We start from the raw sequence: 69,257 nt of genomic DNA on the forward strand, positions 1-69,257 counted from the left end.
CGACCCCTGGTATAGACTGACCATATGTTGTACTAAGATTCTCCTGCTTTTTTTTTTTCCTGTGAGTCAGTATAGCTTTTGCCAGCCCAGAAGTTGGGCAGCCAATGTTTTACGTTTTCACAATGTTTTCTCCAACTTTCATAAAGTAATTACATAGTTAATATGAGTTAAAAAGGCCAGGGACACTTCCTTGTGAAGAATCTGTACAGCAGATCATGCTAGAGCTGTGAAAATGTCAGTTTTTGATGGAACTTTAGAGGCAGTGATTTATCATGTATTTTATCATGTGACTGTGCTGCTATTGCTAATGTCTTTCCAAACAAAAATAAGGCACAATAGGACTTCTGTAACATTTCTGTGCTACCTTAATCTAGATTAGATGATTCTGTGCTGACTTCATTTTGGTCACTTTGTCCTTTACCTAGCAGTAAAACTAGGGTTATATTTTCCCACTGTTTGGAGACCCAGCTTATTAAACTGATTTTGCAGCCAAAAAAGCCAGAAAGATTGCTTTTAATTAAAAACAAATCTTTGTTTCAATACCTCTTCATATACATTTCCAATAAAATTTTGACAAAATTAAAAAAATTATACTATTTGCATCATTCTGTCAAATCAGAATTTTTTCTATAGTGCTACTTCTTTAGTGCCAGTGCATCAGCATTACATTGTGCTTCATTAAATTAAACTGGTTTTAATAACGTGAATGTGGCAAGTTTTTCAATACTGTATGCTTATATTTGTGTTGCTAAGAGCAGATCAGGCACAGGGGCACCAGTTTCATAATCTCGCCTAGGGCACCATAAATACTAAGGATGGCCCTGCATGCCTCAATTCTCTTTTTCCTGGCCTTGTTCCAGAGCCCTCACAGCCCAATTCTCTGCCCTAACATTGAGCTCTCTACTGCACCCTGAACCTCTCATTCCAACCCGACCCCAAAGCCTGCACCCCCTAGCCAGTGCTCTCATCCCCCTGCACTCCAACTCTCTGTCCCATGTAGCCTGATTTAGGGTGTACTAATAATATTAATTTGGAAAATATGATGAAAATTTAATTTATTAGCTTACATTTTATTTAATTTAATTGAGTTATAAAGTTACAGTTGCATTACTGCTATTCAAAAGATACATATGGCATATATGCAACAAAGTTTTGGTTAATATACTCACACCCTTCCTTGATAACCTGGTGGTAAGAGACACAGAACCAGCCTTGCAGTTCAGGTTTCTCAATTCTTGAGTGAAAGATGCAGTGCTTAGAAAAAGCTAATGTTTACTTGAATAAGTTAAACTTAAAATCAAATCCTAATAAACAAAGAATAAAAACTTAGGGAAATCGAGCTTAGCCGAGTTACTTTGAAACTTAAAGTTTAAGAACAAGTACAGCCTACTGATAGTAGATAGAGAGAGAGTGGAGGAAGTAAGTCAGAATGATACAGCGAAGTGTTCTAGTGAGGTGTGTTACCTCTTTTATAGGGCACAAGTGCCGGAAATCCTTCCTCCTATGCCCAAATTTCATTCCTTACCCACAAAACATTAGGGTACGCTTACTTCATAGGCTAGTATGTTTGTGCGTGTTGATGACATGTACATATGCACATAAGTTCCCTTGTGGTGTACGTGTTAATTCTGTGGGTACAACACTGAAAAACCCCTTATGCCATTCTCCATTGTCGATTGGTCTAGGTAAAGGTCTTAGACAGGCGTGGGTACTTCTCTCTTTAAGTAACAAGCTAGAGGTCAATTTTCCTTTCTGAGTAAAAGGTCACACTATAGAGATGCTAACTTTACCTTATCTTAACATACAGGATATGGCCTGTAGGTCCTCTTAAGTCATGTGCCCCAGTCCCCTAATCATTTTTATTGCCCTCTGCTGGACTCTCTCCAGTTTGTCCACATCCCTTCTCATGTGGGTCCCAACCCCAAAAGTACTCACATTTCACCCCAATGGCTCCAAAATGTACATAGGGTGCTGCCATGGTCAAGTCACTCCCGAGCTCTCCAGTGGAGCCTGCTGGCAGAGAACAAGGTGAAAATTAGCCAGGACGTTGCTCAGTCAATTCCCTCTGCTCCCAGCAGGTGGTATCGGAAACCTCCAAGATCACTCACTTCCCTTTCTCTCATCAGTTTCAAGCCCCAGGGTTACAAATGCACAAACCAGTTGAGATTCTCCCCTGGGCTCAGGGTGTGGGGCTGCTCTGAGGGGATGGACTTGCACATTTGGGATATTAGTGCAAAGATACAATTTCAATTTCTCATAGAGAAAACTGAGGGCATTGGGAAAAGTTTTCAACTAGCAATAATCACGCCTCGGATTAACCTCATTGGCTATGATACTGCCACTTCTTATTTAGTGAAAGGAAAGCTGCAGTGACAGCCTGGTTACTGAGATGCAAAACACTTTCCTCCTGGGAGAAACAAGAAGTTAGAATTAGAAATTTACATAGTTTGTTCCAATGTTGGCACAGGTTTAATTTTGCTTCTGTGTAGGTTTGTTTCAGGCTGTGACTGTTTTGGTTTATTGGGTTGTTTTGTTTTTTTAATTGGAATGGAGCTTTTAATTGACATTTTCTGGATTCGAATGGCTGACCTGCAACACCAGTTTTGACATAGTTCTGCATATTTTATACAGATTTGGCCAGTATTCAAGGATTCAATTCCTTTATAGGAGGCTTTAGTGGTCAGGCTTATTTATTTTATGTTATTTTCTCATCCTGCTGTAGCACACCTTTTGGATAAAATGTTGAAATTATTAATTTATGGCATTTGTTAGTTTTTATTTTTAAAAACAAAGTTTTTCTTAATGTTTGGGTTTTAAATTAAGCATTGTTTTTGGTTTCAATTTTTCATTTAGGTTTTTGTTGTTGATGGGATCTTTAAGAACTTTGGATTTAAATAATTTAAATAATTTAAATAAAGAGTGGGGCGGAGCTAAGGAGAGAGCAGGAGCCCGAGAAGAGCTGGGGAGCAGAGCTGCACCAGCCAGGGAGAACCAGAGCAGATCTGTGCTGGGAGCCGAGCCAGAGCAGCACGAGCCGTAGAAGCTGCCCAGGGAGCAGATCTGTGCTAGGAGAAAAGCTGCAGCAAGCGGAGCCAGAGGAGCAGCCCAGGGAGCTGGAGGCAGAGCTGCAGCAGCACTGGGGCTGGAGGTGGGTGCAGTGAGCAGCGTGGGAGAGGGAAGGGGACCCTGGGCAGAAGGCCCAGTGCAAGGAGATGCCACCCATCAAGAGATCTTGCAGGCCAGACTTTTGGGGGTGGGGGGATCATATCCCCTACATGGGGGCTGACACTGGGAACAAGGGGCCTGTCACCTAGAGCATGTGGCCACTGCCAGAGCAAGTGTCCAGCCTGTGGTGTCCCTGCAGCACAGCCAGGGCCTGGGGAGGAGGCCTGGGACATGTGAGGGAGAGACTGTGACCTGCCCTGACCCTCCAGAGACGCTGGTTGTGATCTCCCTGCGCCACAGAACAGGGTGATGTGTTTTCCTTTCCCATCTTTCCTTGTGTTTTACATTGATTGCTGGGTAATAAATGGTGTTTGCTTGAAGCACATGCAATGAGGAGTGGGTCAGGGAAGTGCCCAGAGTGGGGACACTGTAGCCCTGTTCAAGTGATCATGACAAGATTGGGGGTCATCAAACCCCCCAGGATTCCTGGGCCCAGCCTTGTTGGGGTTACGAGGTCTCTGCCACACAGGAGAGTATAAAGAGCGTCCTTGGGGTCAGGCAGCCTCTGGGTAAGGGGGTGGGGACTCAGATCCTTTCTCTGGCCAATTCCACCAGGGTCATGTATAAACCAGGGAAGTTCCCCACAATTGCCAGACCTGAACCCCCTGCACACTTGTGCTCTGTCCTCATTGCTTCTCTGTCTCTTTTCCCCTCATCTCTGCTGCTCCCCCTCTGGGCTTTCTCAGCACCTGGCCCCACAGCGCTTCCTGCCAGCCAGAGACTGTGTGTTCCAGGCCTGCTCCTGTGGATGTGGCCTCTCTCCTGATTCCTGAGGAAAGGAACCTTTCCAGGAAATGGCCACAGCTTCTGGGAATCCGCATGTGGCAGGTGGACAGCACCAGGAATCATTTGGCTCCTGGCGCACAAGGCAACTTAAAAGCTGAGTGCCCAGAAAGGGGCTTGAACCCTGGACCCTCAGATTAAGAGCCTGATGTGCTACCAGTTGAGCTACCTGGCCTTGTTGAGACCATCTTCACCATTCAGCACAAGAGCAAACAGGCAGGCAAAAGAGAGGCAAAAAAAGTCCCAGGAACCCCTCCTCTTTTTCTGCACAGCCACTGCCTGTCAGCAGGATTCCTCCTCCTCCTCCCTCCTGTGCCTCAGTGCGACTAAATCTCCGCACCTAGACAGCCGCTCCATCCGCTGCACCCCAATCCCCCATGCCTGAGCCTCCCTGCTAAAACCCTGCACCCGGCTCCATAGAATTAAGTCTCACGTGTCGCTAGGAACTCGACTTCTTGTGCCCAGAGAGTCTCGGCCCCCCTCAGCAGATGACCTGAGAAACACAATGTCGCCTTTTCCAAAGAAGTGCTTGGAGTGGTTTTTCTCATGTTACCATGTGGCCTAATGGATAAGGCATCTGAGTGTGGATTGAGGGTTTAAGTCCTTTGGTGGTTGTGTTTCTGCAATTTTACCGTTGTGCTGAACGTCCTGCTCCTTGCAGGGCTGGAACCTCTTCTTGGCCGCTCCGGCCAATGCTCTGGCTTCAGCTAGAGCCCCGGGAAGGAGTTGGGGGGTGGGCGTCACAAAGGCTGGGACATGAGCCCCAGGTGCTTCCAGTCTAGGCTTTGCCCTTCCTGACTTGCCAAAGAAAGTGGGTGTTTGGCATGGCAGGGAGCAGCCTGGCTGCGGGTTTTTGTGCCTGTCTGAAGGCCACACATAGGCATGGTCCTGCCCTCCTCTAGCCCTGACCTCAGTTGCTCTGTGGCTTTTAAGCCTTCCCTTCTCAGCCGCCTCTGCTCTAGGTGCCCAGAGGAGGAGAGATGTTGCTGGGTCACTTTTACAGATGCCCCTTCCCTGGTACTGCCCTTGCTCAGCTGCGTAGAGGAGCTTCCATCCCCAATCCCTGCCTGTCACTGCCCAGCAGCCCTCTGGCACCATTCCTGAGGGTCACCCTGCCTCACTCTCTCCCTGCCGTCTTTGGGAAAGACAGCTCCCATCTCTCCTTGTTAAAGGTCAGGTGGGCCAACTAGGGGCAGAAGCCCATTCTATGTTTTCCTACTGCAGAGCCCAAGCTCAGGAACTCAGCTTGGGTGCAGACACTGCTGTGCTCCCAGAAAACAAGCCACCCCTGCACAAAGAGAGATGAAAGGGCCTGCCAAAGCCTGGGATTGAGCCAAGGACTTCTAGATCTTCAGTCTAACACTCTCCCAGCTGAAATACTTTGGCAGATACATGGTAGTATTTTGGCCTGTTGCTTCTCTGTCTGGGATGTTTTTGTCAGCAGTTGCACACAAAAAGAACAGGAAAACGAACGGCTGCTCCACACCCCCACCGGAGGAACCCGACGCCCTTAGCTGTGGGGAGTAAGAAGTGGCTGTTGGCTGACAGGGCCTGTCCCCGAGCAGCTGGAACAGCAGCTGCTGCCTCCCCGTCGGCTTCAGGCTGTGGGAAATGCTCATTGCCTGGCTGCATGGGCGGCTGCTGCTCCGTGCTCTGGAGAGCGTCTGTATTGCTCTGTCAACCCCCCGTCTTCACTGAGCCAGTCTGGTAAGGTCCCAAGTGCCCCCTCCGGCCTGGCAGCTGAGAGTCTGTGCAGACATCAGCCCCCCTCCCAGCCCCACAGGCAGCAGCAGCGCCAGCCCCCCAGCACCACAGGGGCACTCAAGGCACTTCCTGTGGGGAAATGGCTCCTTGGCGTCCAGCTGCTAGAGTGAGAGCCAGGAGAGAGCAGTGTCTTGCTCACCGTGGGGGAGAGAAGAGACCTGGTGAGTGCGGATCTCCCTCAGCCTCCCCAGCAATGCTGGTGAGTTTTATTGTCACTGTGATAGTCGGTGCTTCCCTGCAGGGCCGGCCCAGAACAAACCCCCCCCTTTCCTCCCCAGGCCCTGCCCCCACTCCACCCCTTCCCCCAAGCTCCCACCTCTTCCTCTCCTTGCTCCTCCCCCTCCCCCGCCAGCACCTCCTGCACCCCACTGAACAGCTGATCACTGGCAGGTGGGAGGAGCTGAAGGGGAAGAGGAGGAGCTTGTCAGCAAGGCCTGTAGTAGGGGGGTGGGGCGGAGCTGGCTGCCAGTGGGTGCTGAGCACCTATTTTTTAATTGTTGGTTCTGCAGCCCCGTAGCTCCTATGGATTTGCTGACTCAGCTCCTTTCGCACTCTAGAGAGAGGAGCAGAACCAGGGCTATGGCTGATCTATGGGGCACCAGGTGAGTGGCAGAGGCTACAGGTGCTGAGAGTTTGCCTGACCCCTCAGGGACACAGTGTGAGGGGGTGTCCCAGGGATCTCTAGGAAAGGAGCAGAACAGGATTTCCTTGGGGTGGGGAGAGAATTGAGAGTGTCTCAGGGGGTTGTACAGAGGTGTTGCCCGGGTGAGAGACTGGCTAAAACACAGGCCTCGCTGTGAGCAGGATTCAAACCTGTGCAGGGGAACCCTATTGGATTTCAACTCCAACACCTTAACCACTCGGCCATCACAGCTGTGAGCACAAAACTGCCCCAATGCCAGAGAAACTGGTAAAGAATCACAATGCCCAGGCTTGAAGTCATCTGAACTACAGAATTCCCACCACAAACCTGGCTCCCAAAGCACAGGGGGGATTGGGGGTTTGTTCTGTTTGCTTAGCCATGTGCAGTAGCTCATGCTCCAATACGTCTGTTAGTCTATAAGGTGCCACAGGACTCTCTGCTGCTTTTACAGATCCAGAATAACACGGCTACCCCTCTGATACTCCTAGTGACACTCTCCAGTGGATCCCCATCCTCCACCCACCGTGAGGTAGGTAGGAGCGGATCATTATTATCCCTTCTTGAAAGAGGGAGAAGTTAAGGCTGAGAAAGGAGAATTGACTTGTCTTAGGTCACACAGCCAGCCAGTGGCAGAGTTGGGAATAGGACCTAAGAGCCCTGATTTTCAAACTAACCATCAGACCTTGAATTTCACACATGGAATGACCTGATTAAAGTGCTCTCAGATGAGCTCCAGACCAACAACAGTGCACAGTAATTATTCAGCAAGTATTTGAGGAGAACTGCAATGTTAGAGAGAATCATGAACTGCTCAGAGACCATTAATGCAGCGAAGCAGCAAAATTTGTCAAACATATAACAGGTTATGACTTATTTCCTTGGGCTTAAAAGAGAACAACAAGGACCCGAGTATCCTCCCTGTCAATAACCCCCTGCTCAGCCAATCAGGGTAGAGAATGAGGACGGGAGGCTGAGGGTTCTCACCAGAGAGCCCAAAGGATGGCCCAGGTCACTGATGGGGATCACTGCCCGAGCACTATTTCAGCCCCACATTTTGGGTGGACCTCCCACAGTGGGAGCTGCAGAGCACTCCCCTGCAACACACACACACACACACACACACACACACACACACACACACACACACACACACACACACACACACACACACACACACACACACACACACACAGCTCCTGGTGTTGGGAGGAGAACAGGTGAAAGGACAAAAGAAGCAAGAGACAAAGAGAAAGGAGGAAGGGATGGATGGAGGAAAAGGTGAAACAAAAAGGACAAACCCTAATGACCCCAGTGGTTCTAAGGGACAAAATCCCAGGTGCGGAATAAAATTCTGTCTCTTAAGCTAGTGTTTTCCATGTCTAAAATTCAACTGTCACCAGATGGACCAGACTGAACAGGTTTCAAACCTCGAGGAGGCTCTTACCTTCTAAACAGGGACGGCTGTTTTCTAGTAAAATCAGGAAAAGGGAAGGAGAAAACTCAAAAGAGGTTCCTCCTGGCGCTCACGTACGTGAACCCGAATACTCTCTCAGTCCTCAAAGAGAGACCTGGAGAAGGAGACTTGCTGAAGCAAAGCCACAGGGGTCTCTGAGGTTTCCCTGGCCCCTCGCCCCTGTCCTGCCTGGCTGATGTCAGCATCTCTCTGTGAGGTCACCACCTCCCCACCACCTTTGACCAATAGTCTGAGGTCCTGCAAAAGGCCTTTGTGATGTCACTGCCACACCCCTCCCTTGCTGTGCTAATGTCCTGCCCCTGGCCAGGCACTTTGGAGGTTTAAGCTACTCCCTGTGGATCACCCCATTCAAGGAGCGTTCGTTCTAGGAAGCAAGCCGGCTAGACAGGAAAACATCAGACGCTGCTCCCAATGCTACACTCAGTTTTTCAGAAATTAGTCAACTTTATGGCCAGAAGAGACCATTAGAGCATCTAATCTGACCTCTTGAAGATCACTTGAGCTGCAATCAAGCACTCTACCACTGAGCTATACCCCCACAATGACCTGAATAGGGAATCGTGATTTCCAAGACTTTGAAGGACAAACCCTGCTTCATCGAGCTCCTTTGCCATTTCCAGACCACAGGTGGTTTTTAAAATGGGGTTTGATTAAACTTCTTAAATGTGGTAAACACCACAGCTTGCACACCCACCGATATAGCTTCTCCCACTGACATAGCTGCCACCTCTTGCAAAGTGGCTTAACTACACCCACAGGAAAACTCTCTCCCCTCAGCACAGAGCAGTGGTTCTCAAGCTGTGGGTCAGGACCCCAAAGTGGGATGTGACTCTGATTTAATGGGGTTGCCAGGGCTGGCATTAGACTTGTTGGGGCCTGGGGCTGAAGCCAAAAGTCTGAGCCCCACCACCCAGGGCTGAATCCCTCAAGCTCTGGTTTTGCCCTCCCCTAACTGGGGCAGGGCTCAGGCTTTGTCTCTTCTGCCTGTGCTCAGTGTGGAGGGGCTTGGTCCCTCTTTCCATGGCCATGTAGTAAGTTTTTTTGGCAGAAGGGGGTTACAGTGAAAGGAAGTTTGAGAAACGCTGGCATAGAGCCTCTGAATATGTCTAGACTTGGCTCCCTGTGGCAGATCAGAGACGGAAAGTGCAGCCATGGAGACACCACACACGAGCCTTGCCTAACAGGCAAGAATCAAACCTCCACAGAAAGACGCCTGTTGCTTTCTAACTCATCTCCCTAAGCCCTCAGCCTCCACCACTTAACAAAGGGGCTTTTCTACACTATGGTTCTGGTCTCACTGAAGGGTCATTTCCAGTTGTTTGCTCTGACCAGCATTAGGGGAAATGGTGCCCTGGGCAAAGCTTGTACTTTGGCACTTCCCCATTGCCCCTGGACAATCCCCACTCCCCCTTTACTGCTAGCTCCTGCACTCCCAACCCTTGCGCCTCCTTCACCCCTAACTCCTGCCCCCTCCTGTGCCCCCTATGCCCTTAACTCCCTGGGCCACCAGCCATAGCCCCTCTCCTGCAGCCCCTTCACATGGCTCCAGTGCTAGGGGCCCCGCACTTGTTCTCCCTTTCCCTGGGCTTTGGCATCACTAGCCACTGATTAGTGAGTAGGGTTCAGTGGTTCCCAAAATGTGGGGCATGACTCCTAGGGGGACACAGAGGAACATTCATGGGGGCACCTCAGGGCCTCAGCCAGCCCCCATGGAGGGACCAGCACTCAGCCCCACTCTGCCCCAGCTCTTCCCCAACCCCACCCTCAGCCTGGGCCTCTGACTCCCTGCTCTGCCTCGACCCCCTTACCCCTATCTGCACCCCTCTTCCCAGCAAGCAACAGCCCCACTCCCAGCCTCGGTTCTTGACTGCAGCTTCCGAGGGGCCACAGCCATGGCTAAGAGGGCACAGTGTGAAATGTTTGGGGACCACTGGTTTAGGGTGATGTTCTCAATCACTTCTACGAAGTCCAATAAAAGCTATTCCTCACCCACCTACCCCTCCATCAGGACGGAATAGGTGTGTTCTGCTGCCCTTCACTCATGCAGGAAGGATAATAACATTTCATTCCACTCAATCCTAAAGTGATTTGTAACCCGCCACCAGCCAAAACTGGTCATTTTGGGAAAGCGGCCCCATCATGCTGCATACCTAGGCAGAGTAGGTGTGTCTATGCAAACACGGTCTGTTCCTGAAGTCTTTCCCCCAGCTCCTCACTAGATATGAGGGGGGAGCTCATTCAGCCCCTGCTTCCGGTTAGTATTTAAAAACTCCTTATTGTCCCTAGCTCTGCTGGCCTTAGATTTCTCCTCCTGTCCAGTTTTCTAACAGCTCAGATGAGGTGGCCGAGTGGTTAAGGTGATGGACTGCTAATCCATTGTGCTCTGCACGCATGGGTTCAAATCCCATCCTCATCGGATGCGTTTAGTTTTCACCCCTCCTTTGTAGACAACCATCTCCCCCTTTGGTACAATGACAGATCAAACAATGTTGCTTCTTGCAAACAAAAACCTTCTCAGAAACTCAGAACTCCCTTGCTTTAAATAAAATGTCTAAATCCCAGATTTCTTTAAAAAAGAAATTCTCTACTGCTGTATTTCTTAGTTTTTATCTCAAAAGGGAACATCCTCATCATCTCCCCCAAACACCCTGGGACCTGCCCAAATTATTAAAATACCCTCACCCCGAGCAAGGCCAGAGCTGTGAACCAGAGCTAGTGTCTAGGCCAAGCTGTTCTGAAGGAGGCAACTCCATCATTTTCTCCCTGCTTCCCTTGGCAAGGTCTGACTGAGAAAACAAAATTCCCCAAACTGAAAATTTTCTGCTGAAAAACTAATACTAGTCTGTTTGGGGACTTTGGTTTGAAAGTATTATTGTTATTATTCTCTTCTGATTTCTGAATCAGTTCAGTCTTTGTCCTCCAGGTGTGTTTCCACCTGCTGAGTTGTGGGGGAGAGAGGCCAAGTCATGATGTCTCTTCCCCTCTTTCATAGTTTCTTCCAACTTGCTAGGAAGCTCCTTTGTTACCATGTGACTCAAGCAGTGTCCCTTGTCTCTGTGCTATCTCGGAGAAGTCTGCATTGTACACGGTTCCTGGGATAGTCTTTGGGAGTGTGGATCCCTTCAATGGGCCAGCAGCGAGTCTGGCTCCTCCCTTGTCACACCTGAAAGGCTGGTGGGGGGCATTTCTCAACCTCATAACATATCTCAGTAAAACACACAGAGCAAAACTTCATAACTTCCCAACCAATGCGAGCACACACAATCCAACACGATATTAATGTTCAACAGATCAAGACTTTTGAAATGATACGTCACAAGGCAGACTTTGAACAAACCATGTCATCATTATATGAGAGTGGTGAATATGGGGCTTCCCGGTGCTGCTCTGAGCACAGCGTGCCACACCTGGGCTTCCATTGCAATGGAGACGTACCCTTAGAGTCCATCTCTCCTGGGATAAAGATGGCCCACACCTGACTCTCTGCCAATCCCCACTGGGCCCTGAGAAGTGTTGTTCGTGTTTGTATTCTATAAAGCAGAGAAGCAGATGAAGTTTTGCTCCCAAGGTGTGTGTGTGATTCTTTGGACAGGTCTACACTACAAAATTAGGTTGGTGTAATTACATTACTTAGGCTGGCAATGCAGTTCTATCAAACTAATCCCAGTATAGATAGTGGCTCAGCTGTCAGAACTTTCTGGAGCTATGAAAGGGGAGGGACTCAGCCTCTGTAGCAGAAATGCAGGGCAAGCGAGTTCACGGCAGGCATGGTGGGATACTGGTGGAGGCCAGTTATGGTGATATAATGACCAGCAGCATTTACACTGACATTTGTCACTTTAAGTTTTCTGCAAAAAGCACTAGGCCTCTCGTTGAGGTGGTTTTATTTTGTCACCAAAACAGGGCAATTTTGTCGCCAGACGTGGTATTGCAGTGTGTGCACCAGCCAAAAACTGCTGACCGAGGGAGTGTTGTGTGTTTTTCACACATCTAAGCAATATAATGATGCTGAAGTAACCTTGTAGAGCAGACCTGGCCAAAGATTCACACACACACACACACACACACACAGCTTGCAAGGAAAACCTCACCTGCTCCTCTGCTTTGCAGAATCCAAACACAAGCAAAGCTTTTCAGGCCCCAGTGGGGATGGCAGGGAGTCAGGTGTGGGCAGACACTGTGCTGATGCTACAGGCAGGCACCATGGCTTAGCTGGCTAAAGCACCTGTCTTGTAAACAGGAGTTCCTGGGTTCAATTCCCAGTGGTGCCTTGTTGACTAACTCTTGAGCAACCTGGTATTGGCTACTGTGGGAGGACAAGACACAGACCTCTTTGGTCCAGCCCAGTATAGTTGTTTCAATTATACTCACAGGCACTGATAACAGACTTACTGAAAATTTGGGAGTTAAGAGCTGATAGGTCAGTGGTCCAGCCTGTCACAGATGATCCTGTTTCCTCTGGGACAGGGGCAGGTCTGGGCTCTCACATGGAATGGCTCATTGTGGCTGCCAGAATCTGTGAGCAGCTCATTTAGTTTGCACCGAGGGTTGAGTCCTGCTTTGTGCACCGTGTGTGAGAATGAAAATCCTAAACCGCCCTTTGAAATAACAAATGCAGCAGGACGTGTTACTGTCCCTGCCCCAGAGCAGACAGACCAATGGAGAAATGCCATTGAGTCCAGGGTAATACCCCACTGCCATTTTACCTTGTTTGCTTGCTAAACTCCCTCCCAACCTTGAGGGCTCCCAGAGCCCGGTATTGAGCCTGAGCCGAGATGTCTACACTGCAAATTTACCACCCCACGGCCCTAGCCTGGGAGCCTGCACTGGCACGGGACAGCGCTGGGTGTTTCATTGCAGTGTGGACATAGCCTAGCGTTATGTCTACACTGCCATTAACACTCCCAAGTCACTAGTCTCAAACCCTGGGTCAGTTGATTCAGGCTTGTGAGGCTTGTGCTGCAGGGTTATAAATTACAGTGTAGACACTTGGGCTTCAGCCCAGCCTCCGAGACCCCACGAGGGGTGAGGGTCTCCGAGCCTGGGCTCCAGTCTGAGCCCAGATGTCTACGCTGTAGTTTTTAGCTCCACAACCTGAGCCTCAGGAGCCCAAATCAGACCATCCAGGCCAGCGGGATTTTGTCACAGTATAGATGTCCTCTCAGGATATGTCTACACTGCAATGTAAGCCCAGGGTTAGCAGAAGTCATGTCAGCAGCCCCAACACATAAACATAAACCACAAGGGAAAGACCCACCCCCCAAATAAGCTGGGCAGTGTCCTTCTCCCTACGGTTTGTAAGTCCAGCAACCAAAAGTCCTTTAACATGAGCCATCCCCTGTCTGCACCCCACTCACAGCTGTTGTCCTTAGTCAGTGCAAGATGAGAGGTGCCTCTGTAGAGTTCACCTGCCATCCTGGGTGGAAAAGGGGGAAAATAAGAAGGCACCGTAGTCACTATGTCACCTGCCTAGCAAGTGCTATTGAATTGAGGGTGTCTCTCTCAATCGGGGGCTGCCAAGCACCGTTGTGCTGCCCTCGATTCACACAACAAGGATAACAACCCTTTATTTCTCCTGCCCCTGTAACATGGAGACTGGGAATCCAACACCAGCCAAAAGTGATCATTTCGGCAAGCAACCCAACCTATTTCCAACATACTGTAAAATCCACATGCAGACTCATACATGAAACCTTGCAAGAAAATCTTCCTGAGGGGGTCTGAAGCACCTGCTGCTGGAGGGAAGGAGGGAGCTGTGGGTTGGGATTGAGGGGCTCTGGGAATAGGAGGGGGCTGTGGGTTGGGACAGAGGAGAAGGGTGAAGAGGAGCAGGCTCTGGTTGGGAGTGAGGAGCAGTGAGCATAGGAGGGACTGAGAGTTGGGATTGAGGGGCAGTGGGAAAAGAGGGGACATGGATTTAGGCTGAAGAGCATCCTCATTTGGGGATCCAGCAGGAAAGGGGAAGGCAGCAGGTGATTCTAATTCCTTAGGGATATTCTGTGTTTGTATGTGTGTGTGTGTGCAGGGGAGGAACATGCTCTATGCCCAGAGGCCTTTATTCCTCCAGGCTGCAAGGACAGAGGGGCTGTCAGGAAGTTGCCCCTTCAAACCCACACACAAAAAGGCCCTTCTGAGGAAAGGGAAAATCCTGCAGAGAAAAGTAACATCAAAGAGGACTCCAGCAAGACACCTTAAGATCTTGGGGAGTAGTTTATCACCTGACCAGGGACTTGAACCCTGGACCCTCAGATTAAAAGTCTGACACTCTGCCAACTGAGCTAGCCAGGCTCACAAAGCAAAAGAGCAACTTGGTGCAGAGGAGAAACTAGTCAAGAAAACAAGAGCGGTAAACAATAGGGGAAACCTGCTGCTCTCTCTGGCCTGGTCAGGGGGCTGTGCCGATCGGGTGTCCACACTAAGTTCGGCATCAATATGGGGATCCCTGGGAAGCTTGGGGTCTCCAGGTTGCCTAAGGAGGGGTGAACCGGCCAAGGTCGGAAACGGAGCAGGTCAAAACTCCCCTGCTGATCAGTAGTGGGATCGCGCCTGTGAATAGCCCCTGCAGCGTAGGCTGGGCAAGACAGTGAGACACGGTCTCTTTTTATACACCCCCCACCCCCGCAGAGGCTGTATGGGGGGATGGGAGCACCCATTGTGGGGATCCTGAACTGGTGGGAGGGAGGCACCATGTACCAGGGATCCCGAAACGCAAAACAGGGACACCCACACACCAGGTGTCTTGATTTACAAACTGCAAGTGATGATGAATTCACCACCTCCCTTGCGGAGCTTGTTCCACTAGATAATTAGCCTCACGGTTAAAAAATGGTCATTTCCAGTTGGGATTTTCTGACATCGACTGCGAGCCAATGGGGTCTTGTTCAGTCTTTGTCTGGTGAATTAAAGAACCGTTTAAAATCACATATTCCCCCCCTCTGGGAATTTGTAAAACGTATTTAAACCAGTGATTAAATCGCCTCCAACCTCAAATGAAATCAATTGAGCTTCTTCAGTCTCTCGCTGGAGACATTTTCCTTGTTTTTAAAGGCAAAAATCCTGATCTTTCCAATGGGAGCTGCTGCTTCAATGTTCAGTTTGGGGAGGGATTTGGCTGCACTCAGAGATCTGCCCGCGGGTTACAAGCTGCGATCCGAAGGGTCGAACGCAAACAGCGTTTAGATGGGACGGTTAGTGCCGCCCCCGTGTGGCCAAAGATCAGAACTGACGAGCAGAGTTTACAGCTGGAGCCTGGGATGCTCCTGAACAAACTGGGCCCAAAGCCTCTCGCGTGGGACCCTCGCTGTGCAGCAGGAGGCGGAGGGAAGCTGATTGTCAGGGCTCAGGGCAGCTCCCTGCCAGGCTGAGCCGGTGTCTGTGCTAAGCTCGGCATCAATCAGGTGATTCTGGGCAGTTCGGGGTCCCACGGCTCCCACAGGAGGGTGAAGCAGGTCACCCCTGGAGCAGGTTAAAGCTGCAGGGTGACAGTAGGGTTGCTGCCCCTGTGAACAGCTGCTGTAGCACCGCCTGGGCAGGACAGGGAGAGCCAGTTATACCCCCCCCAGCCTGTATCGGGGGATGGGAGCACTCACACCCTGGGGACCCACCCACCAGAGATCTGCTGGGGGGGGGAGAGTGGCACCCACACACCCAGGATCTTGTAGGGGGGGACAAGGGCATCCACACTCCGGGATCCTCTGCAGAGGGACGGACACCCACACGTCCAGGATTCTGTATGGGGGGCAGAGGTACCCGGACACCTGGGCCGGGTGACGGGGGGCACCGAAACATCTGGGATCTTACCTGCGAGGACAGCGGCGCCTGCAGCTCGACATGAGACGGGGGCAGGGGAAGCAGGAGCATTTCCCAGTTCCAGGCTGTCCCCGTCTGGCCCAGGCACAGAGCTCACAAGCAGAGTTTAAAGCTCCAGCTGTGGCTGGTGCCTGTGATCCCAGCTCCTGAGGAGGCTGAGGCCAAGGCCAGCGGATCACTTGAGCTCCGGAGTTCTGGGCTGTAAGGGGCTGTGCTGATCAGGTGTCCGCACTAAGTTCAGCATCAATATGGTGATCCCGGGGGAGCTTGGGGTCCCCAGGTTGCCTAAGGAGAGGTGAACCGGCCCAGGTTGGAAACAGAGCAGGTCAAAACTCCTGTGCTGATCAGTAGTGGGATTGCGCATGTGAAGAGCCCCTGCAGCGTAGCCTCAGTGAGACACAGTCTCTTTCTAGACACCCCCCATAGAGCCTGGAGGGGGGGATGGGAGCACCCACACGCTGGGGATTCTGACTTGCGGGGAGGGACGCCCCCCTGCGACACGGATCTTGAAAAGGGGAACAGCGACACCCACACACCACAGAGCCTGGATGGGGGCAGGGGAACCACACACGGGAGCTAGTTCATGGGGTGGGGGACACACCCATATGCTCCGTTGCACCATTCTTAATGAGAAGAACGGGGGCATCCACACAACACGGATCCTTAACGGGCTGGGGGGAAACCCACACTCTCCACTATTAACCAGGAGGGACAGGGGCACCAGACACCCCCAGTAGCGTGGAGAACACCCACATCCACCAGATCCCTCATGGGGGGTAAGGCAGAGGGGATTGTAAAGGGGCCCAGCGCACCCACGCACCAGGGATTGTTAAGGGTTGAAGGGACAGGGACACCCACACACACTGAGATCACGTCCTTGGAGGAACGCAAACCCTCCACAGAAGGACCTGGTCTGTTCTGTGATGGCAGCCCAGCCTGGGTGAGTCAAAGTCTCTTTTTATACAGCCACGCCCCAGAGATCCTGACTAGGGGGAGAGAGACACCCACCCCCCAGAGATCCTTAATGGTCTAGGGTGCACCCACACACCAGGGATTCTTATGGGTGGGAAGAATGGAGACAGCCAGACACACTGAGATCACTTCCTCCAAGGAGCCTGGGCCAGACAGGGAGACACAGTCCCCCTTTACATATCTGCCAGACAACCTTCCTCCCACTCCCTCCACACAATGTTCTTATCTGGAGGTGAAGCCAGGGAAACCACATGGAGGATTCTTACCTGGGGAACTGGGGGGACCCACTTACCACCAGAGATTGTTAAGGGCAGGAGGAACAGGGACTCCCACCTCTGCAGCATGGGGGTGGGTCGCCTGCTGGGATCATCTGGGCATATTTCACCTCGTCAGCTCCCTGCCATTGCCTTGGGGGCCCCTTGTTCGCTGCCTCTGGTACCCAGTTTAGCCTCCTTCCTGAGGGCTGAAACGCTTTGATCTGTCTAAGGTCTGTGGGATCAATACGTGTCATGGTGTAATTCTGTGTTATTCGGGGGTCAGACTAGCTGAGCTAATGGCCCCTTCTGCCCTTAAATGCCATGAAAACATTTCCCTGGTTTCTCCTTGGGCCTGACAGAAACCACGGTGAGGGGCCCGATAGAAGATCCTGGACACAGCGCTCTGGCTCTTACTTTACTTGGGGACGTCAGCGCTTTCCTAGCAAAGCTGCTGCTAAAGCGCTGGATTTGGGGAACGGTTCGGCTCCGATTCAGAGATCTGCCTGCGGGGTGTGAACCTGCCACGAGGAGTGGGAAACGCAACCAGCAACGGGAGGCGTTGACTGAGCTCCAGGCTGCCCGCGTGTGGCCAAAGCTTAGAACTGAGCAGCGGAGTTTAAAGCTGGCGCTGGGAGGGACCTGAACACCCGGGGCACGAAGGCTCCTGCGTGTAACGCTTGTTGGGTGGGCAGCTGAGTGTAGCTGACTGCCGGAGTTCAGAGCTGCACCCCGGGGTGCTGAGCAGGTGTCTGTACTCAGGTTGCCCTCGCTATGCTGGTTTCTGGGAAGTTTGGGGTCACCAGTCTCCCTAAAGAGAGAGGAGCCAGGTCAGCCCACGAAAGGAGGCCGGCAAAACTCTGGTACCAATTGTGCAGTGGGACTGCCCCTGTGAAGAGCCGCTGCAGCCCCGCCAGGGAGAGCTGGTCTCTCTTTATGCAGCCCCCCTGCCCCCGCCACCATTCCTCAGGACGAGGGTTGTGCTCAAAGATCTGTGCCCCGTGTTTTCACCTCCATGTGAAGCGCGCAGTGCAAATAACCCTCAGCGCATCAGCTCAGTTCCAGGCTCCACTTCCACCGGCTCAGGCAAGATGGTGCAGAGGAGCCCCTGGGTGGCTGTGGGCCTGGGGAGGCTTTTGATTTTTCGGCTTGACCGCTACGGGCAGCAAGGCCAAAAGTCAGATGGCCGGCTCTCCCGTCCACCACGCTCATCAGGAGCCCTTAGTCGACAGGCTCGGAGAATGCGGGCAGCGTCCCCCACTACCTCTCGCATGCAAAGCGAGCGCTCTGCCGCTTGAGCTAATTCCCTGCAGCTGGCCTGACTCTCAGGCACCGGGCAAAAAAAGGCAAGGGCTCTGTGGCCTTAAACAGAACACAGCCTGAAATGGGGGTAGGGGGTGGGGGCGCTACCCAGAGCTGGGGAAGGGGGTCCGAGTCCCAGCCACGCTCCTCGGCACAAACACCAACGCTCCCTCCCTGGAGCGTGTCTGGGCTGAGAGTTAGCCCCTGAAACAAGCACCAAACTTCAGAAGACAACGCAGGGATAGATCACTTGACGATTGCCTGCTCTGGCCATTGCCTCTGAAGCGCCTGGCATTGGTTACTGTCAGAAGACGGGATAGTGGCCTGGCTGGACCATCGGTCTCACCCAGGAGGGCCGTTCTTATCTTCACCACTTTCCTCTAACCCAAGCAAAGCCAGGAGCAGGCCCAGCTCAGCAACTCTAGCAGACTCCCTGGTCCCCGGCCCAGCATACAGCAAAACGACCCTTCCTCCGCCAGGATAGACAGCCACCGACTCCCTCTTCCAGACCAACGCAGCCCTTCCCCGCTTTGGCTGTCTCCAAGCTGTCTGCGTGCTCTGCTCTGCTCCACGGCTGCCATGCTGCCTGAGATCAGGAGGCTGTGAGGTCTCATGGTCTCAGCTGAGCTGGTATCGCATGCCACCCCACCCATCTCCTCATTCCCTTCGTGGACCCCTGGGATGTGAGTAATTCTGTATTTGAGTGGCTCTCCCTCCCGGCCAATGAGCTTGGCGTGGACTAGCAGGGAGGGAGAAGGAAAGGGATTGTGCTCCAGTGAGAGCTCAGAAAGAAAGGTGCAGGTCCCCCACTAGAGCCCAGCCCAGCAGAGCAAAGCAGAGCAGAGCAGGCTGGAGAATGTGTGTATGGGTCTGACTACTTCTCCCCTGCTCTTCCATTTGAGCTAACTTCCCCCAGCTGTCTCCAGCCTCCCAGTCAGCGCAAGGGGGAGAAGGGCCGGGGTGGAAGAGCTTTGTGCTCCGCAAGGGCTGGCTTTTTGGGAGGCCAAGCGGGGAGAGGGATGGAGGCCACTGGAGGAGCTGAGCAGGCTGACTGTCCATGGCTTCTAAAAGAAGGGCAACAGGAGGTCCCGCAGCTGCCTTGCTACTGGAGAATGCGGGTATTGATCCCGCTGCCTCTCGCATGCAAAGCGAGCACTCTACCACTTGAGCTAACTCCCCTACCTTGGCAGGTAGCGTCTTGATCCATCCATTCTATAACGGAGGCCACATCGTTCCCCACGCCAGCCGGTGACTCCTTCCAAAAGGGTCAGGCAAGAGAAGTCACCCCGTAGACCGGCTAGCTCAGCTGGTTAGAGCGTGGTGCTATTAACGCCAAGGTCATGGGTTCAAGCCCCATGCTGGCCTCTCTGGGTGCAGGAGGGAGAGGGCGGCTTCTGCTCTTTTGGCTGACTGCTAGGGGTGGCAGAGGCCAAAACCAGTTGGGCTGGGAGTGGGCAAGAGCCCTGCTGGGCGCGAGCTCAGGCGCTGGGCAGGACGAGGCTCCGGACACCTCCTTGGGCTCCCCTCCCTGGGCTCCTTGCTCCACCTGCTGCCTGAAAGGAACTTGGGCCCGGGGAGGAGACGGGTGAGCCCGGCCGGCTGCCTTCCAGGCTCATAGGAGGCCAGGCTTGAGCTGCCCGCCCGCGAAGCCAAAATCGCAGGCCTGCCTGCTCGCCCCCATTGTCCACAGAGGGTTGACCTGATGGCCCGAATCCTTGCCGGCCGCCAGCTCCACCCAAATGTACCTGACGCTGGATCACGCTCCCCAGCCCGAGCCACAGAGGAAGGCTTAATACTCGGCACCCAAACCTAGGGGAGAGGCTTCACACTCCGCCGGTGCAGGATGACCTTTGGGACTTCCCTGGACACCATCCTCCCACCGCCCACAGCCAGACCCCCCAAGCCCACCCCTCCGACAGGAAGGAGCAGGAGGACCACTCCGCCCAGGGGCACCACCACTCAAAGTCAGCTTCACTTGCTTTCTCTTCTACCCCTTTCCTCCCAAGTTATGCGCGCCTCACGGGAGCCGGCCCTGGGAAGACGCAGGCACCGCACTCTGACTGGCGCAAGCCAAACGCCCACACCGAGAGTTTAGCACGGGCTCTGGAGGCACTGGAGGAACCCCATGCAGACGCACTGACGGAGCTAAGCTTTACGGCCAAGGGCCCTACCTGTGCAGAAAGCCAACTTGCTTGTGAAAAAGACTCCTCTTTCGGCTCCCCTTCCAAACTTCCAAATGCCTCCAAATGGGAAAACACACCCACTGAAACACCCAAACGGTCCTAACGCTGGGGCCAGGTGAAAAAGAAAAGCAAGGAAAAGATTTCTAAATGGCCACCCTGCCAGAGTCGTACAGCTCTGCAAGTGAAACCCGTGGGAGGGACATTACACAGAAAAGGGGAATGGAAAGCTGCCCAAATTGAGATGCTGTGGAAAGCTACAGCCCCATCGCTACTCCTACTCGGCACACTTCTTGCAACAGCTGATGAACGGCCAGGTGCTTTTCGCATCCAAGCCCACACCAGGGGAAGACCTTGAGAAGTTTCCCGTGGCTTGCCTGGTTCAGCTGGTCAGAGTGCGGCACTCGTGGAGGCAAGATGGTGCAGAGGAGCCCCTGGGCGGCTGTGGGCCTGGGGAGGATGGCTTTTGATTTTTCGGCCTGACCGCTACGGGCAGCAAGGCCAAAAGTCAGATGGCCGACTCTCCCGTCCACCACGCTCATCAGGAGCCCTTAGTCGACAGGCTCGGAGAATGCGGGCATCGCCCCCCACTACCTCTCGCATGCAAAGCGAGCGCTCTGCCGCTTGAGGTAATTCCCTGCAGCTGGCCTGACTCTCAGGCACCGGGCAAAAAAAGGCAAGGGCTCTGTGGCCTTAAGCAGAACACAGCCTGAAATGGGGGCGGGGCGCTACCCAGAGCTGGGGAAGGGGGTCCGAGTCCCAGCCACGCTCCTCGGCACAAACACCAACGCTCCCTCCCTGGAGCGTGTCTGGGCTGAGAGTTAGCCCCTGAAACAAGCACCAAACTTCAGAAGACAACGCAGGGATAGATCACTTGACGATTGCCTGCTCTGGCCATTGCCTCTGAAGCGCCTGGCATCGGTTACTGTCAGAAGACGGGATAGTGGCCTGGCTGGACCATCGGTCTCACCCAGGAGGGCCGTTCCTATCTTCACCACTTTCCTCTAACCCAAGCAAAGCCCGGAGCAGGCCCAGCTCAGCAACTCTAGCAGACTCCCTGGCCCCTGGCCCAGCATACAGCAAAACGACCCTGCCTCTGCCAGGATAGACAGCCACCGACTCCCTCTTCCAGACCAACACAGCCCTTCCCCGCTTTGGCTATCTCCAAGCTGTCTGCGTGCCCTGCTCTGCTCCACGGCTGCCATGCTGCCTGAGATCAGGAGGCTGCGAGGTCTCACGGTCTCAGCTGAGCTGGTATCGCGTGCCACACCGCGCATCTCCTCATTCCCTTCATGGACCCCTGGGATGTGAGTAATTCTGTATTTGAGTGGCTCTCCCTCCCGGCCAATGAGCTTGGTGTAGACTAGCAGGGAGGGAGGAGGAAAGGGATTGTGCTCCAGTGAGAGCTCAGAAAGAAAGGTGCAGGTCCCCCACTAGAGCCCAGCCCAGCAGAGCAAAGCAGAGCAGAGCAGGCTGGAGAATGTGTGTCTGGGTCTGACTACTTCTCCCATGCTCTTCCATTTGAGCTAACTTCCTCCAGCCTCCCAGTCAGCGCAAGGGGGAGAAGGGCCGGGGTGGAAGAGCTTTGTGCTCCGCAAGGGCTGGCTTTTTGGGAGGCCAAGCGGGGAGAGGGATGGAGGCCACTGGAGGAGCTGAGCCGGCTGACTGTCCATGGCTTCTAAAAGAAGGGCAAGAGAAGGTCCTGGGGCTGCCTTGCCGCTGGAGAACACGGGCATTGATCCCGCTGCCTCTCGCATGCAAAGCGAGCGCTGTACCACTTGAGCTTATTCCCCTACCTTGGCAGGGGGCGTCTCGATCCATCCATTTGATAATGGAGGCCACATCGTTCCCCACACCAGCCAGTGACTCCTTCCAAAAGGGCCAGGCAAGGCAGGGCTTGCCGTTGGCTGGCTAAGTCAGTTGGTTAGAGCGTGGTGCTAATAACGCCAAGGTCATGGGTTCAAGCCCCATGCTGGCCACTCCGGGAGGGAGAGGGTGGCTTCTGTTCTTTTGGCTGACTGCTAGGGGTGGCAGAGGCCACAACCAGGTGGGCCGGGAGCGGGCAAGAGCCCTGCTGGGCGCAGGCGCCTGGCAGGACCAAGCTCCTGACACCTCCTTGGGCTCCCCTCCCTGGGCTCCTCGCTCCACCTGCTGCCTGAAAGGAACTTGGAGATGGGTGAGCCCGGCCGGCTGCCTTCCAGGCTCATAGGAGGCCAGGCTTGAGCTGCCCGCCCGCGAAGCCAAAATCGCAGGCCTGCTGGCTCGCCCCCATTGTCCACAGAGGGTTGACCTGATGGCCCGAATTCTTGCCGGCCGCCAGCTCCACCCAAATGTACCCGACGCCGGATCACGCTCCCCAGCCCGAGCCACAGAGGAAGGCTTCACACTCCGCCGGCGCAGGGTGACCTTTGGGACTTCCCTGGACACCATCCTCCCACCGCCCACAGCCAGACCCCCCAAGCCCACCCCTCTGACAGGAAGGAGCAGGAAGACCACTCCGCCCAGGGGCACCACCACTCGAAGTCAGCTTCACTTGCTTTCTCTTCTACCCCTTTCCTCCCAAGTTATGCGCGCCTCACGGGAGCCAGCCCTGGGAAGACGCAGGCACTGCACTCTGACTGGCGCAAGCCAAACGCCCACACCGAGAGTTTAGCACGGGCTCTTGAGGCACTGGAGGAACCCCATGCAGACGCACTGACGGAGCTAAGCTTTACGGCCAAGGGCCCTACCTGTGCAGAAAGCCAACTTGCTTGTGAAAAAGACTCCTCTTTCGGCTCCCCTTCCAAACTTCCAAATGCCTCCCAATGGGAAAACACACACACTGAAACACCCAAATTGTCATAACGCTGGGGCCAGGTGTTATATCCTTGGGGGCAGCCAGTTTAGGAAGAAATCACTTGAGGCCAGAGAGCAGACAGCTAACAAAACTACCATTTTATTTACAGACAGAGAGCTCACCAAACAGGCTGAGCTATCCCCTAATAATCTAACTCAGTTGCCATAGCAACAAAAACCATGACAACCAAATACACAACATATTCCTCCCCCCCTAATAAGAACATCCCCTAAATAAAACAGACACTAGACTAGAGAAGGAGGGTAGACTGCCTCCATTCCCAGCTAAACCCTGGGGATTATTTTGCCCCATAACCGTGGGTTCGCCCTAGCTAAAGATCCAGCCGATGTCGAGGCCTTCTGTCTCTAGGTGGATTACGGAGATCTTCTGATGTTGTTGCACCCAAAAGTACAATGGGCTCAGGGTCCACAGCACGAACAGGTGAGTAGGTGGTATCAGCTCGTGCTGGGCAAAGGGGTATCTCAGCCGCCGGCAGTAATGGAGGAGAACTGTCAGGAACAGGTGATTTGTGATTCGGTGTCTCACCAGAAGAGGTGAAGTTAGACCCCTTTAACTGCAGATGTGTCCTGAGGACTGGCATGACCTGGCAACAGCTGATCTACATGTCACCGCCAGGTAAGATTCTCTGCAGTTCGGACTGTGTAGGAAACAGGTCCTCTTTGAGTGCTGATTGTGGCAGGGACCCATTTAGCTCTGGAAGTATAATTCTGAGCCATTACTGGCTGTCCCGGGCTAAAGGTTCAGTCTTTTGCTCTGGGTGCCCATCTGATGACTTGATATTGCTGCTGATGTTGCACAATTTGTCGGGGTTCAGAAGGTTTCAGCAGATCAAAGCAAGTGCGCAGCTGTCGTCCCATCATTAGAAAGGCCGGGGATGCCTGGGTCGTAGCATGAGGTGTGTTTCTGTAGGAAAGTAAGAAGGTATCCAGACGCTTTTGAATGGAGTGTTGTCCCCTTGCTGATGTCAAAGCGTGTTTCATTGTCTGCACAAATCTTTCAACTAATCCGTTGGTGGATGGATGATATGGTGCTGACGTGACGTGGTGTATCCCATTTGCCTTCATAAAATTTTGAAACTCCTGAGAGACTAACTGCGGTCTGTTGTCGCTCACAAGTTGTTCTGGCAGACCAAAACGACTAAAGAGTCCTCGTAGTTTTTGGATAGTACTCTCTGCAGAAGTGGACTGCATTATAGAGACTTCTGGCCATTTAGAATGGGCATCTATTGCCACCAAGAACATGCTTCCTTCAAGGGGGCCAGCAAAGTCAACGTGAATACGTTGCCACGGGTTTTCAGGCCAGTCCCATGGGTGTAGGGGTGCCCACTGGGGTGCATTCCTCACACCCTGACATGACATACAAGCTTTTGCCTTCTCTTCAATAGCGCTGTCCAGTCCAGGCCACCAAAAATAGCTTCGTGCAATTTCCTTCATGCGCACTATTCCACAGTGACCGGAATGTAGCTGTTCTAACATCTGTGATCTCAGTGGTGGTGGAATAATGACACGTCTCCCCCACAACAAACAACCAGATTGGACCGATAACTCCGTCCGCTTGGACATGTAGGGAACAAGGTCGGATGAGACCGGAGAGGTTTGTCGAGATGTTCCATGCATCACCAGGTCCATAACGTGGGACAATACTGGGTCAACGCGAGTTGCCTTCTTTATCTGAGTAGCAGTGATGGGTGTATTCTCTACCTGTTCAAAGTAGAAGATTTCCTTGTGGGCACTATCTTGGTGTTTGACCGGCAAAGGCAACCTTGAGAGGCCATCTGCATTGCCGTGTAGAGTGGATTTCCGATATTTGATTTCATATGTGTGTGCTGAAAGTAACAATGCCCAACGTTGCATACGACTAGCAGCTAATGGGGGAATGCCTGTGTAAGGTCCAAAAATTGATGTCAGAGGTCGATGGTCTGTGAGAAGAGTAAACTTTTGCCCAAACAGGTACTGATGAAACTTCCGAGTTCCAAAAACAATTCCTAATGCCTCATGTTCGATTTGGGCGTAGTTAGTTTCTGCTTTGCTTAGAGTGCGTGAAGCAAAAGCAATAGGTCTCTCTTCTCCCAAAGGCATAATCTGTGACACGACTGCTCCCACTCCATAAGGGGAGGCATCGAAGGCCAATTGTAGGGGTAAGGATGGATCAAAGTGCGTTAGAACTTCAGAATTTAGCAATGCATCCTTAGCTTTGTTAAATGCAACATCACAGGCTTCAGTCAACTTCCAGGCCTTGTTCTGCCCAAGGAGCTCATGAAGTGGTTTTAGCAGTGTGGCTAACTGTGAGATGAACTTTCCATAATAGTTCAGTAGTCCTAAAAACGAGCGCAGCTGGCTTACATTTCGAGGTGGGGGAGACTCCACAATAGCTTTAACCTTTGCAGGGGCCTTATGAAGACCCGCAGCATCAATGATGTGTCCCAAATATTCAACAGAGAGCTTGAAGAATTCACACTTGTCTTTGCGAACTCGTAGGCCATACTCTTCCAGTCTTTGTAGGGTAGCCTCTAAATTCTTTAAGTGATCTTCTTCATTTCCTCCAGTGACCAGGATATCATCCAGATAGCACTGAACTCCTGACAAGCCACACAAGATCTGGTCCATAGCCCTCTGAAACAGGGCAGGAGCAGACGTTATTCCGAAGGGTAGGCGACAGTATCGATAAAGCCCCTTATGAGTCACAATAGTCAACAGCTCTTGGGACTTGTCATCAACGTGCATCTGTAAATATGCTTGACTCAGATCAATCTTACTGAACTTTTGTCCCCCAGCCAGGCCTGCGAAGAGGCATCGATGCGGGGAAGCGGATATTGCTCTGCACACAACACTGGGTTGACAGTGACTTTAAAATCACCGCAAATCCAGAGAGAGCCATCTTTCTTCACTATTGGAACGATAGGAGTGGCCTATGAGCTATGGGTAACTGGTATTAGGACTCCATTGGTGACCAGGCGCTCCAGGTCCGCTTCAACTTTTGGCCTAATGGCATATGGCACAGTTCGGGCTTTCAGATATTTTGGTGGACTGTCAGGTTTAATGTTCAATGCAGCGCACTGAATTGCCGCCCTGGGCTGGGGGGGCAGTCCGTGCGCCCTTAGGGCGGCAGGCGTGTCTAAAGGGCTCTGGGCTTCCCGCGGCGGGGAGCCCAGAGCCTTTTAAATCCCAGGCTGGGAATCAGAAGGCTCCGGGCTGCCCGCTGCGGCGGGGAGCCCAGAGCCTTTTAAATCCCAGCCGCGGCTGGGAGTCAGAGGGCTCCGGGCTCCCCGCCGCGGCGGGCAGCCCAGAGCCTTTTAACTCCCAGCCGCGGCTGGGAATCAGAGGGCTCCGGGCTCCCCGCCGCGGCGGGCAGCCCAGAGCCTTTTAACTCCCAGCCGCGGCTAGGATTTGCTGGGGCGGGGGCGGCGCTTTGGCGGTTGCGGGTCGGCGGCTCCGGTGGACCTCCCGCAGGCATGCCTGCGGGAGGTCCACCGGGGCCATCTGCCGCCCTCCCCAGGATGCCGCCCCAAGCGGGCGCTTGGCCCGCTGGTGCCTAGAGCCGCCCCTGGTTCAATGTCACAGTGATTCCCTTCATACTTCCCAAATCATCTCCAAAAACAGCAGCATGTTTCCTTAGAATAGGGGTTAGACTGGTTTCTTCTTTAGTCATCCGGTGCACTTCTGCCCAGTTCAATTGAATCTTCCCAAGCCAAGACCTACCCATTAAGGCTGGGTAGTTACCTCTCACCACAAACAGAGGCAATTTAGCAGCCTGTCCATTGAGCTCCACCTTAACATCAATAGTGCCCAACATGGGCACAGCTTCTCCTGTATACATCTTCAGAACAGTTCTTTAGAATCAGCAAAGAATCCTGTGGCACCTTATAGACTAACAGACGTTTTGCAGCATGAGCTTTCATGGGTGAATACCCATTTCTTCGGATGCAAGTAGTGGAAATTTCCAGGGGCAGGTTTATATATGCAAGCAAGAAGCAAGCTAGAGATAACGAGGTTAGTTCAATCAGGGAGGATGAGGCCCTGTTCTAGCAGTTGAGTGAAAACCAAGAGAGGAGAAACTGGTTCTGTAATTGGCAAGCCATTCACAGTCTTTGTTTAATCCTGAGCTGATGGTGTCAAATTTGCAGATGAACTGGAGCTCAGCAGTTTCTCTTTGAAGTCTGGTCCTGAAGTTTTTTTGCTGCAGGATGGCCACCTTAAGATCTGCTATTGTGTGGCCAGGGAGGTTGAAGTGTTCTCCTACAGGTTTTTGTATATTGCCATTCCTAATATCTGATTTGTGTCCATTTATCCTTTTCCTTAGAGACTGTCCAGTTTGGCCGATGTACATAGCAGAGGGGCATTGCTGGCATATGATGGCATATATAACATTGGTGGACGTGCAGGTGAATGAACCGGTGATGGTGTGGCTGATCTGGTTAGGTCCTGTGATGGTGTCGCTGGTGTAGATATGTGGGCAGAGTTGGCATCGAGGTTTGTTGCATGGATTGGTTCCTGAGTTAAAGTTACTATGGTGCGGTGTGCAGTTACTGGTGAGAATATGCTTCAGGTTGGCAGGTTGTCTGTGGGCGAGGACTGGCCTGCCACCCAAGGCCTGTGAAAGTGTGGGATCATTGTCCAGGATGGGTTGTAGATCCCTGATGATGCACTGGAGGGGTTTTAGCTGGGGACTGTATGTGATGGCCAGTGGAGTCCTGTTGGTTTCTTTCTTGGGTTTGTCTTGCAGTAGGAGGCTTCTGGGTACATGTCTGGCTCTGTTGATCTGTTTCCTTATTTCCTCGTGCGGGTACTGTAATTTTGAGAATGCTTGGTGGAGATTTTGTAGGTGTTGGTCTCTGTCTGTGGGGTTAGAGCAGATGCGGTTGTACCTCAGTGCTTGGCTGTAGACAATGGATCTTGTGGTGTGCCCGGGATGGAAGCTGGAGGCATGAAGGTAGGCATAGTGGTCGGTAGGTTTTCGGTATAGGGTGGTGTTAATGTGACCATCAATTATTTGCACCATAGTGTCTAGGAAGTGGACCTCCCGTGTACATTGGTCCAGGCTGAGGTTGATGGTGGGGTGGAAGCTGTTGAAATCGTGGTGGAATTTTTCCAGAGTCTCCTTCCCATGGGTCCAGATGATGAAGATGTCATCAATGTAGCGTAGGTAGAGAAGGGGCGTGAGTGGACGGGAGCTGAGGAAGCGTTGTTCCAGGTCAGCCATAAAAATATTGGCATATTGTGGGGCCATGCTGGTGCCCATAGCGGTGCCACTGATCTGGAGATATATATTGTCATCAAATTTGAAATAGTTGTGTGTGAGGATAAAGGCACAGAGCTCAGCAACCAGTTGTGCTGTGGCATCATCAGGGATACTGTTTCTTACAGCTTGTATTCCATCAGCTTTGCCTGTGTCCCTTTTCCTGTTCCCTGTTCCTATTCCTATTTGCCCCCCCTTAGCAAAACATAATTCCAATTCCCCTACCCCCATTCCCATTCCCATCCCCCCCTTTACTTCCTGATTGACTTGAGACTATATAGTAAAACTTGAGTTCGGCTTAGCTATACCTTAACCAATCATTTTACTGAAATGTAACTAACCAATCCTAACATAGTGTAACATGATTATCTAATCAATTATACCCCACCACCTTAATTGGTTTACACTCAACAAATTAATTATACAGCAGACCGAAAGAATCACAGCACCAAACTGAGATTATACAGACAAGCAATAGGAAAGTGGGGACTACAGTGACAGAACAACAAAGAAATGGGGATTTCATGCCCTAGCTGTTGGTAAGTGAATTCCTGCCAGACAGGATGATATCATGGTAGAGGTTGTGGGTGCTGGTTGCTTAACTGTCTGGCCCACAGGGCAGGATTTTGAGGTTCACCATTACTGTCTCAGAATGCCAGCACCCACCTTTTGTTCACTTAAAACACAAGCAGGGAGATTACAACACCACAGAACTCATGGAGCTTCAGGAAATGTGTAACTTTAGGTCCGGGTGACTGTGTCTAAAAATCAGCTGTGCTGTAGAACGTCTCTAGGAGTTGAAAGAGATGTGACATCTTGACCTCCCTAAAGAGTTCATCAACTATTAATGAAAAGTAGGATTCATACATCATAGTCTTTGTAGCAGGAGGATGGTGGACTGGTCTAAAGTGGTAGTTTTAAAACTCTTTTTTCCTATCTCTTGGGTGTTCTGGTCTTTGCATAGAGACGTGGTTTCAAATCCCACTCCTGACATGACCATCTGAAAAAAATAACCTCACTTCAATCTCCTGTGCAACAATAGAACCCCATTTGCTTAGCTTTTCTATTCCAGTAGTTGTGAGAGTAGCTCCAAACCAGGGGGAAACAGGGCCTGTTCTCTCGACCGATCAAGTTTTGTCTTCCTTCATTCCAAGCCCTTTCCTCAGATACATCTGTATTTCCCACACTATTTTGTTTAATGTTCTTTGCTTTTATGAAACTTTAGGGTCATCATTTAATTGCCACACAACTGTACTTATGAAGTGAAGTGAAACACAATATTTTTTGGATATTCTTGCAGAAGAGTTTTGTTTTCTGACCTGGAATTGAACAGGTGCTACCCAAGGGGGACAATGCTACTCCCTTTTCTTGGCTCATCCAAAAAACATAAGTTTGTGGTGCCCTTTGTTTCCCTGTTCTTCAAACACCTGTCGGGGTGGCCTAGGGATACTTGGCCCTGACTCTCGGCTAGCCAACTACAAAAGCAATTTCTCCTCCCTTGATGCTCACACCTCAACTGCTAGAAGAGGGCCTTATACTCCCTGATTGAACTAACCTCGTTATCTCTAGACTGATTCTTGCCTGCATATTTATACCTGCCCCTGCAAATTTCTGCCACATGCGTCTGATGAAGTGGGTATTCACCCATGAAAGCTCATGCTCCAATATGTCTGTTACTCTGTAAGGTGCCACAGGACTCTCTGTCTTTCTGAGGCGAGTGCAGCTTGCTTCGGATGGTGCTGACGATGGATAGAAAAAAGGCTGGAGTCAATGACTGATGAGACCACAGAAGGGGAAGGGGAATGGCAGCCCCACAGAAGGTCCTGGGTGCTCCGATGCCCCAGTTATTGCACCCTGGCCTGTCGTAGAGAGAGAAAAGACACAGAGGGACCCAGCCCCCCTACAGTGATCCTGTGGACAAGAACCTGGCTGGGAGTGAGGTGAAAGCTCCCTGTGGGCAAAGGGGAGCTGAAATCCCCCAGTGTCCTGGAATTTAAGCAATGGAAGCTTCAAACCCTGCAGGGGTGTGGGCTGGGGTGCATCAGCAGAAGGTTGGACTGGACATGGGAGGCAGGTTTGTATAATTTTTGGTGATGCTCAGAATGGGACCAAGTCCTGCCCCACACCCCACACATACTTGCCTAAGGCTCTGGGAGGGAGTTTGGGTGTGGGAAGGAGAGGGGCTGGGCTCTGGGAGAGAGTTTGGGTGCAGGGTCTGGGCTCAGTCAGGGGGTTGGGGTGCAGGAGGGTGTGTGGGGAGCAGGGTCTTGGAAGGAGTTTTGGTGTGGGGTCTGGGTTGGGGCAGGGGGTTGGGGATGCAGGAGATGGTGAGGGGTGCAGCATTTACCTCGGGCATCTCCCGAAAGCAACCCACACCCCACCCCACCACGGCAGCAGCCCCTAAGCGGGAGGGCCGGGGGTGTCTCTGCGCACTGCTGCCCGCAGACTCCACCCCCGCAGCTCCCATTGCCACAGTTGGCACTCGAGGAGGGAGCAGCACATAGAGACCCCTCCCACCCCAGGGCCGCAGGGACATGCCAGCCGTCTCCGGGAGTGGCGTGCCACACAGAGCGAGGGCGGGCAGGAAACTGCCTTAGTCCCCTTGTGCTGCTGGCGGTGGTGGCGGGGGTCCCCAGGCCCTTTTAAATTGCCCATGGTCAGCAGGCAGGACCAGGGAGGGGGACACTCCCAAGGGCGTAACATTGCTTTGCACAAGGATAAATCTTGGAACAGGACAAAAATGAAATGGCGGCAGAACCTAAGGAATTAAAAGCCTCCAGATTCTTGTGTGTGCACTGACTCCAAACGGAAACTGTAATTTGACTCGCTTTGTGTCTGCGGCTGGTAAAATATCAAGGCAAAGCCATTCCAGTGATTGTGACCCTGGGTTTGAGGCTTTGGTCTTATTAAAATGTAACTAGCATGTTACACTTGTGTTTTTAAAGGAGGCTTCCCCATGCAATCCCGAGTTGTTCTTCCCACAGCTGGCTGATGGGGGCAGCAGGGGATCTCCCCAATCTGGGGGAATCTCTCTGGACCCCACTGTTAGTTCTCCATCCTTTCTCCCCCTAATCACAGACACCCCTCCCCTCCCCATTATCAGTGTTTTAGAGCGACCCCTCCCTCCCTCCCTCCCTTTATGGGATACAGACTCTCTGTGACAGAGACTGACTGGGGCTTCTCTCTGCACAGCCCCAATGGGGAAGGAAAGAGACTGGGGGACGAGGGGAGAAGACGGGCAGGAGTCAAATGGGGCTAAACCAGAAAGGAGGAGATTTTCTTCCTGTTAAAATGTCCTGGAGTCTCATGGCTGAAAAGCTGCATCTTGAGTTAGGTTTGATGCATCAGCCTTTCAATTACCAGGCAAAGGTGTCACCCACAGAGACTGGGAACTACCTGCTTCCCGAATGCACCTAAAAAGCATCTGCTGTGGTGCAACTGGTTAGTACAGCAGGGCAAGGTGTTGGGATTATAAATTGAAGCCTTATGTGGAGCACTAGATTCTGTTCCCCATGTACCTTCTCCAGCCTGTTTCTCTTACCTGTGTAGTTTGCTTTGCCTAATTTCCATGGAAAGTGCCATGCTAGAAAAAAAGAGAGTAAGTTCTAAAATGAAGAGGTAGGTGCACAGCTTGGAAACATCCCCCCTGTGCTGCCATTAGTTCCAGTAGATTGTTCACTGGCAGCATGAATTGATTTCTTTGCTGCTGAGAAAGCTGCCTGGACAGGTCTGTGGGCAGCAGAGCTCCCTGCTTCTTCCAGCAAACCCCTGGCTCCTTCCCTGCCCCAGTCACTGCTGTAGAAGGGTCCTATATACACTGAGCCTAAAGCTTTTCCAAGCCTTCTTAGCACAGTTGGTAGCGTGTCAGTCTCATAATCTGAAAGTCCTGAGTTCAAGCCTCAGAGAAGGCAATGGCTTCTGCTCCCTGCTTCAGATTTTCTACAGGAAATCAGAGAAAAGAAACTAGAGGAGAGTGGTTTCTAGACACTCTCACACACAGAGAGACTTCTCTATGGCATTAACTTTTCCTTCTCTGTGGAACTTGTATTCTTCATAGAGCAAAATAAAACAAAAACATGCAAGTCCAAGCCTAATACAGTATGAAACTCAATACAGATCAAATCTCACCCTCAGAGATCGTCCAATAAGCTTCTTTCGCAGACTAGACTTATTTCTTGCCTGGACCCAATCTTTTCGCCTGGTACAGTCCTTGTTCCAGCTCAGGTGGTAGCTAGCGGATTTCTCATGACTGCAGCCACCTTTCTTCTGTTCCACCCCCTTATATAGCTTTGGTACAAGGCAGGAATCTTTTGTCTCTCTCCTGGGGAAAAGCCCCAGGTTTAAGATGGATTCCTGTACCAGGTGACATGGTCACATGTCCTGTGAGACCCCCAAGCTATCATTCTTCCTGGCCTGACTCACAAATGGTGCAGGACAGAGCCATCTCCAGTCAATTGTCCTGGTTAATGGGAGCCATCAAGAGTCCAAACCACTATTAAAGGCCCACACTTTGCATCATTACAACAGGACCTCAGAGTTATAGTTCATATTTCTAGTTTCAGATACAGGAATGATCGGTTCATACAAATAGGATGAACACACACAGTAGATTATAAGCTGTGTAATGATACCTTACAAGAGACCTTTTGCATGAAGCATAGTCCAGTCACTTTATATTCACACTTATTAGCATATTTTCATAAAACCCTATGGAGTGCAACGTCACAGCAGGGAAAGGGTTTTCCTGCAGCACCTGGGAGCAGTTGAGTTTCATGTTCAGGCTGTGGTATGAGTTCCTCCAGGTTTCTCATAAGCAGACAGGGACCTTCGCGGGTGCTCTCGATACAGGAATGGCCCAGAAACAATAAAGTGATGGGAATTGCATTTTCCTTTTTTATTTCTGTATTTCCAATGACATTTCTGTTTGTGATTTCGTTTTGCTTTGTATAACTGTGTTTTCTCCTGGATTTGATATTTAACTAAAAAAAGAATAAGGCCTCAGGGCGCCGGATGGAGGAGCAGGCTGGGGCTAGGACTGCTAAGAGAGCACGAGTAGCAGGTTTTCTGTATTGTTTCCTGCCCTCATTTTCATGACGAGTTTCTCATCTGCATGAAATTTGCTTCTTTTATATGTGAGCCTGGCTAGCTCAGTTGGTAGAGCATCAGACTTTTAATCTGAGGGTCCAGGGTTCAAGTCCCTGGTCAGATGAAGCAGGAACCCTTCCTCTCAAAATGGAAGAAGGCATCTCTCTAGGGTGTTATTTGACCTTTTTTCCCCCAGGACTTGGCTTTTCACTAGGAAGGGCCATGTACTGCCTGGGACTGAAGGGGCAACTTCCTCACATGCCCACTGGCCTCTCAGGCTGGATTAAGAAAGGCCTCTGGGAGCTGCAGCAAACTGCTGCATGACAACTTGGTGAGCAAATGCAGGGCTGCCCCCACAGGGTCATCCTCAGCAGAGGTCTGGGGGTTCCCTATTGGTCCCATGGTGTAAGAGCAGCACTCGGGACTTTGAATCCTGCAATCTGAGCTGAAGTCTCGGTAGGATCTGAGGGCAATTCCTGTGCCACAAACCCTGCTGGGTCTTCCAAGGCTCGATCTTGCTCTCTCCAATGCCATGAAAGCCTGTCTTTTGCCCGCTAGCTATTGTGACTTGAGCACAAGAGGGGATGTTTGATCAAGAAGCCTGGCCGTGCCTGGAGTCCTGTAGGTAGGGATGCGAGCTCCATTTCCTCTGAGTCCTGAAGCTGGGCTGCAGCCTGGCCTAGGAGGCAGCCCTATTGGTTGACCTACTGGCCCAAAGTCAGTTGGGCGGCGTTGGTGTTCCCCAGGGATGCTGAAGGGAGGGAGGCTCAATACTCCCCCCTATCAGTCAGGGCGGAAGAGGAGGGCTGCACGCAGGGCCGGCTTTAGGCCGATTTGCCCGATTCCCCCGAATTGGGCCCCGCGCCTGAGAGGGCCCCACAATGGCAGCGTCTGTCCCGGAAGCAGCAGCTGTTGTTGCTAGGCAACGAGAGACCCTGGCCGGCTGAGGCAGAGGCAGCCGCCTGGGTGTTGCAGGTCAGGAGGGGGGAGGGGGGGGGAAGGCACATGTGCTTTGCAGCCTTCCTTCCCCTCCCCCACCCCCAGCACTCACCTGGAGGAGACGCCGAGGGGGCTTCTGGCTCGGTGGGAGACAGGAATCTCTGCCGTGACCTCACTCACCTGAGCAGCTGCTGGGGCTTCCAGTGGTGAGTGTTTGCCCCTGTGATTCCCCGCAGGTTTGTAATATTGGGCTGGTTTTGTGGTTTACATGGTGTTGCTGTTTGAGGGTGAGTTGGTGCCTGCCTGTGTCTGGTTCAAAACTAAAGTCGGGATCACGTAACCCAGGAAAAAAGCCCCGAGCCGGTACTTAGGGTATGGCTACACTGGCGATTTGCAGCGCTGGAAAGCCTCCACCAGCGCTGCAATTAGTAAGTGGCCACACCTGCAAGGCACTTCCAGCGCTGCAACTCCCTGGCTGCAGCGCTGGCCGTACACCTCACTCGGCATGGGGAATAAGGATTCCAGCGCTGGTGCTGCAGCACTGGTCATCAAGAGTGGCCACACACCAGCGCTGTGATTGGCCTCCAGGGTATAAGGATGTATCCCAGAATGCCTGTTCAGCCACTCTGCTCATCAGGTCAGACTCTACTTCCCTGGCCTCAGGTGACCCTCCCTTTAAATGCCCCGGGAATTTTAAAAATCCCCTTCCTGTTTGCTGCAGCCAGGTGTGGAATGCAATCAGTGAATCTTTACAGGTGACCATGCCTCCACGTGGCAAACGAGCCCCAGCATGGAGCAATGGCGAGCTGATGGACCTCATCAGTGTTTGGGGGGAGGAATCTGTGCAGGCACAGCTGCGCTCTAGCCGTAAGAATTATGATACCTTTGCCCAGGTATCGAGAGCCATGCTGGAAAGGGGCCATGAGCGTGACGCGCTGCAGTGCAGGGTAAAAGTAAAGGAACTGCAGAGTGCCTATTGCAAAGCACGTGAGAGGAACCGCAGATCCGGCAGTGCCCCCACGCCCTGCCGGTTTTACAAGGAGCTGGATGCGATTTATGGGGGTGACCCCTCTGTAAATCCAAGGACCACGATGGACAGTTCAGAGCCGGTAGAGGAGGGGGAGGGGGAGGCAGACAGTGAGGCTACTGTGGTGGGGGAAGATACCCCGGAGTCCCAGGAGGCATGCAGTCAGGAGCTCTTCTCAAGCCAGGAGGAAGCTAGCCAGTCGCAGCCCCTGGAACTTGGTGCAGAAGAATCACAGGAGCAGGTCCCAGGTAAGCAGCTTTTATTGCAATGCAAAGGTTTTGGGAGAGGAGGGGGGATGGTATGGCTGCATGCCTAGACATGGAATATCCCATTGATGTGGTCTATCACGTCGCAGTAATCTGCCTCTGTAATCTCTTCAAAAGTTTCTGCAAGAGCATAGGCAATTTGCGTGACCAAGTTTAAAGGGAGAGCCATTGTGGTCCCTGTCCCATTCAGGCTAACGCGTCCGTGCCACTGTTCCAGGAGGGGTGGGGGAACCATGCTTGCACAGAGGCAAGCTGCATAAGGGCCAGGGCGGAATCCGCATTGTTGTAGGAGACCCTCCCTTGCTTCTTTGGTAACCCGCAGAAGGGAGATATCTTCAAGTATTAACTCCTGTGGGAAATGGAGGGAGTGTTTCAGTGCTGGTTTCCCCAACTGCATAGCGCGGCAGGCAGGAACCCCAGGAACCCCAGGGTTAACAAAGCCCAAAAACAGGCAGTCTAGCCATGAAGCAAGAAGCACCCTGCTCGAGCAGACCGCGGCAGGAACCCCAGGGTTAATTCCTGAGGGACATGGCAGTGCTGCATTTAACAAAGCCCAAAAACAGGCAGTCTAGCCATGAAGCAAGAAGCACCCTGCTCGAGCAGACCGCGGCAGGAACCCCAGGGTTAATTCCTGAGGGACATGGCAGTGCTGCGTTTAACAAAGCCCAAAAACAGGCAGTCTAGCCATGAAGCAAGAAGCACCCTGCTCGAGCAGACCGTGGCAGGAACCCCAGGGTTAATTCCTGGGGACATGGCAGTGCTGCGTTTAACAAAGCCCAAAAACAGGCAGTCTAGCCATGAAGCAAAAAGCACCCTGCTCAAGCAGACCACGGCAGGAACCCCAGGGTTAATTCCTGAGGGACATGGCAGTGCTGCGTTTAACAAAGCCCAAAAACAGGCAGTCTAGCCATGAAGCAAAAAGCACCCTGCTCGAGCAGACCGCGGCAGGAACCCCAGGGTTAATTCCTGGGGACATGGCAGTGCTGCGTTTAACAAAGCCCAAAAACAGGCAGTCTAGCCATGAAGCAAGAAGCACCCTGCTCGAGCACACCGCGGAAGGAAACCCAGGGTTAATTACCATTACCATTTCTGGGAGGCTGTGAATTCTCTAGCAGTTGCTGAAATGTGTGAGGAATGCTTGTGAGACTTTAAAATAACTTCAGATTATACACAATGCAAGCTCTCTTAAAATGTATCATTTGCTGTATTTTTACAGTGACCTTGAGTAGTCCTGGGCCGGTCTTATCAGTGACTGAAAGAAAGCTTCAAAACCTGAGGAGGAAAGCTAACAAAAACAAAGAAGATTTGGTGAAGGCAGTTATGAACCAGTGTGCAACAGAGAATAAAAATGCGCATGACTGTAGAGACAAGATGCAGCACTGGAGGGAAACAGAAAGCAGGAGAAAGGCGTTGACGCTGAAGAAAACCACAAGGCAGCTTATAAACCTCATTGCGCGCCAAACAGACTGTATGCAGTCACTGGTAGCAATGCAGGCAGAGCACTACCGTGCCAAACCCCCACCCTCCCAAACCTCTTTCCCCTATGCACCAATGTCAGCTCCAAGTCCCGTTCCCCAGCATCCAGGTTCTTACCTACACCATCACCAGCTGCCCCCGACACCTGTACGGTCACCTATGAGCCCAGAGAACTACGACCCTTACCCTCTGCACTCAACCCCCATCACCATGCAACAGTACAATCCTGAGGTGCACAGCACTCCTGGCAGTACATATGCAAAACTATGAATGTACAGTTCAACAACCAACCCCCCTGCCCGTGTACTTCCTTTTTTTTAAATAAATGATTTCTTTGATTATGAAACAGTTTTTATTATTGCATAAAGTGAAAGATAACAAACCCCAATGAAAACACAGGCACTTAAAAGCACTGTAACCAGTGCACGTCACTCCTGGTCAAGGCAAAAAAACATTACTGTTGGCTTTCAGCCTCAAATTCCTCCCTCAAGGCATCCCTAATCCTTGTTGCCCTGTGGTGGGCGTCTCTAGTAGCCCTGCTGTCTGGCTGTGCAAATTCAGCCTCCAGGACTTGCACCTCGTTGGTCCATGCCTGGCTGAATGTTTCACCCTTCCCTTCACAAATATTATGGAGGGTACAGCAAGCGGATACAACCGCAGGGATGCTGCTTTCCCCCAAGTCTAGCTTCCCATAAAGCGCCCGCCAGCGCCCCTTTAAACGGCCAAAAGCACACTCCACAGTCATTCGGCATCGGCTCAGCCTGTAGTTGAAACGGTCCTGGCTCCTGTTCAGCTTCCCTGTATAGGGTTTCATGAGCCAAGGCATTAATGGGTAAGCGGGGTCCCCAAGGATCACAATGGGCATTTCAACGTCCCTTACTGTGATCTTTCGGTCTGGGAAAAATGTACCTTCCTGCATCTTCCTGAACAGGCCACTGTTCCGAAAGATGCGTGCATCATGCACTTTTCCAGGCCAGCCTGTGTAAATATTAATGAAACGCCCACGGTGATCCACAAGCGCCTGGAGAACCATAGAGAAATACCCCTTGCGATTAATGTACTCGTAGGCTAGGTGGGGTGGTGCCAGAATAGGAATATGCATCCCATCTATTGCCCCTCCACAGTTAGGGAAACCCATTTCTGAAAAGCCATCCACAATGTCCTGCACGTTCCCCACAGTCACGGTTCTCCTTAGCAGGATGCGATTAATGGCCCTGCAAACTTGCATCAACACGATTCCAACGGTCGACTTTCCCACCCCAAACTGGTTCCCGACCGACCGGTAGCTGTCTGGAGTTGCCAGCTTCCAGATTGCAATAGCCACCCGCTTTTCCACCATCAAGGCAGCTCTCAATCTTGTGTCCTTGCGCCGCAGGGTGGGGGCAAGCTCAGCACACAGTCCCATGAAAGTGGCTTTTCTCATACGAAAGTTCTGCAGCCACTGCTCGTCATCCCAGACTTCCATGACAATGTGATCCCACCACTCACTGCTTGTCTCACGAGCCCAAAAGCGGCGTTCCACGGTGCTGAGCATTTCTGTTACCGCCACAAGCAATTTCATGTCACCCGCTTTAGGAAAATCCATATCATCATCGGACTCCTCACTGTCACTTTGGAGCTGAAGGAGGAATAGCTCAACTGCCAAACGTGATGTGCTGGCGACAGTCAGCAGCAAATTCCTCAGCAGCTCAGGCTCCATTTCACAGCGTGCTGAACTCACAATGGCAAGAAACGTGGACGGCGAAAATGACTGCTGGGAAGTGAAGCGATGCACCACGGGGCGTTGGAACAGGAAGCGGAATGACCCACACACTTCCTTCCCCTTCCCACAATACTCAGCGCCAAAATGGCACCAAAACGGGATGAGGTGCTCTGTGGGATAGCTGCCCACAATGCACCTCTCAGTACAGCGCTGGAAATGCTGCCAATGTGGCCACACTGCAGCGCTGGTAGCTGTCAGTGTGGCCACACTGCAGCGCTGGCCCTGCACAGCTGGACGACCAGCGCTGCAAACTACCAGCGCTGCAACTCGCCAGTGTAGCCATACCCTTAGTGCTGTGAACTCCAGGTGAGAGAGAGAGGGAGGTTTGGAGGAGGAAACCAAATACATCAAGAGGGGAGAATGCGAAAGGTCTGCAACACGGCAGGCTGAGACTTATCTCTCCTCCCCCACTTCCCGGCAAGAAGGGAAACTGAGGCACGGAGTGATCTGATTCCCCTCTCCAAATTATTTTGCAAAGAAAGAGGACGGGGGCTCCTATCCAGACCAGTTCCCTTCCCATCAACTCTGCTTTCCCTGCTGCAAGATCTGTAGGGGCTGAATATTTCCATTAAACTATGGCTCCTTCGTTTGCCCTACAACAATAAATTAGACCAGCTTTCGGGGGGGGGGCTATTCCCCTCCCCCAAAGCTGTGGGGATATTAAGTTTTTTTTGAGGGGGGCATGATAATATTCCAGATCAATCAAATGCCCAGCTCAGCTTTCTAGCCATCCAGCAGCTCTAGGGCAGGGAAGGAAGGTGCTCTTGGTGCAGAGTGGTTGCAAAACAGGGGTGAATTTAGCGGGGGGAGTCTAGTTGAAATCCCGCCTCATGCAGCCATACAGAATCTCTGGCAGTGCTGGGAGAGGCCAGGAGTGGAAGGTGGCCTGGGGGTGGGGGGACATTTGCCCTCAGTCCTGGGCTCTGGGATGGACTAGGCTGGGTGGTGGGTTCAGTCTAGTCTTCCAGCCTGTTGCTCTCACTGAGGTTTGTGGTTTTCATCTGGCTCCACCGAAAAGAGCAAACAAGCCCAGTAGAAAAGCGGGGTGAGAGAGGCGGAAAAGGGTGTGTAATGGGTTAAAGTGACCCATCAACAAAAGAGTAAAACCCGAGTTTGACTGGGTTTCCCCCCAGCCACCACTCCTGCAAACACTGGGCAAGGGTGTCACGGAGTGTGGGGGAGTCCGGCCCTGCACCCCTCTTCCTGAACTCACAGTGACTCTCAGCCAGCCAGTAAAACAGAAGGTTTATTGAACAACAGGAACACAGGATACAGCCCAGCTTGTGTTCAGAGCCAGGACCCCTCAATCTGGCCTTTCTGGGGGGGTTCAGGATGCTTGGATCCCAGTCTAGGATCCCCTGAAAACCCACCACCCAGCTCCCAAACCGAAGACTGACTCCACTCCACCCTTCCCTTTGTCTAGCCCCCGCCAGAGGTGATGACCTCCCCTCCCCCAGGCCAGGCTCATGTTACAGCTGAATACCTGGCTCTCACCTCAACAGGAACACAAACAGTCCCTACTCCATCACACCTCTCCCCCCTCCGAGACTGAACTGAGCGGGGTCACTTTGCCCAGTGACCTGGGGAAGTTCATGGCCTCCTATCCGGGACAGCGCATCCGCTATCAGATTGGCACTTCCCTTCACGTGGACCACGTCCATGTCATAGTCCTGCAGGAGCAGGCTCCACCTCAGGAGCTTGGCGTTGGCTCCTTTCATCTGGTGCAGCCAGGTGAGGGGAGAGTGGTCGGTGTACACGGTGAAGCGGCGCCCAAAGAGATATGGCTCCAGTTTCTTCAGGGCCCACACCATGGCCAGGCATTCCTTCTCGATGGCCGCGTAGTTCTGCTCCCGGGATAGCAACTTCTTGCTCAGGTACACGATGGGGTGTCTCTCCCCCTTTTCATCCTCCTGCATCAACACCGCCCCCAGGCCCGTGTCTGAGGCGTCGGTAAACACCATAAAGGGCTTGTCAAAGTTTGGGTTTGCCAGAACTGGGCCTTTGAGCAGAGCCTCCTTCAGTGCCTGGAGAGCCTCCTGGCACTGCTCGGTCCAGACCACCTTGTCTGGCTTCCCCTTCTTGCACAGCTCAGTGATGGGGGCGGCTATGGCACTAAAGTGGGGCACGAACCTCTGATAGTACCCCACCATCCCAATAAAGGCCTGGACCTGCTTTTTGGTCTGGGGAGTGGGCCAGTCTCTGATCACCTCCACCTTGGCTGGTTCCGGCTTTAGGCAGCCGCTCCCCACCCGATGGCCCAGGTAAGATACTTCAGCCATCCCCACCTTGCACTTCTCAGCCTTTACGGTTAACCCCGCCTCCCGGAGTCAGTCCAGCACTTGTCCAACCTGGAACACGTGGTCCTCCCAGGTCTGGCTGAAGACACAGATGTCATCAATATACGCCACAGCAAAACTCTCCATCCCCCTCAGTAGCTGATCCACCAGGCGCTGGAAGGTGGCCGGCGCTCCCTTGAGGCCGAAGGGCAGGGTCAGAAACTCATAGAGCCCCAGGGGGGTGATGAAGGCCGATTTCAGCCTGGCCTCTGCGTCCAGCGGCACTTGCCAGTAGCCCTTTGTAAGATCCATGGTCGTGAGGTACCGAGCGCCTCCCAGCTTGTCTAGGAGCTCATCAGGCCTTGGCATGGGGTAGGCATCAGATACGGTGATGGCATTGAGCTTTCGATAGTCCACGCAGAACCGGATTGACCCGTCCTTCTTGGGGACCAGCACCACTGGGGAGGCCCAGGGGCTGGCGGACGGCTGGATCACCCCTAAAGCCAGCATGTCCCTGACCTCCCTTTCCAGGTCCTGGGCAGTCTTCCCGGTAACCTGAAAAGGGGAGCATCGTATCGAGGTGTGTGCCCCAGTCTCCACCCGGTGGACAGTCAACTTAGTGTGCCCAGGCTGGTTGGAAAACAACTGTCGGTATAGTTGCAGCACCCCTCTGATCTCAGCATGCTGGGCCGGGGTCAGCTGATCAGAGAGGGGAATCGCCTCCAGGGGGGATCCAGCCTTTGTCCCTGGGAATAGATCCACTAGAGGGTCATCCCCCGGCTCCTCCCAGTGCCCACACACGGCCAACACCATATTCCCCCGGTCATAATATGGCTTCATCATATTCACATGGTACACCCGGCGGTGATGAGCCCGGTTCGACAGCTCCACCACATAGTTTACCTCATTTAGTTGCTTGACAACCTTGAAGGGCCCTTCCCAGGCAGCCTGGAGTTTGTTTTTCCTCACGGGGATGAGAACCATCACTTGGTCCCCGGTGGCGAAGGCGCGGGCTCGCGCCATGCGGTCGTACCAGACCTTCTGCTTCCTCTGGGCTCGGGCCAGATTCTCCCTGGCCAGGCCCATGAGCTCGGTAAGTCTTTCCCGGAAGGTCAGGACATACTCCACCACCGACTCTCCATCGGGAGCGGCCTTCCCCTCCCATTCGTCTCTCATCAGGTCCAGGGGCCCCCTTACCCGCCTTCCATATAACAGTTCGAAAGGCGAAAACCCAGTAGACTCCTGGGGTACCTCCCTGTATGCAAACAGCAGGTGAGGTAAGTACTTGTCCCAGTCCTGTGGGTGCTGGTGCATGAATGTTTTTAGCATCATCTTTAGCATCCCGTTGAACCTCTCCACCAGCCCGTTGGTCTGGGGGTGGTACGCTGAGGCCCAGCTGGGTCGGACCCCACATTTCTCCCACAGGGACTGGAGCAACTTCGACATGAAGTTGGACCCCTGGTCCGTTAAGACTTCCTGGGGGAACCCCACCCGGCTGAAAATGGTCAGCAGCGCATCCGCCACGGTGTCTGCTTCGGTAGAGGACAAGGCCACCGCCTCGGGGTATCGAGTGGCGAAATCTACCACCACCAAGATGTATTTCTTCCCTGACCGGGTCGCCTTGCTGAGAGGTCCCACCATGTCCATGGCCACCTTCTGGAAAGGCTCTTCTATGATGGGCAAAGGCCTCAGAGCTGCTTTCCCCTTGTCCCGGGCCTTCCCCACCCGCTGGCAGGGGTCACAGGATTGGCCGTACTGTCGGACATGGGTAAAGACCCCAGGCCAGTAAAAGTTCTGAAGCAGCCTCTGCCTGGTGCGCCAGATTCCCTGGTGCCCGGCGAGGGGGATGTCATGGGCCAGGTACAGGAGCTTGTGGCGAAACTTCTGGGGAACCACCAGCTGCCTCCTAATCCCCCATGACTCCACTTCCCTGGGGGGAGCCCATTCTCGGTACAGGAACCCCTTCTCCCACAGGAACCTCTCCTTGCAACCTCTCCTCATGGTCTGTGCTGCATTGAGGTCAGCCCGGTCCTGGGGCTTCTGCAAGGAGGGATCTTTCTGCACCTCGGCCTGGAACTCAGCAGCTGGGACAGGGATGGGGACCTGCTCCCTCTCACCGGCTGGGTCTGAGGCCGCAGCCTCTCTGGGTCGTGTCTCTGGGCGTTCCCTCCCCACCAGGTTAGGGCCTTGCACCTCGGGCAGAGTACTTTCCCCGTTGTCAGGGTGCAGTGCCCTGCGCCGACTCTGACTACGGGTCACGATCAGGGTACCCCGGGCATTGCCTGGCCAGGCCTCAAAGTCCCCCCCCATTAGCACCTCTGTGGGCAAATGGGGGTGTACCCCCACATCCTTGGGGCCCTCCTTGACCCCCCACTTCAGGTGCACCCTCGCCACGGGCACCTTGAATGGGGCCCCGCTCACCCCCATCAGGGTCAGGTAGGTATCAGGCACCATCCGATTTGGGCCCACCACCTCAGGCCGGGCCAGCGTCACCTCTGCGCCTGTGTCCCAGTACCCAGTGACCTTCCTCCCATCCACCTCCAGGGAAACCAGGCACTGTTTCCGGAGGGGCAGCCCCGTGGCCACCCTGTAGCAGAACCTTGTGTCCGGAGCATCCAGGCCCCTAGAGGCGCTGACCTGGGGCCCTCCTCCCTCCTTCCCAGGTGGGACGCTGCCAGCCCCCCTCTCTTGGGCATGTTGCCCCTCCTCCGATTGGGTCTTTATCCAGTCAACCCTCTGCAGGTTGGGTCTGCTCGGTCTGCCTCTGAACTTGGGGCACTGGGCCCGTATGTGGCCTTGTTGGCCACAGTGAAAGCAGCCCATGTCTCGTGGGTCCCCTCGAGTGGGTCGGGTGGACCTGACGCTGGACGTTCCCCTTTTGTGGGGGTTCTCCATAGGGCCCTGCTGGGAGGTCCCACGGTGACTCTCTCTCTGCGTTGAGGCAGGCCTGTTCCCTCGAGACTCCTCCCTGCCATCCCCTGCCCGACTGTCCACATATTGGTCGGCCAGCCGGCCTGCGTGCTGTGGGTTCTCCGGCTTCTGGTCCATCAACCACCGCCTCAGGTCGGATGGGCACTGCTCATACAGGTGCTCCAGTACGAATAGGTCAAGCAGGTCCTCTCTAGTTTGGGCCCCAGCTGTCCACTTGCGGGTGTACCCCTGCGCCCGGTTGACCAGTTGTAGGTATGTGACCTCCCGGGTCTTATGTTGACTCCGGAACCTCTTCCGGTACATCTCCAGGGTCAGCCCAAACTCGCAGAGCAGGGCCTCTTTGAACAGGTTGTAGTCCCCTGCCTCCGCCCCTTTCATTTGGCTGTACACCTCCACGGCGGTGGAGTCCAGTAAGGGGGTAAGGAACTGGATCCTGTCTGCAGGGTCAACCTTGTGCAGCTCGCAGGCATTCTCAAAGGCCGTCAGGAAGGTGTCTATGTCCTCCCCTTCCTTATGCCGGGCCAGGAAGTTCTTATCGAAGCTCTTTGTAGGCTTGGGCCCCCCCTCACTCACCGCAGCCGGGGCCTTACTGTTGCTCAGCTGGGCCAGGGCCAGCTCATGTCTGCGCTGCTGCTCCTTCTCCCTCTCCTCGTATTCGCGTTGCTTCTGCTTCTCCTCCAGCTCACGCTGGCTTTGTCTCTCCTCACGTTCCCTCTGTCTCTCCTCATATTCCCTCTGTTCCTTACACTCCTCCAGCTCTCTCAGTTTTATCTCTCTCTCCAAGTCCAGCCGCCTGCACTCCATGGAGGCCGAGCGTCGCCGGGACGATCCCCGGCTGGTGGGGGAGCTTCGCCGGGCCGATCCCCTGCTGGCCGGGGGGATCACGGTGCCCTCGGTAGCTGGGCTCCTCCTCCCCCTAGGCCTAGGGGTGGGAGGTCTCGGGGAGCCCTCAGCGGCCGGCTGACCACTCCCAGCGGGGACAGACACTGGTGCCTGCGCTGCATCTGCCCGGCTGCTTCCCTCGGAGACAGGGACCGGTTCATTCCTGTGATCTCTCTCCTCCAGCCGGGGAATCAGCTGGGCCTTGGTGAGCTTCCCACAGTGCAGCCCCCTCTGCTTGCACTGCTCCACCAGGTCGCACTTGCGCTGCTTGGCATACATCTTCCTGTTGGCTGCTCACAGGCCGGGGTGCTCGCCGCTCCCCACGGGTTCCAGGGGGACCCCTAGTGTGCCAGTCCTTGAGGTCACCACCTCTTTGCCAGGGTCGAGCTGCAGACTCCTCCGCCCCTGGAATCGCTCGCTGTGATCCCCCGGGGGACCCTGTTACTGCAAAGTCCTTCTCGCTGGTCACACTCTCCCAGGGGTTAATCGCCCCTTCGTTTTACTGCTCCCCAGTCACTTACTGCAGGAAGCGCCGTCCACGGGGTGCAGTCGATCCCACCGCCGCCACCAGTTGTCACGGAGTGTGGGGGAGTCCGGCCCTGCACCCCTCTTCCTGAACTCACAGTGACTCTCAGCCAGCCAGTAAAACAGAAGGTTTATTGAACAACAGGAACACAGGATACAGCCCAGCTTGTGTTCAGAGCCAGGACCCCTCAATCTGGCCTTTCTGGGGGGGTTCAGGGTGCTTGGATCCCAGCCTAGGATCCCCTGAAAACCCACCCGCCAGCTCCCAAACCGAAGACTGACTCCACTCCACCCTTCCCTTTGTCTAGCCCCCGCCAGAGGTGACGACCTCCCCTCCCCCAGGCCAGGCTCATGTTACAGCTGAATACCTGGCTCTCACCTCAACAGGAACACAAACAGTCCCTACTCCATCACAAAGGGGCAGCCCCATTCCCCACCGAGGCTATGGTGAGAGGCAGCAGAGGAGGAAGGAAGCCACATGTGATGGCAGTCCCCTCCCCTCCCCCCCCAAGCACCCAGCACCCCATCTCCGGCCCCCAAACTCTGTCCCAGAGCCTGCACCCAGCCCTCCGCACTCCCTCCCAGAGCCTGCACCCCTCCATCCTTCCTGCACCCCACCTGTGCCCCAGCCCAGAGCCTGCACCCAGCACCCAAACTCCGTCCCACACAGCCTGGGCAAAGCTCTCCTCCATCTGGCTCCCAGCCCCTCTCCAAGGGTTGCAGGTGTCTGGAGGTGCTGCATTCCACACCTTCCTAATTCACACCTCATCCATTCAACAGGGCAACTGATTACAAAGTGGGGGGAAGATCTTATTCTACTCCAAGCAAAAAGACATTTTTCTTTTACCTTAATTACACTACATTTAGGGCCTGCTATAACATATTACCAAGGTTCAATACAAAGTCATATAAAAGTTATACAAAAATGCATAAAGCAGAGATTTATCTACAACTGCATTGACTGACTTCTGTGTGCAGTAATATAGTGACCCCTGGGACTTTGAATGAGGCATTATACTTGGGGGGCAGGGTGAGGGGGTAAGTGGTGGGTGGGCACAGAGGCGAGCAGTGAGCCAGCAGGAGTTCTAGGGGTGGGCATGGGGGTTTCTGGCAGGGGAGGGAGAAGGTGAAAGGAGGCGAGTGGTGTGGGGGGACTGACTAGGAGGGACGCAGCAAGCCAGCAGGGGGCTAGGGGGTGAAGAGGGGTGTGATGGTGGGGGCCAGCAGGGAGGGGGGCAGGTCCTATTTTACTGCTGTGATCTGGTCACCCCATGTGTGCCGTTTCTTCCTGCCCCCACCCCTGAACCTTGCTTCGATGGGGCGGAGCTGGGGAAGGAGGGTTTGTTTCCACGGGGCCGGGCGGCACTGGGGGGGGGGAAAGGATGGGGGCAATTTTATATTAACAAGGAAATATTTTATAAATTTTAATAAAATAGTGAAGAAAATCAGTTGTACAACTATCAAAACAAATTCTTTTCCTGATATGAAAGTGCAAATCAGCTAATTAATATATGATGCAATGTATGTAATAGATAATTTTGTTATTATTTATATAGTCATGGAAAGTAAATAATACATGGAAGAAATGAAAGGGGTTTTTTTAAGTGTTTTTTTGTTTTAGTCATCCCTGCCGGGGCCCCGTCGAAACTGTTCGAATTGGGCCCCGCACTTCCTAAAGCCGACCCTGACAATGAGGCTAATCATCTAGTGGAACAAGCTCCGCAAGGGACGTGGTTAATTCCCCATCACCGCCCTGTGTAAATCAAGACCGCAGCTCTTGCTGCAAGACACCTGGTGTGTGGGTGTCCCTGTTACCCTTCAGAACCTCTGGTGCATGGTGCTTCCCTCCTCCCAGTTCAAGATCCCCATCATGTGGGTGCTCCCATCCAGGATCTCTGGTGGGTGTCTCTGTCCCCCACCCCATGAACTAGCTCCCGTGTGTGGTTTCCCCTGCTTCCCCCATCCCGGATCTGTGGGTGTCTCTGTTCCCGTTTTCAAGATCCGTGTTGCTTGGGTGCGTCCCTCCCCCCCAAGTCAGAATCCCCAGCGTGTGGGTGCTCCCATCCCCCCTCCCAGGCTCTACGGGGGGGTGTCTGTATAAAAAGAGACCGTGTCTCACTGTCTTGCCCAGGCTACGCTGCAGGGGCTATTCACAGGCACAATCCCACTACTGATCAGCACAGGAGTTTTGACCTGCTCCGTGTCTGACCTGGGCAGGTTCACCCCTCCTTAGGCACACTGAGTTAGGAGGGTATGTTCAGAAGTAGAGTATAACGAGCGGTTACGACGATGAGGATGAATTGACGGGCGTTTGGTCAGTTTTAATGGACAGTGTTTTTGAATCTTTGCCACAATCTAGTTGAAGCAGGGTCTGTATGAAGTCTGCCCTGCCATCTGTTGGTGATGTGTCGTCAAGGCCTTTTGGGGTGATGTCATTTGCATGGTCACACCCACCCCGGATTGTATGATGGGAGAGCTTGTCCAAACGGTCATTTCAGCTGCTGCGGGATCCCCAGTCTCTTTGTTAGTGGGGCAGGAGTAATCCAGTGTATTTTCCCATTTATTTTGGATCAAGGACACAGTAACTGTACCTGGCATTTGAGGCCTGAGAGCGTCACCCTGTTCTAGAAAGTCCTCACCCTTAAGGGGTATGGGTTCCTAATGGCAGCATGTGGAGGAAGGTAAAAATGGATGTGTTGGTCTCTTGCAGGTGCTGTTGATGTCCTTTCTGCTGTCCCTGGTGTGGAAAGATAGAGGCAGAGATGGTTTTGAATCTCTTCAAATTGTTGTGAGTGCTGTAGTTGCTCACCCTAAGCTTATGCTGTTAGATCTCTTTCACCGTGCATTTTGGTCCTGAGAGGTAGAAGGTGTGTTGTTAGGGAGTGAGGTAGCAAATGTTAGTTGCAGAGGTGGTGCGTGTGCCCCCCCCTGCCCCAGCTCCCGTCCAAGAGTCCAGTATTTGCATAAACCCACCCACTGACCTGTGACTAACAATCTCGCTCTGCTAACTCTTCCAGCAAAACAGGCCAAAGAAAGTGTATGCGAGCGCTGTACCACAGCCCCGGTGCTCTTTTCGGTTCCTTCCCACAGAACTTTCCTTCCATAGCAGTCCAGTTCCTTGCTGTTGCTTGGCTAACCACTGCATGCATGTGCTATACCGTACCCTGAGCTGATTCCTGGCTTTTGTGCTCAATACAGCCTTGCCCCTCCATGTCTCTGTGGTGCAATGGGTCAGCGCGTTTGGCTGTTAACCAAAAGGATGGTGGTTCGAGCCCACCCAAGGACGACGCTAAGCCTGTGCTACTTCCTTGCTTCCCTGAGGCCTGTGGGGGGAGCCTCAAAGGTCCCATTTTGCTGCCTCTTGGCCTCAGTGCTTTCAGCTGGTGGTCCAAAGAGCAGGCTGGATGCCATTCAGAAACCCATCTGCCAGCAGCCGTGCCGGAGGCTCAGGCTTAATCCTCAAAGCCGAGCACAAAAACTTTCACCCGGGAACATTTCGCTCCCTTCCCGCCTCTGCCCAAGCGGCAAGGGAGAAGCGGAGGAGACAGGCCGGCTCAAAGACACCTCCCTCCCACTTCCCTGTACGCTGTGCAAAGCTCTTGGCCTGCCTCATGCCTCGTCAGGAAAGCGCGGCCATGCGGCCCAAGCCTGAGTCAAGTCCGCGGCCTGGCCCGCCCCGGCTGACAGCGCGCAGAGCCACGCGAGTCAACGGCAGGTCGAGTCGGGAGCCTCGGCTCTTTCCCCTGACAGCCACACACACAGCGCTGCCTAGCGCCCCCAGAGCCTCCCTCGTGTTCTCCCGCAGCAGCCGCCTGCCGGTGTGGGTGGGAAAAGGGGACCAGGAAGCACTGCAGCCTCATTCCTGGACAGGAGGCCCTCGCCACGCCCAGGCCTGCCTCTTGCCTTCAGCCCAGGCAGCCAGAGGTGCCGGGGAGCTCCCTGGCAGGCCGCCGCTTCGCCTCAGCCACCTCTTGCCTCATGGCCCAGGCTCTTGGTGCTCTGCTGGTCACCGGCTTGCTTGAAGGCCCAGAGGGAAAAGAAACAAGCGCACGCGTAGCAGAGGATGGTTTCGATCCATCAACCTCTGGGTTATGGGCCCAGCACGCTCCCGCTGTGCCACTCTGCTGCTTCTTCACACTCTCCCCCTGCCACCTAGCTGCCACTATCCGGATTAGTGCTTTACACGCCCTCGCTCTGGCAGGCAGATGCGCAGGCTGCTAGGCAGCTGCCCTGGTCACAGGATTTTACAGCTAGCTTCTACAGGGTAAAAAGGATCTATTTGGGGTTTGGACCCCATTGGGAGCTGGGTAGCTGAGTGCTGGAGACGGGAGCACTTCTTAAACTGTTTTCAGTTACACTTGTGGGGGACGAGGTTCAGCCTTGGATCCGTGTCTGCAGCAGGCAAGCACCTCTGACTCAATCGCCCCCCGCCGTATTGGCAGACTAAAACGCAGAGCGAACGCACACGCCTTGCAAAGGAAGAGGAGCTGGGATCTCGAACAAAAGTCAGCATTTTATTAAGATGAGGTTCAAAGAAAAAAAAAGTGTACGGTACAGAGTTTCAGCATAGAAGTTTCTGGTGCTCAGGGAACAACGTACAGCTTACCCAAGGGGTGCAAAGTTCGGTTTAAAATGGGGTGGCATAAGGAATACATAATCTGCAAAAGCCCTGACTGGGGGTAAAAGGTTAACGTACAGACACTGAGTTAGGAGGGTATGTTGTCCATATGAGGGCTACGTTCGGGTGTGGAGTATAACGAGCGGTTACGACGCTGAGGATGGATTGACCCGCGTTAGGTGACTTTTAACGTTCGGTGTTTTGGAATCTTTGCCACAATCTAGTTGAAGCAGGGTCAGTATGAAGTCTACCCTGCCATCTGTTGGTGATCTGTCGTCAAGGCCTTTTGGGGCTGATGTCATTTGCATGGTTACACCCACCCCGGATTGCATGATGGGAGTGCTTGTCCAAACGGTCATTTCAGCTGCTGCGGGATCCCCAGTCTCTTTGTTATTGGGGCAGGAGTAATCCAGTGTATTTTCCTGTTGATTTTGGATCAAGGACAGAGTAACTGTACCTGGCATTTGAGGCCTGAGAGCGTCACCCTCGCCTGAAAAGTACTCACCATTAAGGGGTATGGATTCCTAACGGCAGCGCGTGGAGGGATGTAGAAATGCATGTTTGTTGGTCTCTCGCAGGTGCTGCTGATGTCCTTTCTGCTATCCCTGGTGTGGAAAGGCAGAGGAAGAGGCGGTTTTGAATCTCTTCAAATTGTTGTGAGTGCTGCAGTTGCTCACCCTAAGCTTATGCCGTTAGATCTCTTTCACGGTGTATTTTGGTCCTGAGAGGTAAAAGGTGTGTTGTTAGGGAGTGAGGTAGCAAACGTTAGTTGCAGAGGTGGTGCATGTGCCACAGAAGTTGTGTGCCCCCGCTCCCGTCCAAGAGTCCAGTATTTTCATAAACCCACCCACTGACCTGTGACTAACAATCTCGCTCTGTTAACTCTTCCAGCAAAACTTTTCTGCTAGGTTCTCATTCCGAACTATATTCCTACGAACTTAAGCTTTTAAGTAGCCTCAGAGTCCACCTCCTTCAGTATAACTCAATTTTTTACATATCTGTCTAAGTTTTTAAATGTATGCTTAACACATTATTTGTAATGGGATAATAATTAATTCTATTTTTCAACTAAAGAGAGAAGAAAACCATAAAATATGCATTTAGAGAGTTTAGAAGCATCTCATGATGTTAAACACATATAGCTATTTTCAATTTCTCTTAAATTGCTATTCTTTGGAACCCATGTCCCTTGTCTAACGATTTTTATGTAGGTTCTGGTGAGTCCCGAAATCATGAATTGCTAAGTACCGTACTACTGTTTTTGATTCATATGATCAGGATTACTACACTTTATTACTCCTGCCCTATTAAGAAAGAGTTTGGGCATCCCACAGCAGCCAAAATCACCATTTGGACAAGCACCCCCATCATGCAATACGGGGTGGGTGTGACCATGCACATCAGCAACTAAATGCCTTTGCATCACATCACCAACAGATGGCAGGGTAGAGTTCATTCTGACCCTGCTGACATCCTCCCCCCAGCCAAGAACTGGTGATCCTGATAAATCACACTCCCTATTATACCAGCTCACTGGTATTGAATGCTGATGTTATTGCTAGCAAAAGTAGCCACCCATCTCTGCCCTGTAGCATCCAGCTTAGCCCTTGATAACACAGAAGTCAGTGGATTGTTCTCTGTCCATACCTGAAACTGAGCACCGGACAAGTAGTCTGGAAATTTCTCAGTGATGGCCCATTTCAAGGCCAAGAACTGCAGCTGGTGGATGGGATAGCGAGTTTCGCTATCAGACAGTCCTCAGCTGGCAAAGGCTATAGATTTACATTTACCTTCCACTTCCTGGTAGGAGACTGCTCCCAGACCCTCCAAACTGGCATCAGCATGCAGGATAAACGGTTTGTTTGGGTCAGCAAGGACTAGGACTGGCACATGAATCAGGCAAATAATGATTTCCCGTAAAGCCCTGTCACATCTCTCATCCCGCCATGTCCCCAATGGAGAGGAGAGGAGCCCCTCCCCTGTCCCAGGCCAGGCACACCAGATCTTTGGGGGGAGGTGTCCATGGCCCAGCCCAGGCATGCTGGAGCTGCTGGGGAGAGAAGTTCCTTCTTCAGCCCGAGCCCACCAGAGTTGATATTTCAGTGGGGGAGAGGTATCTCTCACTTGGTTTTTAGATGCTCTGATGAGAAGGAGCAGGAGGAAGATTTTTTTTTTCTTCTCCTTGCATTTCAAACTATCCACCCCACCCCCAACCATTTTCTGCTCTAGCCTGATCTCTCTCTCACGTCTCCCGGGCCGTCCTTAGCCATAGGCAGCCACCTAGGGCACCACTAGGTCTGGGGGAACTTCTCTGCTGGGAGCCTGGACAGATGGGAAGCAGTGGAGCATGTAAGAGCAGGGCTGCTGGATCCTAGAGAGAGACGAATGCAGCACAGTCTGAGGGAGGGGATCGGCTACTGAGGTCTCTGGGAAAGGGAGGGGGTAGGGTTTGGGGAAGGAGCTCACCTGTGAGTGTGACTCTTTCCCCCCGGCTGAGGTGAGGTGAGGCAGGCTCTGTGGCTCTGGAACCAGTATCCTCTGTTGTCCCCCATAACTTCCATTCTTCTCCCCCCCTGCCCCATGGAGCACCCCCTCCTTTCTCCCTCCCCCCCAGGAACATCCCTCTCTCTCCCCTCCCTCCTCTCCGTCAGGGCTGGGTTGGGTGAGGAGCTGGGGGGTAGGTGGGGGGAAGGCTGGCTGCCTGCTGAGGAATGAAAGTGAAAGTAACTCACTTCCTCGGCAGTGAGCCAGGATTGGAATGTCACACGGGGCTGGGCTGGGGTTAGCCAGATGTGTGAAAAATCAGGACAGGGGGTGGGGGTAGGGTGAGCAGATATCCCTATTTTATAGGGCCAGGCCCAATTTTGGGGTCTTTGTCTTATATAGGTTCCTTTTACCCCCCACCCCTACCCCCACCCCCTGTCCTGATTTTTCACACTTGCTGTCTGGTCACTCTAGGTGGGGGTAATTGGTGCCTATATAAGACAAAGCCCCAAATATCGGGACTGGCCCTATAAAATCAGGACATCTGGATCTGGTCACCCTAGCTGGGGAGCGCCTCTCCCCCGGGCTGGCAGCTGCCAGCGATCCATCTCATCCCAGGGGAGCTGCACAGGGCAGGATGAGCTGCTGTGGCTCCATGGGTGACCTGTCCCTGAGATCAGATGCTGTGCTCACTTCACCATGGTCCGTAAGGCTGGTGGTGGTGCCCATTGGCGTGTGATTGGACCTGAGGGTTTGCTGCTGCTGTTGCCACTCTGCACCCCAAGAGGTGGATTTTGAGGTCTACTGCAGCTGTTGGACCAGCAGGCTGGGGGGTGAGCCAAGCATGAAATCAGTACTGTGTTGCCATTTAGATTGTCATTTAACAACTTTGTTTGCCAAAAATTCTTGCTAACAATCCTGAATCCAATTTCAATATTTAAAAAAAAAATCAACATCTTAGCCAAAAACAGAAAATTAAGTTGTTGATAATTATTAGTGACAGGCTTGGTTTGAGGCAGGGAGTGGGCCAGTTTTCATCAGAGAAACAAAAAATGTCGACTGACTTTCCTATAGCCAGTTACTCCTGATAAGAGCCCTCCAACAACTGTAATATGCTCATCTCCTTACTAGTGTATAGAGCAGGGGTCGGCAACCTATGGCACACGCGCCAAAGGTGGCAGGTGAGCTGATTTTTGATGGTACGCAGTGGCAGGCTGAGCGGCTCAGCCCATCACTGCTCTGGGGTTCCGGCTGCTGCCCTATTGCCAGCTGGGATACCGGCCGCCGGCCCCACTCAGCACCTGCTGCTGGCCTGGGGACCCCCAAGGAACCCCAGGCTGGCAGCGGGCTGAGCAGGCCGGCTGAACCACTCAACCTGCTGTCAGCCTGGGGTTCCATTCACTCAGCCGGCAGCGGGCTGAGTGGGCTGGTGGCGGGCTGAGTGGGGCCAGTGAAGGGTTGAGTGGCTCAGTCTGCTGCCAGTCTGGGGTGCCGGCAGCACTCAGCCTACTGCTACTCCGGGGTTCCAGCTGCCGGCCTCTTGCCAGTCAGGAGCCCAGCCGCCGGCCCCACTCTGCCTCCTGTCAGCCTGGGTGGTCAGAACCCCAGACCAGCAGTGGGCTGAGCAGGGCCTGGGATCCTTGTCTAGGGGTCCAGCCACCAGTCCCGCTCAGCCCGCACCCGGTCTGGGGTTTCATTTACTCAGCTGGCAGTGGCCTGTGCAGGACCTCAGATAATAACAATAGTTTATTTATATAATATAGACATAGTATTACTGGCACGAGAAACCTTAAATTACAGTGAACTTGGCACACCACTTCTGAAAGGTTGCCGACCCCTGGTATAGACTGACCATATGTTGTACTAAGATTCTCCTGCTTTTTTTTTTTTCCTGTGAGTCAGTATAGCTTTTGCCAGCCCAGAAGTTGGGCAGCCAATGTTTTACGTTTTCACAATGTTTTCTCCAACTTTCATAAAGTAAATACATAGTTAATATGAGTTAAAAAGGCCAGGGACAGTTCCTTGTGAAGAATCTGTACAGCAGATCATGCTAGAGCTGTGAAAATGTCAGTTTTTGATGGAACTTTAGAGGCAGTGATTTAGCATGTATTTTATCATGTGAATGTGCTGCTATTGCTAATGTCTTTCCAAACAAAAATAAGGCACAATAGGACTTCTGTAACATTTCTGTACTACCTTAATCTAGATGAGATGATTCTGTGCTGAATTCATTTTGGTCACTTTGTGCTTTACCTAGCAGTAAAACTAGGGTTATATTTTCCCACTGTTTGGAAACCCAGCTTATTAAACTGATTTTGCAGCCAAAAAAGCCAGAAAGATTGCTTTTAATTAAAAACAAATCTTTGTTTCAATACCTCTTCATATAAATTTCCAATAAAATTTTGACAAATTAAAAAAATTATATTATTTGCATCATTCTGTCAAATCAGAATTTTTTCTATAGTGCTACTTCTTTAGTGCTAGTGCATCAGCATTACAGTGTGCTTAATTAAGTTAAACTGGTTTTAATAACGTGAATGTGGCAAGTTTTCCAATACTGTATGCTTATATTTGTGTTGCTAAGAGCAGATCAGGCAGAGGGGCACCAGTTTAATAATCTCGCCTAGGGCACCATAAATCCTAAGGACGGCCCTGCATAGCTCAATTCTCCTTTTCCTGGCCTTGTTCCAGAGCCCTCACAGCCCAATTCTCTGCTCTAACGTTGAGCCCCCTACTGCACCCTGAACCTCTCATTCCAACCGCGCCCCAGAGCCTGCACCCCCAGAGCCAGTGCTCTCATCCCCCTGCACGCCAACTCTCTGTCCCATGCAGCCTGATTTAGGGTGTACTAATAATATTAATTTGGAAAATATGATGAAAAATTAATTTATTAGCTTACATTTAATTTAATTTAATTGAGTTATAAAGTTACAGTTGCATTACTGCTATTCAAAAGATACATATGGCATTATATGCAACAAAGGATTGGTTAATATACTCACACCCTTCCTTGATAACCTGGTGGTAAGAGACACAGGACTAGCCTTGCAGTTCAGGTTTCTCAATTCTTGAGTGAAAGATGCAGTGCTTAGAAAAAGCTAATGTTACTTTGGGTTTACTTGACTAAGTTAAACTTAAAATCAAAACCTAATAAACAAAGAATAAAAACTTAGGGAAACCGAGCTTAGCCGAGTTACTTTGAAACTTTAAGTTTAAGAACAAGTACAGCCTATTGATAGTAGAGAGAGAGAGAGTGGAGGAAGTAAGTCAGAATGATAGAGCGACGTGCTCTAGCGAGGTGGGTTACCTCTTTTATAGGGCACAAGCACCGGAAATCCTTCCTCCTATGCCCAAATTTCATTCCTTACCCACAAAACATTAGGGTACACTTACTTCATAGGCTAGTATGTTTGTGCGTGTTGATGACATGTACATATGCACAAGTTCCCTTGTGGTGTACCTGTTAAGTCTGTGGGTACAACACTGAAAAAAACTCCTATGCCATTGTCCATTGTTGATAGGTCTAGGTAAAGGTCTTAGACAGGTGTGGGTATTTCTCTATTTAAGTAACAAGATAAAGGTCAATTTTCCTTTCTGAGTAAAAGGTCACACTATAGAGATGCTCACTTTGCCTTAGCTTAACATACAGGATATGGCCTGTAGGTCCTCGTAAGTCATGTGCCCCAGCCAGGGCTGCCCAGAGGGGGGGGCAAGTGGGGCAATTTACCCCAGGCCCCGGGCCAGGCAGGGGCCCAAACGAGAGTTTTTCAGGGCCCCTGGAGCGAGGTCCTTCACTCGCTCCGGGGGCCCCGGAAAACTCTCATGGAGCCCGGGCCCCCGGAGCTTCTTCACTCCCGGTCTTCGCTGGCGGGGGGTCCTTCCTCTCCGGGATAGAAGGACTCCTCCCGCCGCCGAATTACCGCCGAAGCGGGACCCGCCGCCAGAGTGCAGCCGGGTCTTTGGTGGTAATTCGGCAGTGGGGGGGTCCTTCCGTTCCGGGACCCGCCGCCGAAGTGCTCCGAAGACCTGCGGTGGGGGCTGCACTTCAGTGGCGGGTCCTGCTTCAGCGGTAATTCGGCGGAGGGGGGTCCCCACATGGGTCTTTGGGGGCACTTTGGTGGTGGGTCCCGGAATGGAAGGACCCCCCGCCACTGACTTACCGCCGAAGCGGGGCCCCCTGCCGCCAAAGACCCCGGGCCCCCGGAATCCTCTGGGCGGCCCTGGCCCCAGCCCCCTAATCATTTTTATTGCCCTCTGCTGGACTCTCTCCAGTGTGTCCACATCCCTTCTCATGTGGGTCCCAACCCCAAAAGTACTCACATTTCACCCCAATGGCTCCAAAATGTACATAGGGTGCTGCCATGGTCAAGTCACTCTTGAGCCTGCTGGTGGAGAACAAGGTGAAAATTAGCCAGGATGTTACTCAGTCAATTCCCTCTGCTCCCAGCAGGTGATATCGGAAAGCTCCAAGATGGCTCACTTCCCTTTCTCTCATCAGCTTTAGGCCCCAGGGTTACAAATGCACAAACCAGTTGGGATTCTCCCCTGGGCTCAGGGTGTGGGGCTGCTCTGAGGGGATGGACTTGCATACTTGGGATATTAGTGCGAAGATACAATTTCAATTTCTCATAAAGAAATCTGAGGGAAAAGTTTTCAACTAGCAATAATCACACCTCAGATTAACTTCATTGGTTATGATACTGCCACTTTTTTGGGTAAAAATCTTATTTAGTGAAAGGAAAGCTGCAGTGACAGCCTGGTTACTGGGGTGCAAAACATTTTTCCCCTGGGAGAAACAAGAAGTTAGAATTAGAAATTTACATCATTTGTTCCAATGTTGGCACAGGTTTAATTTTGCTTCTGTGTAGGTTTGTTTCAGGTTGTGACTGTTTTGGTTTATTGGGTTGTTTTGTTTTTTTAAATTGGAATGGAGCTTTTAATTGACATTTGCTGGATTTGAATGGCTGACCTACAACACCAGTTTTGACATTGTTCTGCATATTTTATACAGATTTGGCCAGTATTCAAGGATTCGATTCCTTTATAGGAGATTTTAGTGGTCAGGCTTATTTATTTTATGTTATTTTATCATCCTGCTGTAGCACACCTTTTCTATAAAATGTTCGAAATTATTAATTTATGGTATTTGTTAGTTTTTATTTTTAAAAACAAAGTTTTTCTTAGTGTTTGGGTTTTAAATTAAGCATTGTTTTTGGTTTCAATTTTTTATTTTGGCTTTGGTTATTGATGGGATCTTTAAGAACTTTGGATTTAATACTAAAATTTGGACAGCTTTAGATTATTTAAAGTAAACCCTGTTTACTATTTTATTTTAATAAAGGTTGTATTGCTCTAACCCTTGGCCTTTAAGTGGGAAGGAGCAGAGGCATGGGCGGCATGGCCCCCGTGAAAGGTGGGGCCAGGTGATGGGGGGCACAGCCCCCCCAAATTTTTGGCTAGCCCACCTCAGTCCCCCACCAAATGAGAAGAGTCTGATGTCACCCCTGCTGGTCACTGGGTGTCACTGCTGCTCCATGGGAAACATGCTCTGTGCATTACCCAGATTGGCGGGAAACACACTCTGTGCATTACCGTGACTGGTCAGTGGCGGGTCACTGCTCCTAGAAGGCAGACACACGCTGTGCATTACGCCACCTGGCCACTGGGTGTCACTGCTGTATCAAGGGAAACACCTTCTGTGCATTTCCCTGAATGACCACGAGGTGTCACTGCTGCGCCAAGGAAAACACCTTCTGTTCATTACTCTGACTGCCCACTGGGTGTCACTGCTGCGCCCAGGGAGACATAAGAACGGCCAGGCTGGTTCAGACGCAAAGTCCATCTCACCCAGTATCCTTCTGTCTTCTGACAGCGGCCAGTGCCAGGTGCCCCAGAGGGAATGAACAGAGCAGGGAATCATCAAGTGATCCATCCCCTGTCGCCCATTCCCAGCTTCTGGCAAACAGAGGCTACAGGCACCATCCTTGCCCACCCTGGCTAATAGCCACTGATGGACCTGTCCTCTGTTCATGTATCTAGTTCTTTTTTTGAACCCTGTTATAGTCTTGGCCTTCACAACATCCTCTGGCGAGGAGTTCCACAGGTTAACTATGCAACTGCCCTGACTTTACCCCCACCCCCACCCCGGGTTGTATATGGAAAGGAGGATGAGGATGAGGAGAGCCATGATGTGTCTGTCACTGGCTGGTGCCTCAGTTTCCTCTAGGCAGCAGTGCTGCAGGCTCCTTTGATCAGTTCCCATGCAACTGTGTCGGGGGAAGGGGGAGTAGAGGCTCATGCCTCCCAGCCCCACACCACTCTTCCAGCAGCTGGGGAATCCAGGCCAAATGTAACCCTGGTAGCTGGGACGGGATTAGCCTGGGCCGGGGTAGGGCTGGGGAGGAATTGCTGGGGAGACAGATGCACCCGCTGTGAGGGGAGATCCTCCCATTCCCTGCCAGCCCCCCTCACTTCTTGCAGCACGGCGCCACCTAGCACTTCTTACTCTGTCGTGGGGGTGTCTGCTGCCTGCTTCTCCCTTAGCATCGTCTCTCCCCCAAAGCACTGGTGTTGCCTGTCCTGTGCAAACAGGCAGCCCCTGGTGTGCCCCGTGGCGCTGCCCTGCAATTTGGGGGACAGCTGGTGGATGGAATATGGGGGTGGGCAAGGCTGGGGACCAGGACTCCTGGGTTCTCCCCCCAAATCTGGGAGGGGAGGGGGGTTAGTGCGTAGAGTGAGGGAGGGGCAGGGCTGGGATCCAGGGCTCCTGCTTTTTCTGGTTTTCTCCACCTCCTGAAGCTGCCTCGGTCCTTTCAGTGCATTTCCTGTTCCAAATTCATTTCCTGACTTGTGCAACCCACCCCAGAGGTGGCTGCATCTCAGTGTTGGGTGAGGCACCCTTGGCTGCATCACCCCCTAACCGCGTCTCTCTCCCCCTGCAGGTGACCCTGCAGCACTCGGCAAACATCCGCAAGATCGTGGGGCGCTTTGAGCATTGGGCAGGCAGGGGCCAGGCGCCCCCCCAAAGAATGGGACCCAGCCCCCCCTACTTTTTACAGGGATTAAAGAGGGGCAAAGGGGGGCAAATCAGAGGAGGGGGGTGGCCAGGGTCTGAGCAGGGGGTGGAAATTGACTGGTTGGGGGGTCAAGCAGCTGGAGGCAGAGTTAGGAGAGGGGCTGAAGGGCAAAGTCAGGGAGTGGGGAAGGAGCCGGAGTTCAGCCCAGGGGGAGGCGCTGCCAGAGGGTTAAACCCCGGCACAGGCAGGGGCAGAGGGGTAACAGTTACCCAGGGGGCTGAGACTCCAGTGTTTGCAAAAACAGGGTGGGGGGAGCAGAGGGGCTTTTCTATTTCCCCTCCCACAGGCAGCACCTCTCAGCATGGGCATCCCAGGGCTGGGCTCTTAAAGGCACAGGCACCCCACTGCCTAGACACTGCAACTCCTCTCTGATGTAACCTACTGAGGTGCTGAAGTAGGAGACTCAATTCAGTGAAACCCGGCATTCCCTATACGCCCCCCAGCCAGGGGGCTGTGCACCCCCTTCCCCAAATTTCCCCAACACCCCCCCAGTGGTCAGGTAGTTACATGCAGCGCTGCCAATGTTGTCACTGGTTGCAAATCTGAATGGAAATTGAAACGTTAACACACAGTTTAAAAGCAGATACAAGGTATGAAAAATACTTGTACCTGAGAAAGTATAATAGGTTTGAAAAGTCTGGACAAAGCCGGGTTCCTCACCCAGCTGTTGTGTTTGCTGACAGTGTCGGTGCATTGGCTTCGGCAATGTTGGCCAACCTCAGAATTTCAAATGATGGTTTGGATGCAAGGTGTGAATGACTCTCCCCTGACAGCTAGTGATGACCAGGGTTGGGGGAGGCTTTGGGACCAGACTGTATTTACATGAACTCACCTGCTCTGCCGAGGTGTCCAGGAGACAGAGCTGTGCTGCCTCTGCTCTAGGTGCCCAGAGGAGGAGGGAAGGTGTGTGGGGCTCCAGACTGGGACTCTTCCTCCCTCCTGCCAAGCCCTGACTCTCAATCCCAGCCCTGACCCTCCTTTCTTCAAGCACCATGTGGGCCAGAGGAAAAGTTTGGAAGGAAACACAAGGGCCAAACTTGTGGGCATCAGGTGAAGCAGCAAGAATCCCAACCATCAGGGTACCAAGCTCTAGAGCCCCAACCCATTGTGGCCACCGCAGCCAAAGACCTGGCTCTAGGAGATGTGAGTCACCCAGTAGGAGGGGGGAGACTGGCTCTTGCACAGCTGGAGGCAGGGAAGTTGAGCCCTGTAAGCTCCAGGGCTTCACCACAAGCCAACACAAGGTCCCACTGAGAGTTGAAATCAGATTGCAGGATTCAGAGTCCTGAGTGCTGCCCATTACACCATGGGACCAGCTCATGCTGCCCTCTCTGCACATCGGTGACCCTCACGGGGCTGGCTTGTGTAAGGGGGCTCTTGGCCCTTTACTAAAACTTAGCGGGGGGTGGGGGGTGGGCGGGGTTTGGTTGGCTAGTTCCCAGCACCAATAGAAGGGGGAAGGGCCAATGGGAAATCAGGACCCTGAGACTGACAGTCCCCAGGGGCAATGGGGAGAGGCCAAAGCTCCAAGTTAGCCGCACTGACAGGCCAGGCAGTGTAATGAGGGAGTCACCAGGCCAGGGGGTCCCATCCTCCGTGGGAGCTGGAACTGCCTGGGACAGAGTGGGGCAGAGCTAAGGAGAGAGCAGGAGCCCGAGAAGAGCCGGGGAGCAGAGCTGCGCAGGTGTAGTGCCAGAAACTGCTCCCGGTAGGACTTTGCTACCTGTAGCAGTTACTGAGACCTGAGATTGTTCTTATTTGCTAACTTGTCATAACTGGCTAAAACTTGATAGTGGTTTCTCTAGCTAATATCAGTCCCTGGCCCTGTGGTCTAGACATCCTCATTCACATCAGGCTTCAAGTTGAGAATCATTTCCCATTCCCACTCTGTGGGAGGGGAGACTTTTAAACGTGCTCTCTGTGCGACTGCACATGGCTAAGCAAAGAGAACAAAGCCCCAATCCTCCCTGTGCTTTGGGAGCCAGGTTTGCGGTGGGAATTCTGTAGTTCAGATGACTTCACGCCTGGGCGTTGTGATTCTTTACCAGTTTCTCTGGCGTTGGGGGAATTTTGGTTTCACAGCTGTGATGGCTGAGTGGTTAAGATGTTGGAGTTGAAATCCAGTAAGGTCCACCTACGCAGGTTCAAATCCTGCTCACAGCGAGATCTTTTTTTTAGCCAGTCTCTCACCTGGGCAATACCTCTGTACAACCACCTGAAACACTCTCAATTCTCTCCCCAACCCAAGTCAATCCTGTTCTGCTCCTTTCATCGAGATCCCTGGGATACCACCTCACACTGTGTCCCTGAGGTGTCAGGCAAACTCTCAGCGCTTGAAGCCTCTGCCACTCACCTAGTACCCCATGCCCCATAGGTTAGCCATGTTGATGTGCTCTCCTTCACGTAAATCCGCTCAGTGCGACTCCTGGCCTGTCCCTGAAGAAAGGTGTATCCCCTCTGCAGCTGCTGTGAGCTTGGGTCAGAGGACTAGGAAGCTACCGCCCACCCTGCACTGGTTCTGCTATGGAGAAACAAGTGCTCTAAGCCGAGCTCGCTAGGATCCCCTGAAAACCCATCACCCAGCTCCCAAACCGAAGACTGACCCCACCCTATCCAATCAGCTCCTTTTCTTTGTCTAGCTCCTGGGCAGAGGTGTCACCTCCCCTCCCCAGGCCTAGCTCATGTTACAGTCTGAATACCTGTGTCTCACGTAAAATCCTCCCTGGTTTTCCCATCCCCCACATAGACAGCCCCTACACCACCACATCAATATACGATCACGGCCAGGCGCTGGGGGCGCAGGCAGCAGCCCAGCGGAAAATGCTCAGCTCTGCGCTCTCGGGGCGGCCACCTACCTCGCCGGCGGCCACAGGTCTTTCTCAAGTCTCCCCATTACAGTCACAGGTCAAATGCTGAGCAAAGGAAAAAAGACAGGAAGCCAATCCCATGCCTGTCCCTTTTTCTGTCTTCCTCCACCCCTGGACCAAGTCCCTCCCCATTTGTCTGGGCCATTGTCCTCATGGCCCTGGCCAGCCTATTTCCCTTTGCCGCTCTGAAACGTGCCCCCACGTGCAGGCCCCGGGGGAGGCTTTGGCAAGGGCGAGCGTGTCCTTGCGAGGTAATTGTCTCTCTGGAGGTGAAAGTCATCACTGTGGGGTGCGAAGGGAAGTGGCCGTCGAAGGAGAATGGAAGGCATGTGGTGGGCAGGCCAGGGATTTCTTTGTCCCCCCTTCAAAAGGGGTCACCCTCCCCGTCGGGGAATCAAACCCCGGTCTTCCGCGTGACAGGCGGGGATACTCACCACTATACTAACGAGGAAAGGGGCATAGTGAGTGGCCCCAGCTCCCACAGACCAGCTATGGCAGGGCCCTGGCCAGCCTATTTCCCTTTGGCGCTCTGAAACGTGCCCCCACGTGCAGGCCCCGGGGGAGGCTTTGGCTAGGGCGAGCGTGTCCTTGCGAGGTAATTGTCTCTCTGGAGGTGAAAGTCATCAGTGCGGAGTGCGAAGGGAAGTGGCCATCAAAGGAGAATACAAGGCATGTGGCGGGCAGGCCAGGGATTTCTTTGTCCCCCCTTCAAAAGGGGTCACCCTCCCCGTCGGGGAATTGAACCCCGGTCTCCCGCGTGACAGGCAGGGATACTCACCACTATACTAACGAGGAAAGGGGCACGGTGGGTGGCCCCAGCTCCCACAGACCAGCTATGGTCAGTGTACACCTACACCGTCGCATGGGCCCCAGCAGGCAACAACACCCCTGGTCCTCTTCTGCTTCCCAAAGGCTTTGGCCGCAACAACAGCCCTGGGAAAAGCCCTGGCCCTCCTCACCTGCCCTTGCCCAGCACCACGCCTTTTCGGGCCTACACAGCTCCTCACACAACACCCGCCTGGGACCTTGCCTGCTTAGATAAAGATTGTAACTCTATGAAGTTAAGTTTTAGTCACTAGAAAGCTTGTTTTGTTTGTTTTACTTGTAATGATATCTGTGCCTTCTGTTCTTACTGATTATCATGTAATCCTGCCTGTCCAGCCCCCGGGTCCGGGTCCAGTGGGGGGGGGGGCGGCTTATGCCTGCCCGGGGCCGGGTCCAGTGGGGGGGGTGGGCGGCTTCTGCCTGCCCGGGGCTGGGTCCAGCTGGGGGGGGGGCGGCTCCTGCCTGCCCGGCCCCCCGGGTCCGGGTCCAGCCGGGCGGCGCGGCTCCTGCCTGCCCGGCCCCCGGGGCTGGCCCCGGTTCCAGGTAGGACGGTAAGGGAACAGGGAGGGTGTGTTGGATAGAGGGCAGGGGAGTTGCGGGGGGGGGGAATAGATTAGTGTCGGAGCGGTCAGCGGGCAGGGAACAGGGGGATTGAACGGGGCAAGGGTCGGGGGGGAGGCAGTCAGAAAGGAGCAGGGGTTGGATGGGGCATTGGGGGGGCAGTTAGGGGTAGGGATTCCAGGGACAGTCAGGGGACAGAGAGAAGGGGTGGTTGGATGGGGTAGGGGTCCCAGGGTGCCATCAGGAATCAGAGAAGGAGTTGGATGGGGTGGCAAGGGGCAGTCGGGACAGGGAAGGGGGTGGATAGGGCATGGGTCCTGGGGTGGGGGCTGTCAAGGAACATGGCGGGGGTTGGATGGGGCAGAAGTCCCGGTGGGGGGCATGACCCCTCATGGGGTGAGGAGGAGGAGGAGGGAACCGGTTGTTAGCATTTTGGCAGCTCATCACTGGTGAAAACTATCAAGAAATGCAAATCCTCGAAGGAGCCTGTGCCAGAAACCGGGTGGTGCAGAAACCACAGCCCCATCCCCACCTCTGATCCACCCTTGGCTGGCACTGGATCATGCCCCCTGTGCCCCCAATCGGCCCCGTGAGCCCTGGGGGGCAGGGAATAGCCATGGTGCTGGGCCCCCCATCCAATTGAAGTATTCAATGTCACAGTGACCCAAGGTGTGTGCACAGAATGGGGATGGGGTGTGTGGGTGTCAAGAGTGGGGCTGGGGGGAGCGAGGATCAACACTTTGTCATGGGCAGATCATGTTGGTCCCAGGGTAATTTCGGGGGGGGGCTCTGATTCCCCACTCAGCCGGGGGGCTCCCCTCTGGGCTGAGGAGCCCTGGAGTGGGGCGGGTGCAGGGGCTGTTTGTGTGTGTCAGGCTGGGGGAGCTGCCTGGGCAGAGGGGCTGGAACTGGGGGTGGCTCCAGGCACCAGCACACCCAGCGCGTGGTTGGGGGGGACAAGCTGCAGGGGGCTCTGCTGGTCGCTGCGAGGGCAGCAGGCACCCCAACCCCTCCCCCACTCTGCCCCCCTCGCCCCCCTCCCCTCCCAGAGCTGGGGGAGAACCCAGGAGTCCTGGCTCCCAGCCCTGCCCCTCCCCCGTATTTCCATATGGCTCCATCCAACAGCTGCCCCCCCCCGTCCCCGAGTGGGAAGAGACGAGGCCAAGGGACACGCGAGTTCTCGTCACGAGCAGGAGAGGGGCGGGGCCGGGGCTCTCTGGGGGGCGGGGATGAGGAGTTGCATTGGGGGGGGTGTCAAGTTGACCCAGGGACCCGCCCTCACCTGGGCTGGAGAGGACAGAGGCGCCCCGGGGCAGGCTGGGAGTTGTAGTTCCTGGCTCGTCTCAGAGCGGAAGTGACGCGACGGTTGCTCAGGCAACGCGCCCCCTCCCGGTGCACACTGGGAAGCGTAGTTCTCTCTCTCTCTCTCTCACACGCGGCCTCTATTGGAGGAGGGGCCGTAACTCGTCACTTCGCCGCGCCCCTCCCCGCTCCCTGATTGGCGGAGAGAGCGTGGGACAGAGACTCGGCGCGTGGGGGGAGGTCCCGGTTCCCTCGCCCGGAGGCTTCGCTGCCCCCCCCCCCCGGGCGCGCGCTGCGGCCGTTGGGATTCGAATCCCGCGTGGGATCCGGGCTGGGGGGGGCGCAGGGCAGAGGCTGCGCGGAGTGAAAGGGCTTCACCCCGCCCCCAGCTTGGCCTAGGGGGCAGCAGCGGGGGGGCGGGGCTGAGCTGCCGGGGAGCAGCCCCACAAGCGGCAGCCTGGGGCCACGGGGCCCCTCAGCCCCGCCCCAACCTGCCCCCGCAGTGTCCCCCCCCGCTGTGACCCTCCCTCCAGCCCCGCCCCCGGCGTCCCCTCCCCCACCCTGTCCGCTCTGCCCGGCCTTTCCCTTCGCCCCCCACTTCCCTAGGGGGAGGGAGAGCTCAGTGGTTTGAACATTGGCCTGCTAAACCCCAGGTTCTGAGTTCAATCCTTAAGGAGGCCCCTTAGGGATCTGGGGCAAAAATTGGTCTTGCTAGTGAAGGCAGGGGGCTGGACTCAATGACCTTTCAAGGTCCCTTCCAGCTCTAGGAGATTGGTATATCTCCAATTATTACCTTTATTGCCCCGACCTCCTCCTCCCCCTCCTCACCACTCCACCCTCAGCATCCCACCCCTAATTGCCTCCAGCCCATTTCCCCATGGCTGGGCCCCACTTTCCCATCCCCCCACTGGCCGAGTCCATCCCCAGGGTGTGAGGTTCCTCAGCTCCAATCTCTGCTGCCCCCCAACCTGCCGGGTTCCCCTTTTCAGCCACTGTAGGGTCCTCCAACCCACCTCCACCCATCCACTCTGGGCTCTCTAAATCCCACCTTCCCACAATGCACCTTGGTAACCCCACCCTCCTCTATCCCTAATCCCCCTAGTCCGCAGTCAAGAACCAGGGCCGGGTAGTGGGGCCGTTGCTTGCTGGGGAGAGGGGTGCAGACGGGTTAGGGGGTCGAGGCCGAGCTGGAATCCAGGGGCCCAGGCTGAGAGTGGGGTTGGGGAAGAGCTGGGGCAGAGTGGGGCTGAGTGGTGCTCCCTCCATAGGGGCTGGCTCAGGCCCTGAGGTGCCCCCATGCATGTTCCTCTGTGTCCCCCTAGGAGTCATGCCCCACATTTTGGGAACTACTGAACCCTATTCGCTAAGCAGGGGCTAGTGATGCCAAAGCCCAGGGAAAGGGAGAACAAGCGCGGGGCCCCTAGCACTGGAGCCATGTGAGGGGCTGCAGGAGCGGGGCAATGGCTGGTGGCACAGGGAGTTAAGGGCAAAGGGGGCACAGCAGGGGCAGGAGTTAGGGGTGAAGGAGGTGCAAGGGCTGGGAGTGCAGGAGCTAGCGGTAAAGGGGGAGGGGGATCGTCCAGGGGCAATGGGGAAGTGCCAAAGTACAAGCTTTGCCCAGGGCACCATTTTCCCTAATGCTGGTCTGAGCAAACAATTGGAAATGACCCTTCAGTGAGACCAGAACCATAGTGTAGAAAAGCCCCTTTGTTAAGTGGTGGTGACTGAGTGTTTAGGGGGATGGGTTAAACAATAACAGGCATTTTTCTGTGGAGGTTTGATTCTTGCCTGTTAGGCAAGGCTGGTGTGTGGTGTCTCCATGGCTGTACTTTCAGTGTCTGATCTGCCACAGGGAGCCAAGTCTAGACATATTCAGAGGCTCTATGCCAGGGTTTCTCAAACGTCCTTTCACTGCAACCCCCTTCTGCCAAAAAAAAACTCACTACATGGCCTTGGAAAGAGGGATCAAGCACTAAGCCCCTCCCCACTGAGCAGAGGCAGGGGAGACAAAGCCTGAGCTCTGCCCCAGTTAGGGGAGGGCAAATCCAGAGCTTGAGGGATTCAGACCTGGGTGGTGGGGCTCAGACTTTTGGCTTCAGCCTCAGGCACCAACAAGTCTAATGCCAGCCCTGGCAATCCCATTAAAACAGGGTCACATCTCACTTTGGGGTCCTGACACACAGCTTGAGAACCACTGCTCTATGTTGATGGGAGAGAGTTTTCTGTGGGTGCAGTTAATCTACTTCCCAAGAGGTGGCAGCTATGTCAGTGGGAGAAGCTATATCGGTGGGTGTGCAAGCTATGGTGTTTACCACATTTAAGAAGTTTAATCAAACCCCATTTTTAAAACCACCTGTGGTCTGGGAATGGCAAAGGACCTCAATGAAGCAGGGTTTGTCCTTCAAAGTCCTGAAAATCACAATTCTCTATTCAGCTCATTGTGCTGGTATAGCTCAGTGGTAGAGTGGTTGATTGCAGCTCCAGTGATCCTCAGTTTAAACCCCAGTGTTCTCTTATAACCTTCTTTCCTTTTTTAAAAAAAAAGGAAAACATTTTCATTTCCATTCTCCATTCTGTTCAGGGGCTCCTCTATACGGGAGTGCTTGATATGAATGTAAACACTCAAGATTTCGCTGTCCAAATGCATAAAAACCTAGCGAAGCTGTCCATCAGCTGAAATCAGTTCCAATCCTCTAAGTGTCTAGTTTATTTTTTCATCAATTAAACAAAGGTATCATATGAATGCACATTTGCAGATCCCTCTTCTCCAGGAGCTATGTTGTGCAGAAGAACAAGAACCACATACAGCTGTAGTTCAGGAGTCTGATGACAAATGTTCTGAGGGCTGGAAAAAATGCCTTCTAGTGAGCTATTGAACAAGCTCAACCTGTTTAGCTTATCAAAAGAAGATTGAAAGGTGACTTCATTGAAGTGTTGAAGGGCCTTAATGGAGAGAAAAGGTTGTGTATTAAAGGGCTCTTTAATCTAGCAGAGAAAGGAATAACAAGACCCAGTGGCTGGAAGGTGAAAAGAGACAAATTCATATTACAAATAAGACACAAATATTCAACAGCGAGGATGATTCACCACAGGAACAAGCTACCAAGGAAAGTGGTGGATTCACCATCTCCTGATGTCACTTAATGAAGACTAGATGCCTTTCTGGAATGTGTTTGCTCTAAAAGTAGCTATTGTGTCATACAGGAGGCCTGTGATATGCAGGGGGTCAGATTAGATGCTCTAATGGTCTTTTCTGGCCATAAAGTTGACTAATTTCTGAAAAGCTGAATGTAGCATTGGGAGCACCGTCTGATGTTTTCCTGTCTAGCCGGCTTGCTTCCTAGAACGAACGCTCCTTGAGTGGGGTGATCCACAGGGAGTAGCTCAAACCTCCAAAGTGCCTGGGCAGGGGCAGGACATTAGCACAGCAAGGGAGGGGTGTGGCAGTGACATCACAAAGGCCTTTTGCAGGACCTCAGACTATTGGTGAAAGGTGGTGGGGAGGAGGTGACCTTACAGAGAGATGCTGACATCAGCCAGGCAGGACGGGGTGAGGGGCCAGGGAAACCTCAGAGACCCCTGTGGCTTTGCTTCAGCAAGTCTCTTTCTCCAGGTCTCTCTTGGAGGACTGAGAGAGTATTCGGGTTCATGTACGTGAGCGCCAGGAGGAACCTCTTTCGAGTTTTCTCCTTCCCTTTTAGTGATTTTACTAGAAAACAGCCGTCCCTGTTTAGAAGGTAAGAGCCTCCTCGAGGTTTGAAACCTGTTCAGTCTGATCCATCTGGTCACAGTTGAATTCTAGGCATGGAAAACACGAGCTTAAGGAGGCAGAATTTTATTTCACACTTGGGATTATG

At 53.2% G+C, this 69,257-nt stretch overlaps 14 non-coding genes and 1 pseudogene across 14 annotated transcripts; 8 read left to right on the forward strand and 7 right to left on the reverse strand.

The window, feature by feature from the left end:
* Window positions 1–2,213: 2,213 nt before the first annotated feature.
* Window positions 2,214–2,353, reverse strand: LOC123358895. The gene has a single exon (XR_006575798.1). It is a non-coding gene; the product is annotated as a U4 spliceosomal RNA (small nuclear RNA).
* Window positions 2,354–6,564: 4,211 nt separating this feature from the next.
* TRNAS-UGA lies at window positions 6,565–6,646 on the reverse strand. The gene has a single exon. It is a non-coding gene; the product is annotated as a tRNA-Ser (tRNA).
* A 3,577-nt stretch (window positions 6,647–10,223) lies between these two features.
* TRNAS-GCU lies at window positions 10,224–10,305 on the forward strand. The gene has a single exon. It is a non-coding gene; the product is annotated as a tRNA-Ser (tRNA).
* A 1,781-nt stretch (window positions 10,306–12,086) lies between these two features.
* TRNAT-UGU lies at window positions 12,087–12,160 on the forward strand. The gene has a single exon. It is a non-coding gene; the product is annotated as a tRNA-Thr (tRNA).
* A 1,944-nt stretch (window positions 12,161–14,104) lies between these two features.
* TRNAK-UUU lies at window positions 14,105–14,177 on the reverse strand. Its single transcript has one exon. It is a non-coding gene; the product is annotated as a tRNA-Lys (tRNA).
* A 5,155-nt stretch (window positions 14,178–19,332) lies between these two features.
* Window positions 19,333–19,405, reverse strand: TRNAA-UGC. The gene has a single exon. It is a non-coding gene; the product is annotated as a tRNA-Ala (tRNA).
* A 112-nt stretch (window positions 19,406–19,517) lies between these two features.
* On the forward strand, window positions 19,518–19,591 carry TRNAN-AUU. Its single transcript has one exon. It is a non-coding gene; the product is annotated as a tRNA-Asn (tRNA).
* Window positions 19,592–22,311: 2,720 nt separating this feature from the next.
* Window positions 22,312–22,385, forward strand: TRNAI-AAU. The gene has a single exon. It is a non-coding gene; the product is annotated as a tRNA-Ile (tRNA).
* Window positions 22,386–32,336: 9,951 nt separating this feature from the next.
* On the forward strand, window positions 32,337–32,409 carry TRNAM-CAU. The gene has a single exon. It is a non-coding gene; the product is annotated as a tRNA-Met (tRNA).
* Window positions 32,410–33,634: 1,225 nt separating this feature from the next.
* TRNAK-UUU lies at window positions 33,635–33,707 on the forward strand. The gene has a single exon. It is a non-coding gene; the product is annotated as a tRNA-Lys (tRNA).
* Window positions 33,708–48,879: 15,172 nt separating this feature from the next.
* On the forward strand, window positions 48,880–48,953 carry TRNAN-GUU. Its single transcript has one exon. It is a non-coding gene; the product is annotated as a tRNA-Asn (tRNA).
* An 8,419-nt stretch (window positions 48,954–57,372) lies between these two features.
* On the reverse strand, window positions 57,373–57,487 carry LOC123358898 (annotated as a pseudogene).
* Window positions 57,488–61,926: 4,439 nt separating this feature from the next.
* Window positions 61,927–62,008, forward strand: TRNAS-UGA. The gene has a single exon. It is a non-coding gene; the product is annotated as a tRNA-Ser (tRNA).
* Window positions 62,009–63,091: 1,083 nt separating this feature from the next.
* TRNAD-GUC lies at window positions 63,092–63,163 on the reverse strand. Its single transcript has one exon. It is a non-coding gene; the product is annotated as a tRNA-Asp (tRNA).
* A 272-nt stretch (window positions 63,164–63,435) lies between these two features.
* On the reverse strand, window positions 63,436–63,507 carry TRNAD-GUC. Its single transcript has one exon. It is a non-coding gene; the product is annotated as a tRNA-Asp (tRNA).
* Window positions 63,508–69,257: the final 5,750 nt, after the last annotated feature.

This window comes from Mauremys mutica, unplaced genomic scaffold (assembly GCF_020497125.1).
Source record: "Mauremys mutica isolate MM-2020 ecotype Southern unplaced genomic scaffold, ASM2049712v1 Super-Scaffold_100099, whole genome shotgun sequence".
Taxonomy (NCBI): domain Eukaryota; kingdom Metazoa; phylum Chordata; order Testudines; family Geoemydidae; genus Mauremys; species Mauremys mutica.